The following is a 72,089-nucleotide window of genomic DNA, read 5'->3' on the forward strand; positions in this document are numbered from 1 at the left end:
TATTCATCTTAAGGGAGAGAGTTCAGGTGCAGTATTGTGGGGGGGGGGTTGTTGAAACCTGTGCCTGGTCAGAGCAATATTCCCTGTGTCTGAAGTCCATGAGCGAAGACCTACAGCATATACCCAGGCAACATGAAGAAAGTGTGTGTCTCTTACACCATTACTGGTTGCCAGCATTACTGATCATATCCCAAGGGGTGGTGTAGTCAGACAGGAACCCACTACACCAAATGCTGTGGCCTCTACAGCCAGCCCCAGGATGAAGCTCAGAGTTCACTCTAGCTGTGTGGCCTGCTCGTGCAAGGAGGCTCCGTGACCCGGGATACCTCCTGCTGCTAGGCTGTGTCAAGGGCCAATCAGCAGTGCCAATCACCACTGGGAACCCGGCCTCGATCCACGTGTGTTTCTGACTCGTACAGTCATCCCAGGGTCTGATAACACGCGAGTACACAAGCCCAAGCAGACGCGTCCTCTCGACTCCAAATAGTCGGGAGCAATCCTGCCCCTCTCTATGCGAGGGCTCGTGCGGGATTATAGCTGGCTCCCCCCGTGGCAGAATAGTCAAAAATGAGTTATCCTTTTAGAGACACTAGATCCACCACATAATCACATACAGATACACCCTACTAATGGTCACAGTCAACAACACCTCAAGAAGGGAACACACTAACTCAGGATGTCAAAACACTTATGTGTTTGTAGTGAGGACAGGGTTTTGCCTACACACATTGTTATGTTAGCATAAGCATTTTAGAAGTTAAACGCTATCTTGCCACTTTGACACTTTTGCACACGACACTAAACGCAACTGTTATTATAAGTAAAACTGCTTGCTTGCTTTTTCTTCACATGAGAACGGTCTGTTTTTCACATCCCTAGACTTACACCGCAACCTTAGTCTGAACACAGTGTGCAGAAGCCGTCAAGTTCAAAAAACAATGTATGCTGTTGAATTCAGGTTGATCGGCCCACGCTCTAGACACAACAAGCACACAGCTGCAAATATCTGAAACTCGGGTGCCTTTAATATTGCATTGCATGCATGATGCTGGCACTTTGGAGAAAACCTTTCCAGACATAGAGAGCAGTGCTGATCCTGTGATGTGATTCACCTAAGCTGATCTTGGAGGTATGGGGTTCCCCATTCAAACCTAGAGACCTTCTATTATTATAAAACTAGCTTATAGCCAGGGGAGGGTGGTACACAAGGTGTACAGGACCTGTTTCCACTATCATTATAATATGATTTCTCCCTTTGTGTTTTATGGAATTGTAACAATGCTGATGGTTTTATTTCTAATCATTTGTTTGCTTATGTTAGCCAAAATACTGAATCTTAGAGCACGTAGTTAAAAATAAACATTTCAAACTTTTCCGTGTCTCTGATTACTCACGTTGTGGACTGATATGAGAATAAAAATGAAAAGGTGTTTTTGATTTCCCACCATTCCTGAGAGTAACCGAAGTCGCTTGTTCTGGGTTGTCTAATCATTGGTAGCTAGGCTGTACTACAGAGAATAAATGAGACACTGATGCTAGTCGAATAGGGGTTCTGGGTACTAAGGTGAGTTTTTCGGTACACCACAATTCACTGAGGTCCTGGTTTTCTGCGCATAGTTCTGTGCATGAGCAGAATCCCCGCAACATGCTCATTTAATGAAAATTCTAACAATTTTACAAAAAAAATACAATAAAATACCCCATAGTACATTCAATATGTCATAGATAAAAACATGATATATTTCAATTTCATCAATAGTTTAAATAAAACCAACCCCCAGGAAAAGAATATGATCAGACACTCAAATTTGTTATTAACTTGTTAATTTGAGACAATAGACAGCACACCGCAGGAGAATAAATTCTGGGTTTAACTTTCTCATGTCTTCTCAACAAATCCTACAATGAGGATACATTTGTATCACCTATTTTTAGAAACGCGAGTCACCATTAATACGGCGGCCTCATTTGAATACGGCCCTTTTCGGAGTGCATTGCACCGGTAAGTTATTTATCAGATATTATGCATGGGCATGAATGCACATTAGGTGTCACATGGTGATGAAAGCAGTATGGAGGCATGTGTGGGGTAACTCATCTATGGATGTTGGAGCAATCGTTTACTGTTCTCTAAATATAACTTGTTTTTAATAAAAACTGTGAACGCATCAGAATAAGAATAAGACCAAGTTTGAGAGTTGTGATATTATGATTGGGTAGGGTTCCTCTTGTGTGATAAAATCTCCACTTTTCTCACATAATAGGGTTATTGTATAACACAAACCGAAAGGAGCAGATTTATTCATATGTTGGTCCTGATGAAGGTGGTTATATCAGTTAATCCACCGAAATGCGCCGATGCTGGAGTTTAAATTAAATTTGTAAAAGACAGAAACATATGTCGACCACAAGCATTCACTTGAACGTTGTCCATTATTGTATTATACAATGACATATCATACCCTGAGTCCAAACAGCATTCTTTAATGCACTTCTTAATTGTTTGTGCAGTTAAAACTACCAGTGTGCACACTTTGGTTGCTATCTTCTTACTGAGGGTTACCATGAGTTGGAGGTGGGTCACTGCCAAAGCTACAGAATCTATTAGCTACTGAGAACTGTCACAAGAAGAGTTTGCGAAGCCATGCCTAGGAAGGGCGCTCTACCCTCATAGGTCCAGTAGGTGGCACAGGAACAGATTGCAAGTGGAGCAGTTGACACGATCCGCATGGTCCCCAAAGACTGAAGCATTGGATGTGCGTTGAATAGTAACTTGTTTACAAACCAGTGAGATACAGAAGAGTTGCATTCCTTTCCAGTAAGGAAGACCTCTTTGTTGGCTTGTTCACAATGATAGAAAAATGGAAGTGACCATAATACATGAATGAAGCTGCCTCCTAACGGTTCGCATCAACCCGCGGGTAAGTGTTTTATGCAAGCTGTAAACTTAAATGTTGAAATTGGCAAAGATATTACAGCATGTATTAAACAGACAGCAGAAGGCGTCTCTGTTAGTGTGAATGGGAGCTGTTCTAACTTTTGGGATGTAATATTGTTTATGTGGCATCTTTTTTGGCCATGAGTCATTGTTTGCGTGTCAGGTTGAAAGGCATGAATAGCTGCATCAAATTAAGATAACGCCATGGCATGTGGCCATTCTTAAGGACTTGGAGTGCCCAATTAAACTGCATGATAGATCTAAGCTGACTTTACCCATGGTACAATGAAGACATGTCACTTTGTATGAAATCAATATGAGATGACACAATGCTATTCAGATTGTAAAATCAACAGCAAGGACTTTTCCAAATTCTCTTGATCAATTTGTCTTAAACATGCATCACCTTCCATTTGTGATAGTTTCCAAATATCATTATATGTGGCATAAATAAATCTTATTGAATGTGGAGACTTAGATTTTGTATCACTGCAGACGGTGTGCAATATTCCAACCCTTGTTGGCACAATTTCCCTACCGAATAGGTTGTGACTCTCCCTGAGTGTTGAGATTGGGAATAATGAGGGGCGGGTCTGTTGACCTTAAACCACATTGTAGAATTTAGAAAACTAGCATAATAACAATTTGTGTCCACTGGCCACAATAACCACCCATCAGGACCTGAAAGTGTGGAGTTAAATGTACCATTCTGCAACAGACTATCAAGTTGTTCTTCTGTGTGTTTTGTTAAATGTTGCCAATGGTCAAATCGGGCAATGGAAGGAATTTTTGGTGAATTCATGTCTGTAATTTTAGCCAGTCCTAGACACATAGTATGTTTAAATGTATCATTCAGAAAAACATTTGTGTTCGAACTAAGCAGGCTCCAAATAAGGGGTCTGCAAACTGAACCTGTCAGGATTTGGTACCCAAAATTGATTTCTTGTCAATGGTATCCTTCCAATAGTCACAGCCTTTCACAGCTAATTGTTTGACACACAAATCTGTATATAATAATTTGGTTTGTGTGAGGATACATTTCTTTGGTGGTGTAGGGACAAATTTAAAATAAAAAGATTTTAGGTCTAATCAATCATATCCTGAAAAATATGTGAATTTATCCCTATATGTTTTGAGCTCCCTTTCTGGGAGTTGGACAATATTCCCCTTGTGTGTAATTAAAAAGTGTGCATTGAACACTAGCTCGATGTAAAAAATGATGTCCATAATGATGGTAACAGAACCTTTCATCAAAATTACCAGAATTAAGTACAGATCCTCTGATTCAAAAACAGTGTAGTATTCCAGCTCTGAGAGCATGGAGTTTACAGTCTCAACATCCCAATCATCAGAATGTAACCCAGGTACAATTACATCAGCCATAGAAACCCTAACAACATAAGGAATGTTTAGTATTTCTGTTGGAACTAATATATCATAAGGTACTTAATACCAAACAATTCCATCAGTTATCGAAACAGCTGAAATTATCACAGGTCTCTTTTTAGCTTATTGGAAGATGAATGAGACATCAACACCTCTCCGACCAATTGTGTGGCAGAGTGTTCTGGAAGGTAATGGTCATTAATCAATAGGAAGAAAACAGTCACAAATCCAATCCATAGACAGAGAAAAACCAAGGAAATGTTATACCAGCATATATCCAAGGAGGGAACAGATAAGTGTGTTTCAGCCATGAAAAGAAAACACAATCACGTGTAGACGGAGTGTCTAAAATGGAGGAACTGTCAAAAGAATAAGATGAAATATCCTCTGTTCCCACACAATAACCAGAAGCAGTTCTCTGAAAAGCAGAAGCTACAAGCGCAGTAAGAGAACTGGTAGGTTACGCTAGAGGTGAATCAGTATAAATGAATCCAGCTACAGAAGATGCAGTAGTAAGTACAGTCCTCACTTCAGTTGTGACATTTGTAGTCATATTAAGAATTAACAGAAGTTCATTTTCCGCTCCTCCACATACGGAGAAACATCTTCGCTGGTGCTCGCAAGCTGCAGTGGAATTTTCTGTATGGTAGAGAGAGGAGTTAGGGAGCTACCATGGGCTCCTTGTGGTTAACTGTTTAGAATCAGCCACATGATGTAACTTGATGTGATCAATGGAGACAAAATTCTTGTACTTTGAATGCCAAGGACTGATACTTGTGCACAGTATGATGAGCCAAGCTCCTTTTTCACCCCAATCTTTTCATGAACAAGATCCACAATGTATGGACTCCAGCCAGACAGTTCTGGCTTCTCCTTAATTCCTGCAGAGGCTGAAGTCTTCAACTACTCGTTGGATTGGTTGCCACAGAAGTTTTGTAGATCCTCTAAGACAGCACTATGATCATTTACGTCAAAGGGTGTGACTGCTGCTACAAGGTCTGGATTGTCAAGGTCTGGAACGTACTTTTTGATGCCAAAAAAGGCCTCCAATGGGTCCGGCCACCCAGAGATCTTTCAGGGAGGTTGTTATAGGCTCTTTGTACCCCATATGGGTGGTGGATCCAACTATGCCCTTTACCTAATACTCTAGCTATTAAGAACTGCTTTAAGTTACGGTTCATCCTCTCTACAACAGAACTGCCCTAGGGTTGATATGGAGAAGAGAAATGCACCTCTACACCCAGGGAAGCTATAGTATCTCTAGATGTTTTTGAGGGAAAACCAGGGCCCTGGTCTGAGTGGAATGCAGTGGATGCATGTTTCCCAATAAGGACTTGCAAACCTCTAATAACAGTGTGAGCCTCAGTCGGACACTGCCGCTAGAACCAGAGAAACCTCGAGCATGAATCAACTGCAACTAATATAAATTTAAACAGTTCATCCGAATTAAGAGGACCACAATGGTTCAGGTAAATACATCCAAACGGTTTATTGGAAATCAACAGGTGTGTTTCGGTGTGGAGAAAGACTGGCTTCTTTGCTAAGACCTCTGTTTCAGATGTCAGGTGTGCATAGTAGGGTGTAGAGAGGGATGGGCCTCCCTGCTGAGATCTCTGTTTCGGACGACAGGTGTGCATATTAAGGTTGAGGGAGAGACTGACATCTCCATTGAGACACCTCTCCTGGATGACAGGTGTGTACATTGTGTACAGTAGTGTTTGGGGAGGAACTAGCCTCTCTGCTGAGACCTCTTTCTTGGATGATGGTTACTTATAGGAGACTGTAGAGAGATACGGTCTTCTCTGCTAAGGCCTTCCTCTAAGATCACAGGTGTGCACAGTAAGGTGTGGAGAAACACTAGCCTCTCTGTTGTGACCTCCCTCTCGAATGACGGGTGTGCATAGTAAAGTGTAGATAGGGACTGTCATCTCCACTGACAGCTATCCCCAGGAAATTGAGACTACGTAGAAGGGTGTTGCCCACACCTCTTCCCAAGGTGATGGCCGTGAATACTAAGCTTTGATAAATAACTACCATCTGCAATGTGCATACCAGAGTGTATTCAGAGATCACCTACTCTTTTCTAGGCCTGGGCGAAGCACTACGCTACGCTCGCGTAGTTTGCGAAGTTCGCGCTACTTCGCGCTACGCGAACTGCACGTAGCACAGTGCGAACACGCGTAGCGTAGTGTTGCGTAGTGCTGCGGTCATTTTTTGCTTGCTCGCGGTCCTCAACGTCAAGTTGGCGACCGCGAGCAAGCAAAATGACATCCTGGCGAGACTTTTTCCTTGTTCGCGATCGCGAGCATGGAAAATAAACCTCCCGGCGAGATTCCCAACGCGAGAAGGTCAGGTTTCTCATTGCGAGGGGTCGCGTATGCTCGCGACCGCTCGCGATGAGAAACTACCAGTTCGCGTTGAGAAAGCTGCAGCTCGAGGAAAAATCTACTCGAGCAGCAGAAAACTACAGCTCGCACTGTGCAAGATGCCATTTTCAATGATTGCACAGTGCCGGTTGCTTGTCCGCACTGTGCAATCATTGAAAACAACATCTTGCACAGTGCGAACATGTTACTTCGCAGTTCGCGAAGTGCTACGCGCAGCTCGCGTAGTGCGAACTTCACTTTGCGTAGCTTCGCGAAGTGCTACTTCGCGAACTACGCCCACCCTTACTCTTTTCTACTTTTCATGATCCCACGAGAGAAGATCGCAACATAAAAAAAAAAATGAATTTACACTTTATTCATCACAGTACTTATGCCGATAAACCTCCTCTCAATAACTAGATGAACAGGATATCGCTCTGGTAGAAGAGTGTATTGAGATTGCAATTTTTTTTATTAACAATATACGTTTACCTTCATCACAGTAGTTATGCCTTAGAGACCTCCTGTCCAAAGTTAAGGGGACAGGATGCCTTTCTCCTGTACCCTTAAATAGATTTTTTACCTCATTTCCACAACATCTGAAATTTTCTACAGTAAAATGGTGGCCATTTCATTTCTAAACCTCTAACAGACAGCCAATCAGAGAGCTACGCTGGGGGCATAAAGGCTGACCAAGAACAAGGCTCCATTTTTTAATTTGTGCTCTCACAGACATCTCTTGCGAGCCTCTCGTGGACCCAACTTTATATTTTTAACCTTAATTTCTTTAAAACTACTGAGCCACTTTACACCAAACCACAAAAAGCACAATTTGCAGACCAAGATCTAGCTTCCTGCTAACTTTCATTTAATTCCGCTCAGCAGCTTTTGCTATAGCCCTTAAAGAAGTCTTTGTAAAATGCATGTGGATTTTGCATTTTGAAGCCCCTAGTTTTTCTTGGTCCCGCTTGACGGATCTCCCTGAAACTTTCATGCACAAACTAGCTTAAAATTAGCAATTTTTGGGAAAGTTTTGTGGAGATTCATCAAATGGCGCCAAAGATATAAGCAACACAAAAAATGTTTTTCCAATGAAACCCCTGGCCTAACTATAACTACCCAGTGGCAAACGACACTGGACAATATACACACACACACACATGTACACAGATATATATGTGTGTGTATGCATATATGCATATAAATATAGGTGGATGTATATACATATATTTTTCTCACTAAAAAAACACAGGTTATATATACATATATTTGTTTCACTAAAAAAACACAGGTTATGGTGACATTGTAGTTTAGTGAAAATGTCATTGACAACGGAATGTTTTAAACAAAAAAAACACTGAAATTCACCCATTATAACTATCTGTAGAAACTATAACTCGTGCCCTAAAGTAATAACCTTTATATTTAGCATCTTGACTTGACATTGCTACGCAAATCCCCTAGATGGCAGCTTTGACCACCTCATGATTATAGTCAGTAAAACGTTCACTGCGTTCAGAACTGTCTGTGGCACTGATTCTTGCACATTTTAGTAAAAGGCACACATCTACTAATCCTAGACTAATCGAGTCATAATTATAACCAATCTTAAATTGCCATACGTAGTGGTAACTCTCTGTACTTTTTTTTATCCACTAGGAAAACTTTTGTCCTTGTGGAAAAGCCCTTTTTTCTAAACCCCCATACATTTTGGGATTATTCGCTTCCCCAACCTGAAAACATTTCTTCCAACTAACTTTTGGAACAGGTTTCCTTGTGGCTCATTCACAAAACAAGAGTAATTACAGTTGAGTAGACTTAAGTCTGTGTATCCTAGAAATTCTGTTTTTTGGTGGCTTTGGAGAATTTTGGAAAATTAGGGGCATATGTATCAAGCTCATTTCCCGTTCGCAAATGGGCTGATTATCAGAATTGGCCCGTTTGCGAACAGGAAAAAGCCTTTTGCGATGTATCATCCCAAAAGGCCCTCGCAACATAGGGAATCGCAAAATTTGCAATTCCCTATTTTGCAAATGCATTTAAGGAATCACAAATTGCGATTCCTCAAATGCAATGTAGGAAGTACCCAAGTTGTACATTTTTCAAAATGCCATGTGGCGCACATACATGCCCTTAGGGCATGTGTGTGTGCCACATGTGCTCACATACATACTTCAGGGGTGCAACGATTCGCAATTTGGGGTACTCGCAAATTGCGAATGTCTTCCCATTCATTCCTATGGGCCTCTGGGCCCATAAGAATGAATGGGAAGGTATTCCTTAATTGCGATTCGCAATTTGTGAGTCGCAATTAAGGAATATGTAGGAATCGCAATTATTATTGCGATTCCTACATACATTGCATTTTGTGAGTCCTTAATAGCAATTCGCAAAAAATCGCTATTAAGGACTCACAAAACGATTTTTTAATACATATGCCCCTTACTTTCTTAAATCTGGGACATTTGTATGGCACCCAGCCTCCGAAAAATCACCAGTTTCAGGAATGGATTTACAGGGGGCGTGGGTGGTCTGCAAAGACTTATCTGTGACCACTCTTGTAGTACTCCTCCTGGCTTACTCCTGATTCCATTACTAAGAGTGGAATGCTCCTGGTCGCTCTCGACTTACTCCTGGAATTCAAGAGTAAGGCGGGGGTACTGCAAGAGTAAGTCACAGCAAAATCTTTGTGAACTGTGCCCAGTGTCTTTTGCTCACATTTTTACCTGCCTGGTGCACTCTTACGCCTGCCTTTTACAGTTTTCACTACACCTCCATGGAAATATTTTGTGGATCTTCCCAGAGTTATGACATTCATGGAATTTCGCATACACTTCACCTTGGACTTTCCATTTTCTCCCTCTTTCCCCATCCTTAATACAGACGTACTCCTTCAGAATAGCCAACCAACATTTCTGCAACAGCATGTGGAATTTCTGTTCATAAACAAAAAATCATAAATCCTGATGGAGTGAAGCAGGATTTGGAATTTAACAATGTTTCTCACAGCTCTTTGATACCTGGGTACAAAAAGGGCCTGATTACGAGTCTAGGTGTTATTTATCTTACACAGGGCTTTAAGTGGAATTAAAAAACTGGGGGGTCCCTCAAAGGGGCCTGGTTGATGTAATTAAGGGTGTGGCTTTAAAACACGTAAGCTAAAAATCTGTGCTTAGTATAGTGTGCTGCCTTTAGGTATTTTGCTGCTTCTGCCATTGCACCCAGATTTATAATACAAGTAACATTACACCTACAACAAGCCAGAACTATTGGCTTTGTCAATGGTTGTTTGTTGCGGAAGATAAATGAGCAACAACTATAGATTTGTTGTATATAACATTGAAAATGCTTTCATTCTGAAATGATGAGACTGAAAGTACTATAACAAGCCTCTATGAATGTACATCAAAGGAAGTGAAGGGTGGTACTGCTGCAGAGTTAAGATTTTTTTTCACCTTTAAGGTGAGGCCAAAAATCGAGAGCCTGACAGTAACCCGTCTCAGCACCTGCTTCGGACCCGGCCCACTCAAAGCCGCGATCTTAAATGATATATAGTGATTCCACAAGGTACATTATTTATCGTGTGCGTTCAATAACACCTACAAGGAGTTTTGGGGGAATATCATGCAGATTTTGGTGTTTAACGCACCAAAGTCTGCATGGTACGGTAATCATCGTAAAGTTTCCCCTGTTAAATTACATCAGGTATGGACTGATGAGATTTATCGACCGCTGAGGTGTTTAGCGCATGCGATAATATTGGATGTGTTAAAAACAGCCAAACTTGTAATTCCGACCCGTGCGTAAACAGGAGTTTGCGCACAATTTGTAATTAACCGTCCCACTCATTGGGGCTTATTTACAAGCCCCTTTTGCCACTGGTATGTCACTTTTTCCCATATAAAAAGTGAAGTGCCTGCGGTGCATGGGGCTTGTAAATAAGCCCCATAATCAGGCCCCAAGTGTCTTGTAAATAAAACCAAGTATATTCAGAGGTCTGACTTTGTGGGTGTTCCATCATCCCCTGTATCTCCCCTGTCTTACGTTGATCATAAACTCATGACTTCAAAACATTCAATATGCTTCAGAATTTACCCAGTCAGAAGTTGTATTTGCTGGAAAAATTCCCTGCAGATCCAGTGACTCAGGAGCTGACAAATTACACATGTAGATTGGCTTTTTTTCAATAGCTTCTAACAAACATAACAACTGTTACAGTAGAGAACACGTCAGGCATGGGCATCAGTTTATTTGTATTAAGTTTGCACACATTGGGGCATATTTACAAGCCCCTAACGCCACCAGAGCGTCACTTTTTCTGACGCTCCAGTGGCGTTGCGCCATTTCACATATTTACAAGGTGGTGCTAAGCCACTTAACGTGGCTTAACACCTCCTTGCAAAGAAGCCCCTTGCCGCCGCACTCCGCAGCAGAAAAGGAGCAGCAATGGGTGTTGCTGTGGGCGTTCCACCACAATACCCGTTGCTTTTTGACGCTGCCCCAGATTTACAAGCTTGGGGCAGCACCAAAAATTAATGTCAGGTAATACCAGGGCTTAGGATGGTGATACAAGGAGAAATTATTAATTTCTCTTCGTATGTTGCTCTTTCTATGTGTGCTGCATTCTCAATCGCCATTATTGATTGTTTTTGTGCAGGCAGGTGTCCCTCCCTGCACATTAACAATCGCTCCTGCAGCACAGGCACCCTTGCAACTTTGTGCAAGAATGCCTGCGCTGGCGCTAGGCAGCTTTTTAGCACCAACGCTAGGGGAAACAGAGGGGTGCGCAGTATTTTTGTACTCAGCATCTCAGCATTTCAAAAATGTTGGAGCGTGGTGTTGCCAAATTTGGCATAAAACCTTGCTCTGGTATTTTTTTACAAATATGCCCCATCGACTCCAACTCATGCTGTCCCACACTTGAGCTACTCTGCTATTTCGTCCAAGCACATAGGGGCATATTATCAAGCACGACGTTAAAATTATCGCCGCTTTCGCGGCAGAAAACTGCCGCTAAAGCGGCGATAATGGGCTTGATAATATGCCGCAGAGAATTCCCATAGAAGCCCATGTTGACACCAGAACATGGGCTTCTATGGGAATTCTCAAGGGCATATTATCAAGCCCATTATCGCCGCTTTAGCTGCAGTTTTCTGACGCTAAAGCGGCGAAAATTTTAACGCCGTTTCTTGATAATATGCCCCAGAGTTTGCTCTCTCTCTCCCCCTCTCTTCCTCCTCCCTCCCTCTATCCCTTCCCCTGCCCCTCCTCCCCCAAGGGTCCACTGCGCCAGGTGACTTTGCTGCATTGTGATTGGTTATGTTGCAGGCTTCATTCTGTCAATCTCATTGTGAGTGTGTTTGAGCATGGATCTTTGCCATTGGTTAGATTGGCTTCTACTTCAAGTGACTGCACCTCAGGGTGCTCCCTCCTGTGATATGCACAAGGTAGCACAGGTAAGCTCACGATCCTCTGAATCATGTACTGGGCTGGGCTCAATGTTGAAGAGCTACTTTGTTGCAGATGGCGACTTACTGGTAGCTTATGGCTACTTATTGGAGACCCCTGTTCCGGAGGCACATTAAAGCACTGCCTACATCGTGCAGCAAAATCACAAACATCCATCCACCTCAAAGATGTCCCAAGGGACTTGCAAAAGCAAACATGCCTCTACCCTAAGCTCAAGTTTAAGTGCTACCAGACAAGAGGCTACTAGACCGAGTTACCAGACAAATGGCTGGGTATAAGCATGTTGAGATCAAAGCCACGTTTTGTGTGCCTCATGCAATGACACTGAAAAAAACAGGAGTTCCTATTGCTAATGAATCATTTTAACTTGTGTAACTGTTGTACTGTTTTTCAACTTTTTAGCTGTTGTGCTTTTATGACTTGCATAGTCGAATAAAGTTTCTTTAACTGTTTCTAATGTATACTTCAACACCAAATATATAACCGAGAAAGCATTGTAGGTTTAGGACTGCAAGATGATGTCTTGACCCAACAGTGACTTTGAACTGCTTCTGGTTAAATGGCAGGTGCAGGACATCTGAACAATGGTATCTGGGCTTGTGAAGCCCTGGTCAGCTACAGCCTGCAGCTTCGTCCCGCTAGAGATTTACGACTTGCAAAAAAGTGACAAAGTCAGAACATAGAAATCCTCACCATGACTTCATCCAGCGGCTCCCAGATGACGACACCTCCTCCTCCAGCACCACCGGATGCCTTGTCTCACTGAACTCTGTGGCCTTTGTGGAGAGGTGAGAAATATGGTAGATATGTTTACACAATAAATATTCCTAATGGCTGAGAATGATTCTTTCTGTGGAATGATCGCTTCCTCCCTCTTTGGAACAAGAGGATTTACCTTTTGCTTTGCTCCGTGTTGCTCCTGCCAATCTATCTGCATTCCGCAATTGCAGGAAGGGTGAACTTGTTGTACTTTACATCAAATTTCGACTTGGAGTACCATAGCTCTGTCCATTATAACTCTACCCACTAGGGTTACTGCACTGGCATGCAGCTCATGAGAGCTGGAGTGTAACAGTGTCAATCTGGGATCAAGACCAAACCTTTTTCCAATGAGGTCCTTGACACTACCTTTAAAGCAAGATTGTTTTCAGTTGAGTGCTTTCTTTTTTGTCAGACTCGTGCCAGCATATGTGTTAGAGTGGTCTCGTTCTACACTCTTTCTCTCTTATTCCGTACTTGTATTTCTCCCAGTTTCTTTGCCCCTGCTTATTTAGGATCTTGGTCTATGCAGTAGCAAATATAGTCGATGGTGACTCATCCTCTCCAAAGTATTCACAATAGTTATAAAAATGTTGCTACATCACTGTCTGCCTTGAATTTTATTTTATTTTTTCAAAAAAATAATTTTATTTTTATTTTGAATATACATCCACTTCTCAAAGAATCATGGTATAGGGAATTGAACAAATGTTAACATTGTTTTGCATCAGTAAGTCATATTGACAGTAAAAAGTTACCGAAAGCTGATGTTAATCTTGCAGTTGTAAGAAACAGATGGACGGAACGTAAGGGAGTAAGGCCTAGGAAGGGAGGGACCTGGCTCATTCTGATCTATATGGGACAGAATGATTGGGTAGCCAGGACCATTCAGTATTTGGAATGCACAGTTTAATGGGGAGCAAGGGTCAGAGAGTGGGTGAATACACCCTGTCGCGAGGCCCCTAATAGTGGGAGGGGGGCACCAATAAGAAAACCCAGAGTTGGAAAAGGGGGACTGCTATACTGGCGTGTCAGCATTGAATGATGTCTTCACGTCCTCCAGGATGACATCCCAATCTTTGGCTGTAGGGTGCTTGCGGAGACCTCTATCTTCCTCTCTGTGTAAGGCCTTGCTCCCAGCCTCCCACCATTTTAAAATGGAGTTACTCCAAGCTGATATGAAATGAGGGGGAATAGTTTTTGGTTACTGGTGATATCCTGTTTAGCTAGTAGGAGGACAAGGCTGGCAAGACGTGATGATACTTTATCTTTCTAGGAGCGCTTAAAGATTCCTAAGGCTACTGAAGCCCAGTCATGTGGGACTGATTTAGGAATGACGGAGGAAGACAAGTCAAGAGCCTTAGTCCAGGAATGCCCTAAGGAGAGGCAAGCCCTGAGCGTGTAATGTAGGCCTGCCTGCTCTGCAGAACAAAGGGTACAGACAGAGTTGACTTGAGGGGAAAAAACTATTGAACCCTGCTGGTGATATGCAGGCTTTGTTCAGAATTAAATGTTGGATACGTTTAAATTTGGCATGGCGTGATACTGTATAAGGGTAGGCAAGGACTAGTGACCATTCTGTTTCTTTGAAAAGTCTTCCTGAATCAGTTTTCCATTTAACCCTAAGTGAAGATAATGAAATAGTTGAAAGTGTAAGAAGAGCTTTGTAGATCCAGGTGATGTGTCTGTGCCCCAAACTCATAGCGTAGCTGGCCTGGACAAGGGGGTGAGTGTCTGGTTTGCTTCCACGATGGACCAGATATGCTGAAGACTGTGTAGGATATGACTTTATGTTAAGAAACACCCTCACTGGAGGGAAATTGGTCTATTAGTTTGTCAAACTTAAGAAGGTGGCCCTCCTCAAAGAGGTCCCCAATGATATGAGGGCCGAATTCAGCCAGCGTGAAACGTTTCCCAAGCAAGTGGGCCATGGGTGGGCCAGGGAGACCGCAAAGAGTTATTTCTGAAGCATAGGGTAGAGCTCTGTTAGTGAAGCGCATATATCGGGCCTAGGACCACAAAGCCCCTCTAAGCAGACGGTGGTAGGAGCTATGTTGCCAGGAGTCAGCGACTAAACGCATGTTCAGAGTGTTGGGGTGAAGCAGTCACCCCTCCGTGCATGTCTCCTCAAACGAGAGTCCTGCCAGCTATCTACTCAGCCATTGAAGTTGGGCGGAAAGGAAACTGAGCTTGTAGTCTGGAGCCCCCAATCCCCTCACTTCACTCGGAAGGCAAAGTTTGGTGACAGCCACCCTACGATGACCCGTATGACATATGAGTTCCCCCAAGAAAAACAAAATTCCAACGGAGTATAAAAGGCAAATTGGCAAATTGGTATAACAAGTGTGAATAAATCACAATCTTGGAAAGGGTTATATGCCCAAGAGGAGGCAGTGGTAGGAACTTCCAGAAGCCACTTAAGCAGTGAGGGCTGATACATCTCTTGTCAGGATGCCATCCAATAGATATCACTATCTGTCTTTATGATGTTAATTATCGATATAGAGCAATTGGCTTTACATTGCAGACATTAAGTCTGAAGTACTGGTTATGGGAGGCAGTCATTTTCTTTCCTGTACTTTGTGTGGACTCAATTCCTTGGCTCTGCCCCAACCCCATTCATTATGGTTTGCTGTTTGTGAATGAGTTTTATTTTCATTACTAGCTTATCCTTTGAGCTACAGTGTAGGAAGGGAGGATCTGACTGTATGGTTACCCCCACTTTTTGTCTGGTGTTTTGCTGGTTTTTGACTAGTCTGACTGGGATCCTGCTAATCAGGACCCCAGTCTATCTGCTTTCTCCCTAAAAATGTTAAGCCATGTACTTAGGTACCCTCCAAATTGGATACTGGGGTACCCTTGCCAGTCCCTAGTATATGGTATACATGTACCAAGGGCATAGATACCCCAGAGGCCTCCCATGGGCTGAAGCATGTATTATGCCACCCATGAGAGGCCATGCAAAAGGGAACTACAGGCCGGCCAGTGCAGCCTGTGTAAGCTGGTGCTTGCACTACTTACAAAATCCATAGGTTTCCTATATCTATAAGTCCCTACACTTAAAACCTATCAGTCACCCCTCTAGCAGGCCTTAACAATCCTGAAGGCAGGGTGCTGGGTTTTACGTGATAGGATGCCCCTGCATGAGCAGGACACCCCTACAGCCTTAGAAGACCATTCTACCGGGTTGTTGGTGACACAGCCAGACATATATATATATAGAGGTAAATTATATGCTCGTCTAAAATGCTATCTCGAAAACGGCTGCAACAAAATATGTCGTGTTTGATATCAAACACCTTGGAATCATACATCCACACACGTAACCGGTGTGGGAGGTATGATTCCACCCTTCTGAAGTGAGCTTCGTGGGGTCCCTGGTCTTCCCGATACCAGCCTTCTCGACCCGGGCAGCACAAAATGGTTGCTGCCAACCAGAGACACATTTCTGCCCTCCTGCTGCTGAGCCAAGCACGAGTAGGGGAAGGCAGAACAATATGCATCCTGTCACTTGTAGATGTGACCACCTCCCAGACAGTATTTAGTGTATCGGGGCTGGGTGGGTGCACTTCCAAAGTGCCTGAAAGTCTGCATCTGGGGCACACTTGGTGTCCCTGTGCATAGTGCAGTTCAAACCAGTCCTGGGAGCCGTTGGCTTTTGCTCTGGCGTGAAACTGGACAAAGGACATGGGAGTATCCTCCCCACCATCCTGACCATCCCCTGGGAGGGTCCCCTGTATCTGTCCAACCCTCTCCCATGGGTACTAAAGGGCTTACCTGGCTGCAGGACTCTAGATTCGACTTGAACAAGATTCTGAACAAGAAACTACTGATCTTTGACCGTCTGGACACTCTGGACTTCGACTGGACCTGACTTAGTCTCACTCACTGTGCAAAGCATTGTCTGTGCCCGTGCACCATACAGGCTCCATGCAGGACCTGTGGAGCATCAAGGACAACTGAAGTTATCTCCCTTGGGATAAAGGAGCCACTCCCCTGCATTCACAGGCAACGTTATGCAACTGACCAGTTTGCTGATCCTGAGCTCCTGCAGACTCAGAAGATTCCAGCAACAAACAAGATGGGTTCCTACGTTCCTTGAGGTTGAGCTGCCCACTCACCAAGTCTGAGGGCAGTATCTCACCTGGGAACTGCATAACTTGAACCCTATGCACCATGTACATTTGCAAGTGCATATGCTTGTTGGAGTTTCCTGAACAAGTGCATTGGGCTATGAATAGCCCAAACATCTGGGCACATTTCTGCCAAAGAACGTTGGTCTCCTTGCACTGAGTGCTCCGTGGGCTGTTGTTTTGTAAATCTGCTTGAGATCCCCTTGTGACTCCTGTGCCTCCGGCCGGTGGGTCCTCTTGAGGGTCAACATTGTTTTTCCTGAGCTCCCCTGGTTACCCAGGCCTCCCCTGATGTCTCTTGCTATGATGAGTCCCCTGGTCCTTGCCGGGCCAGACCGTAACCTTCCTTGACCTTCTTTGTGAGTTGCAGCTACCAAGGCTTGTTGTGGCTCCCGCCGGACACCGACCCCTTAGCACTTGACATCCTCTGTGGGACAGCTCATATCCAGCTCCTGGTTGTCCTCGACATCTCCTGGTCCCTGCAGCTGTAGAGTCAAGGTCTCCATCATCACACCTGAAGCACCCGACATCAGTGGGCATTCGTCTACCGAGCACCTGGTCACTCCTGAGTGACCCAGACTCTGTCCCCTCTGCTTTCAGGTACCCTTCACCAAGAATCCACCTTTGGATTTCAACGGACACTTTCCTTCTTTCCCGCAGTGGCATTTCCTTGAAGACCTCCATTGAGATCGGTGGCGGTTTCAGACACCACTTCAGCCCTATGCACCTGGCTTCCCTGGGATAGGTAACTCTGGTACTACGGTATCCACGGGTGGGGTGGCTCTTCAACCTCCTATGATCCAAAGGGCTTCCTCGTAATCTACTGGGAAGGGTCCTTAAACTATAAAATTGACTCTCCCATTGAATTGTACGTAGCACGCGATCATGTTCTCCCACTGCACCCGTCCTCCGTGGGGTCCCTCCTTACTCACCTTGGGTGGTTACTTGGGATCCCAGCGATTCTAAAACCTCTAGACACTGTCTTGACTTGAGTTGTGGTACTTATACCACTATTTTGGTATATGGTTTGGTCTCCCCCTGGAGCCCGCTGTGTATTAGTGCTACTTACAATAGTTTCTGTGCTACAGTATATTGTGCTTTGGATTTATCTGTGTGTAGCAGATACTGTAAGGTATTTAAAGTGTATTATAATAATAAATACATATAGTTATACCTATTGTGTGGTTCTCCTTTCATTTAACCAATACAATAAGGTTGCATTCTGGTTAAACAAGCTGCTTAACATTGCTTCAAGACTAAGCCTGAAGGCTGCTCTCCACAGCTACCACTTGGAATCACCATAAGGGTTGTTTCGACTGGTGCAAGGTGCTCACTTTCATTAGCGGCCATCATATACCAGGCCAACTTCTCACACACAGGAAAATACCCTGACAAAAGCAGTGCACCTTTGTTTTAGCTTTCAGTCCAGGCATTTACCACTGCTACAACCAAAGCTGAATGGATTCAGTACAAATAACCACTCATTCCTGGATGTAGTATTCCAGTGAGCTATGTTTGGCAGTACCAGTAACCTTGTGGGAAAAAACAAAGTCTAGGATTGTGCAAATAAACTGGTACAGTGTCTACGGAAGTATAATCAGTAACTCGTGCTGAGTTGATTGGTCAGTGAATAAAGTTAATATTTGAACAGCATCCTCTTTAAATTGTCCCTGACCATCAAATGACTACATTACAAAAAAAAAAATGACTACATTACAAACCAAAGCAGTAGGAATATTTTAAGCCCATGTTAATGTTCATCGACTTAAAATAAGCAGAGGATGTATGTTGTTTATCATGCTGTCCAAGACCAAACCCCACTGTTTGAGTCCAAAATGTTCAACCTCACTGGAGGTGTATGAACATCTAAATTTTTTCAGAAAATCACAAATAACATTGAAGTATCCTCTCATAACAAATTGAATTCAATTAGATCCAGATCATGTTGTTTCAATAAAATCAATCTTTATTAGGATCATTATTCAGCCTGCTAGATGTATGTTCAGATTGACTTTCTTAAGGTCGCAAAAACCCAAAGTTGTTTAAAAGGAAGATTTATTACCATATATATCATGGACAATACATTTATATATGAGACTCTAGTTAAACATTCACATTTCACTTTTGGATGAGGAAATTATGAAGCACATCCTTGATAAAACTCTAGTGACGTACAAAAAGGCTGCCTCATTAAGGAACTTTTTGAGCCAAAGTGGCACTATCAAAGACAAACCTAGGAATTTGACAGCTGACAGTGATAAGAGATGGCTTACTTCATGTGCCATAGAGAGTTATAACTGTTGGACTTGTAGCTGTTGTGGATTTGCCATTGATGGTGCTAAGAATTTTGACCCTTGGGACAGGAGCAAGAAATTTGAAATAAGATCTTTCACCAAATACTGCATTTACTTGATTGTATTGATGGAGCAAGGTTTCGCATAAAAGAAACTTGCTCGTATGCAATCCTCTCGAATAACCTGTAACACTATAATCAACCTGTCTGTGAGTATTAACAGAGCACCACATTTTACATTTGTATCCAGGGGAAACTTTCCTATGTGCTTCGCTAATGAATAACCCGAGTGTCCTAAAAATAGCCGCTAAAACGTGGGAACTCTTCTACTACATCTACGTAGTAAGACGTTTTTCTGTCGCTTGGGGGTAAACCTTCACAGCTGCGCAATAGCTTCCAATATGGCTGCTTTAAAGTAACGCACTAATGCACATGCCATGCTGAAACTAACCTATGCAAGTTTTACTAAGCTATTAATGCAAAAGATTTATTAAGTAAATGGGGTTAGAGTAGAAGTAAGTGATATACAGTGAATTCATTGAATTTTGTATTCTAACATGTTTTTCTCTGGCTTTATTAATAGTTCGTATTTGAGCCTTGGAGGGTGACCGTGTCTCTGTTTCCTTGTGGCTTCTACGCATGTGCAAACGTCTGCTTGTTCTGAACAAGTGAAGTAAATTGACTGACTGCCAAACCCTAAGCCCAGCAAGGACATGGGAAAACAACTCTTGACCCTACGAGAGGAAGAAGAAGCAACATTGTAAATTAGACTTATCGATCCACATATGAAATGCTTGTGGGAATAAAGCTTGTGGGTATCAAAATTAAGGGGTGGGGAGCTAGACAATAGACTAAAGAAAATTATTGCACTTACTATGGTGTGATGCCCTCACCCCACTGCTTGGCCCAATCAAAATTGCGGGTGAACATGGAATTGAAACATTTGGGGGTGGATCATACATTGAATTGGTATAACAGAGGTAACTTCTAGATAGTTAGACACACTTGATGCTGAGATGCCGATGCTATGCTGAGATGCTGCCCGATTTGGCTGCAATCTGACTGAAGAATTCAACACTAGGGAAAATTTGCGGAACAACCGAGGAGGCACATCTAGGAAGGGGTCCGGACGAGCCCGAGCCGGAGAGAATAGCACCAGAGAGGGGTGTAACGCTGGTGTTACACTAAAAGAGGTCACCTTTCCCTGTCCTGAACCTGTCCTGGATCCTTGACTCTATGATGTCGGGGTCCTCACACCATTCTAGGTAAATATAACTGTAGGGTTAATGCTCCATACTTGCTCTCTGTTCTTCCTCTTCTCGGGTGCTGTCATTGCACGTATGAATGTATATGGGCCCAAATGAGTGTTGTGTGTATGAATTTGTAGAGCTGGTAAACTCCACTGCATCAGTTTTTCTTGGTAGCAGAGGCATGGTTAGTATAGTTAGTTAGGTGAAGATTGTATTTAAAATTTCGAATTGTTGATTTCTGTTTTAACCAAAACCCATTATGTATTGTTTTACGTTGTCTGGAAATTCCCAGGAATATTGAATAGCGGGTGGTAAATGGAAACCACACTGCAGTCAGGTTATTGGTCTGGATCGAGAAAGGGCTGAAAGTTATGCAGGACTAGAAGCACTAAGTTAGGAAATAATTTTTTGCATGTTTGAGAGAATAATTGGTAGTGAGGAGTTCGCTGGTGAAATTTCGATATTATATCACCTAGAAAGGGTAATACTGAAGGAGTAGCAGGTTCTCTGATGCTTGTGTGAAGAGTGAGCGGAAACGTTTTACTCATAGTGTGTGAAGAGTAAGTGGAAGGGTTTTTACTCGCAGTGAAAGAAATCTTACTATTCTTTGAATTAGTGGGTCACACACAATAGTGATTGTTTATACGTTGTTAATTAATGAAATTTGTTTGAAGAATTGTGAGAAAATACGTTTTCGCAATACCTTGTGAAGGAGGGGTCAGTTGCAGGTGCTGCACTGACGCTACGGAGAGCCGCGCTGCGATTGGTTGAAACAGCGGGCGTGTGGTTGATGCGAAATTTGTAAAGGAGGGGTCAGTAGTAAGGAGTAAAACTGACCTCACAGAAAAGCCGTGCAAGCATTGGCTAAGTGAGCGAACAGCGTAGAAATTGATTGGTCTTCAGAATAGATACCGCACTGGTATTGGAGAATTTTAGAATTAAAACAAGCGTCTGATTGGTTGACAAAATAGAAATCCCAAGAATAATAATAGATAGTGGAGTTTGTATGTACGATCCAACTTTACCAGGGACTCGAACAGATAGAAGATTTATAAGGTTTGCTTACGAGCAGTACCTTAACAAGCACAAGCACGCAATGTACAGAGAAAAGAGAAAAATGACATTTATGCAAAAGGTTAAGAATTATTTCAAAAAGGACAAACCCATTAAGAGTAGAGAGGGGATTCTCATTCCTCCTCCAAAGACGCCTGCATCTTACATACTTGTGTATGGTTAGAAAATTGGGTAGAATTCACAAAAGATGACGGAATATTAGCCTTTCCAGAGTACGGAAACTTTAAGGGAAGAATATTGTACAATTTAAGAACACAAATGAATGAATTACAACCCGGACCTAGATTGACTCAATATGAGGCTTTAAAAGAATGGGAAATGGAAGCCTTTGAACGTGACAGACCCCGAAGCAACAGGACCTTAAGCAAATATTACCCAAAATTTCCTCGAGAGACTAGAGATAGTCAAATGAAACAATGAAGACAGGCCATAGTGGCGGAAGGGTTATATCCTGTGTTAACAGCAGAAGAGCAGACAGGAGGTAAATGTACAGAGAAAACCAAGCACTTAACCATGATAAGTAGCGGAGAAACAGAAGAGGGATACCTAGAAGACATATTGATGAAAAGTCCTCCACCTTACAATGATGGATTTAATAGAATGACCCCTAATGCCCCAATGATAGGAACACCTTTGGTTCCCCAGCTAGTACACGACACCACAGATAGGGTACTTCAAGAAATAGAAAGGGAAGCAATAAATTAAAATAGCGACGAATTGATTCAGAGAATAGCTCAGATAAACGCACATCCTGAAGCATTGACCATACCAGTGACAATAGGTCCGGTAGTTCCATTGTATGGTGAAAAATCTAATTGTTCTAAAGTTCCTGTGATGCCTACACCAAGTATAGAACCTAGAAAGGAAAAGGTAATAATAGATGCTCAAGCAAGTGAATGTGAATCAGTAATATCATTGATGGATTTGCCCACACGGGAGCCGATGATGGAAACCCCAAAAAGAAATTTGCCCAGTTGTTCGAAGAAAGTTAGACTGGAAACATCATCAGGAACTAGAAGTGCCACAATAGTAACCCCAGAAGATATAAAGAGATGGTCTCAAGAAATAGAGAAGCCAAAGTCACAGCCAAAATTATTAGACATTTTTAAATTGAGAGTAGAATTGGAAGAAATGGTTGCTGGAAATGTGGGTCTAGACAGGTTAAATACTGTGAAATTCCTAGGTCTACTTCAACAACAATACTAAAACATATTTATTTAATTAGACAGGTTAAACACATACAGTGAAGAAGAAATACTGTTTATTTGTAGAAGCATTACACGAAATACAAAGGCATTCCATGAAAAGTTGACAAATTTGGCATCGGAAATAGGAATTGATATAGGGAAATCAAAGGTGCTGCAGAAACCATATAGAGAAGAATTCTCTGATAAGGATTTGGAAAACATGAATGTGTTTGGAAGAAAGTTGCAGATCAGGGAATTGTTATTTCTGTTACAAAAGTGGGGAGATCTTGAAAGATGGAAAGATAGATGGGCAAAGAAAAAGGAAGAAGCACAGGTAACAGAAAAAGCTGAAAGGTTGTATCCGATGAGAGAAGTACCCGGAGGGGGGTACGTACATACGCCATGGAATAGACAGGATATTTTGTCTTTTACGAATGATTTCCCAACATTTTAGAGAGATACCAGTGGAGTGGTACAGACAAGTTGAGAGATTTGTGAAAGTTTCAATGGATTTATTGAAAGATCTGTATGGTCTGTTTGACAGAGTAGTACCTGCAGATTTGTGGACGGAATGTAAGATTACTGTGGATTGGCCTAGTGAGGAATATCCAACAGACTCAAAAACAGGAGCCCCGTCAGAGGATGTAATGAAAAAGTATCATCAGTTAATCACCTTTCTAACGAGTAAAATTCCCCCGAAAGAAACCGATCGGGTAAAGATAGATAGAACAACTCAAGAAAAGAATGAGTCTGTACATGCCTATTACGAACGTCTTTTACAGGTGTTCAAACAATATAGTGGGTTCGAAAGTTTTGAAAATAAAGACATGACTCATTTTGTATATCGATTTGTGTCTGGGCTGAGATTGAATATACCTCAAATGATTAAGCAGCACATGTTGTGCTGGCAATCAAAGCCCATTGACGAAATTTTAAATTATGCTAAATATTTTGGAGACGAAATTGATAACAAGTGAAAAGCTTTAGAAGGAAAAGTAATGTGGGCTCAAGTAAAATTAGCTTAACAGCAAGAGCTCCAATTAAATAAACAGTCAGAAAATCAAGGAAGAGCACAAGGTCAAGGTGATAATAATGGGGGAAAGCCACGGGGAAGATTAAATCGGGAAGAGGCAAAGAAAAAATGTCCAAGTGCAGTAAGTTGGGGCATTGGAATAACGAGTGTAAAGCTATACAAGTTAATAGTTAATAATGCCCCAAATAAAAATTTAAATTCACAGACGCAGAATGAGGTGTTAATGAGTCATCAGCAACAGGGTATAGATCTTCAGAGTCAATTGCCACCTACCCCTAAGTCAAATTTTGTGGGTCAAGCCAAGTACAGTGTGGACTCCGGTTTCCCAGAAGGAAGTGGTAAGAACATTTTTGTAACATCACAGTTTCTTTTGCAGGACCCACTGATTGATTATGATCAGGAATGACGGTGCCTGAGGGGGAGGAAGGAGAGTGTGTACTTGCCGCATCCCTACCGGTAGATCAGTCAGGTCCATACATAGAGGGTAAAGTAAAAATAATTAATATTACCTTCTTGTTGGATACTGGTGCTACCAGGTCTACTGTGAGAACAGCAGACATTCCTAACTTGCCCCTCTCAGGAGAGAATATACAAGTTGTAGGTGTTTCAAACAAACGGATTAGCACTCCAATTACAGAACCCATGGAGGTGTGAATTGGTAATTTTAAAGAAATGCATGAGTTTGTGGTCTGTGACTCAAGCCCTGTAAACGTGCTTGGAAGAGACCTGTTGTGCAAAATGAATTGCACTATATTTTCCACACTGGATGGTGTTGCAATACAAACCCCAGATGAAGATGGTGTTTGCAAGTTCATGTTAGCTAAACAGGGAACATAAGTAAATTATTTATATTCGATGATGACACAATTACCTGCAGAAGTCAAACTGACTGTAAATGCAGAAATATGGGATTTTACTGGAAAAGAAATAGGATTAATGGCAAATGTAGATCCCGTAAAAGTGACTGTGAAAGAAGGTGCTGTTTACCCGAACACCCGACAATACAAAATTAGTCCAGAAGTAAAGGCAGGTGTCGCAGCAGAGATAGAGCAATTGGTCGAACCAGGTATCCTGAAAGAAATAATGAGTAGCCCTTGTAATTCACCCATAATTGGCATTAAGAAACCTAACGGGAAATATAGGGTGGTTCAAGACCTCAGGAAAATTAACAAGATTGTTGTACCATGCTGCCCAGTAGTGCCTAATCCAGCGGTGATTCTTTATCAGATACCATGGAAAGCAGGATGGTTCACAGTGATCGATTTATGTCATGCATTCTTTTCTATTCCCTTGCATCCAGATAGCAAGTTTTTATTTTCGTTCAAATTTGAAGAGCATGTTTATGTCTGGAATCATGTGCATCAAGGGTACACTGAAAGTCCTTCAATCTTTAATCAGATTCTCAAAAGAAGCCTTGAATCTCTTGTATTGCCCAGAGAGTCAGTCCTGGTGCAGTATATTGACGACCTATTGGTGGCGTCAAACACCCAGGATGACTGTGTTACTGATTCAATTGCATTGTTGAAACAGAAGAAAAGGGAGAAATGGGGGTGCACGTATCTAGTAGTCCAAAGAACCAAAATATAATTTTCAAATGTCCTCTTTATTTAAAAAAAGATTCCCTTTTTTAGGAGTGATAAGCAATGGTCAGCCAACGCGTTTCATTCCCTCAGGGGGAACTTCATCAGGGCTTTGTAATTCACAACATTTGCAAGGTAACACGAAGAGTTCACGAGATGCAGCCTATTTGACATGCGCCTCAAATTCCGGCAGTGTCCAGAGCCAAGTCCTCAATAAAACGGCATGTTCGTGTTACCTTGCAAATGTTGTGAAGAGTGGAACCATTAGACAAAGCCCCGATGAAGTTCCCCCTGAGGGAATGAAACGCGTTGGCTGACCATTCCTTATCACTCCTAAAAAAAGGGAATCTTTTTTTAAATAAAGAGGACATTTGAAAATTATATTTTGGTTCTTTGGACTACTAGATACGTGCACCCCCATTTCTCCCTTTTCTTCTGCTTTGATCTGGAACACAGTGACGCTGCTCAACGGCTGGCGTACGGGGTTGATTGCACGACGATTATTTGTGTGTAGAACTGATGCGAGGTGCGGCAAGAATGTCCCGCCGTTGTTGCCTTTAGAATACTGCATTGTTGAATCATTTGGCAAAGGGTGGACATAAAGTGTCCCCTGAGAAACTTCAATTTTGTAAAAATTCAGTTAAATACCTGGAATATCAAATAGAAAGAGGAGTTAGAAGGGTGACCTCTGAAAGAATCAGAATAATAAGACAAATGCAGTTGCCACAAACCCAAAAAGAAATAAAAATGTTCCTTGGAGTTGTAGGGTATTGTAGACAGTGGATTGTAGGGTTTGCTTAACTAGCCAAACCTCTGGTACAAATGACCAGAAAGAGGGCGAAAGATCCTATAGAATGGGATGAGGAGAGTATGGGATCTTTTAGAAAATTGCGGGAGTATTTGTGTGAAGCACCCGCTTTGGGCATGCCAGACTATTCAAAAGAATTTGCATTATTCTGCTATGAGCGGGGTAATTTTGACACAAAGACACAGATTAATGAGAAGGCCAGTGGCATACTTTTCTGCTACCTTGGATCCTGTGGCCTGCGCATTACCAGGTTGCCTGAAAGCTGTTGCTGCAACTTGCGTAAGCATAGAACAGAGTGAGTCAATTGTGATGGGACACCCTGTCAAGGTGTACGTTCCTCATGCAGTGGTGATTTTACTGACCGGGACCCGAACACAGTACCTTACTCCCAGTAGACTGACAAAATATGAGAGAATAATATTGGGAGCTGAAAATGTGACAATAGTGAGGTGTACCGTTCTTAATCAAGCCACCTTACTACCTGATCTTTACGAAGAAGAAGTGAGAGATGAGGTTGAGCATGAATGTCTTGACGTGACTGAACTTAGCACCAACCCACATCCTGACATACAAGAGGAATCCTTGAAAAACGCAGAGCATGAGCATGCATGCGACACGAGGAAGGAGGATTGAGTCCTGCCTACGCTGTATGTACATTAACCGGAATAGTCTAAGCATCCTATTTACCAGAGGTCAGATCTGCACAAGTAGCTGAATTAATCGCTTTAATTAAAGCATGCTAAATTGGGAAAAATTGGAGAGCAACCATATTCACTGACAGTCAATATGGTTATGGGGTTGTGCATGATTTTGGCCAACTGTTGATGAAGAGGGATTTCCTGACTTCCTCAGGGACCCCCATTAAAAATGGATTTTTTGTGAAAGAATTACTTGAGGCAATTCAATTACCAAAAGAGGCGGCCGTTGTTAAGTGTGCTGCTCACCAATCAGGAAATGACTATGTGACAGCCGGTAACCGATATGCTGACCAGGTTGCCCAACATTGTGCAAGGCATAAGATTGCCTTAAACAAGCAAATCGAAACTTGTGGAATCAGCAGCCAACTTATGCTACTTGCAGGAGTGGGAACCTGGGAGGAGGAGAAAGATCTGCAGGATGCAGTAGACATGAGAGAAAAGGAAGAGTGGGTGAAAATAGGATATCAAAGAAGGGCAGAAGATGGCGTTTGGGTTTGTTATGATGGCAGACCAATCATGCCAGACAGTATGCTTTCACCAATGGCTAGAATGTACCATGGAGACACACATGTGGGCAGGGATGCAATGATTTGACTTTTCAGACAAGATTGGTTTAACGCAAGGTTCAGGAATGTAGCAGAGAGCCTTTGCCAGAGATGTTTAATATGTCAACAAATGAACCCTGTCAGGAAAACTGTGGTCTGCATGGGAAAGATTGGAAAGGCAGAGGGACCTTTTGTGAGACTTCAGTTAGATTTCATTCAACTGCCTGCTTATCAAGGGTTGAAATATGTACTTTTCATAGTTTGTTTATTCTCAAAGTGGGTGGAAGCATACCTGAACCGAAGAAATGACTGCTTGACAGTGGCCAAACTTTTATTGAGAGAACTCATCCCAAGATTTGGTTTTCCAGTAATGATTGAATCAGATAGAGGGTCTCATTTTAATAATGAAATAATTCAACTAATTTGTGAAGCATTCAAAGTCGATCAAAAATTGCGCTGCGCTTACCATCCAGAGGCTTCTGGAGTGGTAGAACAATTGAATGGCACAATCAAGTCAAGACTCGGAAAGGTGTGTGCATCCACCCCACTGGAATGGCATGATGCTTAGCCTCTTGTTCTGATGGGACTCAGAAGTATTCCAGACAAAAATACTGGATTGAGTCTCCATGAAATACTCATGGGAAGAGCAATGAGACAAGCATGTATACCAGGACACAAGCTGTTGAATATAACTGATGACTTGGTCTTGGAGCTTTGCAAAGAGTTGGCTGACAGAGTGCGTTCTATCTCTCATCAGGTTGGGAAAGACGCTTTCAACAGACAGCTGAGCCACTTGCATGATCTGAATCCCAGTGACTGGGTAGTTGTGAAGAATCACACTCGAGAATCGTGCCTGCCACCAAGGTGGGATAAACCACATCAGGTTATATTGACTACCTCAACGGCTGTAAAGTGTGCAGGGTTGCCTAATTGGAACCATGCAAGTCATACCAAAAGGGTACCAGCTCCTGAAGAAGAAGAGTTACAATTGAAACCAGAAATCGATGGTGCTGAAGATTGAGCAGCTGAAGAACTTCCTATAGAAGACCCTGAAGTAGCTGCCCAAGATCAACCAAGCAATTATCAGGATGACTGGATCCCAGTGGTGGACATACCGGAAGCACTTATAAGAACTAGAAGTCAAACACAGTTAGATAGACAGGAGAAGAGTGAGGACCAGACAGGTATAGAAGAACTCGCTCAGGAAAATAGGGAAACGACTGTTAGGGAGCCTGAGCAGGAACAGCTAAGGAGAGAACAATATACTCAGACAGAAGAAATTCAAAGCACTGTTCCGGAGTCTGAGGAGGGACAGTTAGGACTTAGAGAAAACATCAGGCAGAAGAAGGTAAGAAGGTAAAAAGACCTGAACAGGATCAGATAGGCATAGAAACGCAAGTTCAGGATACAGAAGAAAACATAGATATCACCAGTCCTGTACAGGGTCAGATTGAGGTAGAAGAACCCATCCAGGCAGAACAGGCCGAAATAATAAGCCCTGGACAAGGTCAGATAGAAGCTGATCAAGTTGTGCCAAAATCAAAAGAAAATAAGAGGAGTCTTGAACAACCATGGAAAGTGCAGTGAAGTTTAAGAAAAGTCAAAAAGGTGATAATTGGCCAAGAATTATCAAGAGACTGAGATATCGTCTTAAGACAATCAGTGAAGAACCCGATCAGGTGAATGAAATAACTAGTCAATCTGGACCTTCCAAAGTAAAACCAAAGCGGAGGAGTCAAAGATTGAAGACTTTGAATAACAAGTTCAAGGGTCCTGAAAGGACATATGTTATTCTTGAAGACGCTTAAGGTGTTATCTCATACCAGTTCTGAATTAAAGAAGAGACAAATCTTCTTGGCCAAAAATGTCTGATAATAATGTTGCTGGAAAACCAAAACAAAACTGTATAAAGAAGTTTTGTAGAATCTGTATATATAGTTTAATATTAGTCCTCATAATATGGGTGATATTAGCAATAGCTATTCCCTATCTGATGGTTACTGACAAACAAAATAGTACTAATGCACATACAGAAGTTGCAAACATTAAGGGCAACAGAGTAGACTTAGAAACACCCGATGTGTTAGATTTACACTTACACCACACTGTAGATAAGAATGAAACTGATTTAAATGTATTTGCAAATCTCTTAGTACATTATGTAGAAACTATGGAAGTTAGTGATTGTTACGTTTGCATGAAATTGCCAAGCTCAGTAGCTGAAGGGGTAACTTATCATCATTTACCCTTGACATATGGAATTTCATGTAGTGTACTGGCTAGTGTATTCTATAGAACTGGAAAACTGCAGTATTATTATTCAAATGTAGATGTAATATTTTCAGAAGTACCCAAGCGAAAGAGCATGAATCCTGTCCTTAGTACCAGAGACTCACAATTCATGGGTGAATATTTCCTAACAATGAAGACAATAGATATAGCGGATGCACATAAACGCAACTTAACCTGTAAATTGCACGAAGAAGAAAAGATATTTTTAAATTTAGTAGAAAACAAGAGACAGGATTTCCAAAGAAGAGCCTCTGAACCGAAGCCTCAGATACCTAAATGGACTGAAAGGGAAGACCTTTTAGTAACTGGCAAGACTCATGCTGCTATGTCTCTGGACTTTGAAAAGAAAGGGAAAATCTGTCTCCATAGACTTAAAACAGAATATAACAATGTCTTTATTGGTTCCAGTGAATGTGAACATAACTTCTTAGTAATTGGGGGTTGGGGACTAAAAGGAGGAACTGATCCAGTATTTCCTGGAATTTATCATATTTGTGTAAACAAAGCCTATTTTAGGTTACCTGGTATCGGGGTTGCTATTTCGGAATAGTATTCCCTAAAGTCTATCATGTTAAACGAATCACTGGAAGCAATAATGACAGTAGTGGACTAACCAGATATAAAAGAGCTAGTTTTTAGGAAATAGTAGGAAATATATTTGATGCATTAATACCTTCAGTGGGGGTTCTGCTGAATTCTCGAAAAATCTGTCAATTGTCAACAGTAGTTGATCGGTTATCTACTGACACTGCTGGAGGATTTCTACTGATCAATACAGAATTAGTTGCTGTTAGATCTATGATTTTGCAAAATCGACTTGCTCTTGATATCTTATTGGCAAAAGAGGGTGGAGTCTTTAAAATGCTGAAAGTGCAACATTGTTGCACGTATATACCTGACAAAAGTGTAGAGATTGGAAGAGATATTAAAAATATTACACATTTGGAAAAAGAACTAAAACCACTGGAGGTTGACAGTGTATGGAAGAAAATAGCAAAAGAATGAAAGGATCCCAATTTAAGAAAGATAAAGGAAGGAATAAAAGATTTGAAGACATTGAAATGGTAGAATGCTAAAGTTGGCATCTGATTTAGTAGAATTTAGTGATGGCATAAAATGCCATCAGAGAGGGGATTGATGGAGCAAGGTTTCGCTTAAAAAGAAACTTGCTCATATGCAATCCTCTCGGATAACCTGTAACACTATAATCAACCTGTCTGAGAATTAACAGTGCATCACATTTGTATCCAGGGGAAGCTTTCCTATGTGCTTCGCTAATGAATAACCCGAGTGTCCTAAAAATGGCCGCTAAAACGCAGGAACTCTTCTGCGCATACGTCTACTGCATCTACGTAGTATGACTTTTTTCTGTCGCTTGGGGGGAAATCTTTGCAGCTGCGCAATAGCTTCTAATATGTCTGCTTTAAAGTAACGCACTAATGCACATGCCATGCTGAAACTAACCTATGCAAGTTTTACTAAGCTATTAATGCAAAAGATGTATTAAGTAAATGGGGTTAGAGTAGAAGTAAGTGATATACAGTGAATTTATTGAATTTTGTATTCTAACATGTTTTTCTCTGGCTTTATTAATAGTTCGTATTTGGGCCTTGGAGGGTGACCGCGTCTCTGTTTCCTTGTGGCTTCTACGCATGTGCAAACGTCTGCTTGTTCTGAACAAGTGAAGTAAATTGACTGACTGCCAAACCCTAAGCACAGCAAGGACATGGTAAACCAACTCTTGACCCTACGAGAGGAAGAAGAAGCAACATTGTAAATTAGACTTATCGATCCACATATGAAATGCTTGTGGGAATAAAGCTTGTGGGTATCAAAATTAAGGGGTGGGGAGCTAGACAATAGACTAAAGAAAATTATTGCACTTACTATGGTGTGATGTCCTCACCCCACAGCTTGGCCCAATCAAAATTGCGGGTGAACATGCAATTGAAACATTTGGGGGTGGATCATACATTGAATTGGTATAACAGAGGTAAGTTCTAGATAGTTAGACACACTTGATGCTGAGATGTCGATGCTATGCTGAGATGCTGCCCGATTTGGCTGCAATCTGACTGAAGAATTCAACACTAGGGAAAATTTGCGGAACAACCGAGGAGGCACATCTAGAAAGGGGTCCGGACGAGCCCGAGCCGGAGAGAATAGCACCAGAGAGGGGTGTAATGCTGGCGTTAAACTGAAAGAGGTCACCTTTCCCTGTCCTGAACCTGTCCTGGATCCTTGACTCTATGATGTCGGGGTCCTCACACCATTCTAGGTAAATATAACTGTAGGGTTAGTGCTCCGTACTTGCTCTCTGTTCTTTCTCTCCTCAGGTGCTGGCATTGCAAGAATTTATTAATGCAAACTGATTATGAGCTAAATGTACTATTTCCTGATGGAGACTTCTGGTATATCCATGTGTATTCTGAATTGACTCACAAAATTATTAATTCAGATACATTTTTAAAACTCCTTCTGAGTCTGTGGTTCTTTAAATAAAAAGTGAAATGCATTGTTGTATTTCCTCCCTATTCTAATCTACTATTAGATCTATTGAATTGTTCATTCAATCAGGAGACAGGAATGGTAAGAATACTGGTGTAAAGGTTTCCTAGGGTAAAATAAAATTGATGACCAGTGGATATTTGCCAGCTCATTGCATGTATGAATGTATATGGGCCCAAATGAGTGTTGTGTGTATGAATGTGTAGAGCTGGTAAACTCCGCTCCATCAGTATGCCATGTGGATTGAGATATGTGGGAGCTACTAAAAGGAAATAAAAAGAATGATGCCATGAACACATAAGAGCAATTACGAACAGGAACACACAGGGACATATTTATGAACTTGTAATGCATTACAGCGAAAGGGCAGGAATGCAATGTATTTAGCACAATACGGCCCATTCCTGTCCTTTTCCCAGCATTGGTGCACAATGGGGTGCGTAGCACCAACGCAGGCACCCTTGCACTGAATGCAGGATTGCTTTTGTGCAGGAAGGGGCACCTTCCTGCACAAAAACAACCCCTTGAGGCATATTCCTCTATCTATGTGTGCTGTAAATTGCTTCAAAATCTGGGAATGCATCAAAATCTATGGGAGTAGCACAGGAACACACATACATGCCCATGGAATGCCTTCCCAGGGCAGAGTTACGCAACAAAGCAATTTGCGCTGTGTTGCATTACCCCTAATTTATCAAGCCACTCAAGGCCACGCAAAGTAGCCTTGCGTGGCTTGATAAAGTGTATTTTGCGGTTGCGCCGCACATGCGTGGTGCAAAAGCTATTGTTGTTCAATTGTACCCTGCCCTCCCCTCCTTATATGTCATGATTCAGGGACCCTCTTTTGTTTTGCATTGCAAAAGCGGCACAAACCCCTTCATAAACATGGCCTTCAATATCCACTTGTCACCCACTTTGTCGAAAACCATGATCCATCAGCTAAAATCTGGTTAAAATTTGTGGTATTGAAACTATTAAATTGAATTGAAGAGGAGAGGACATGGAGCATTTATTAAGAACCAAGTAAACATTCTGGATTGATAAACTCAAATATGTATCCAAAGGTTGAAATACTGATAGAGAACTTTCTACTCTTTAGATAAGTGAATAGTATGTAGCAAAAACAACAATGTATATTCATGTGGTAAATATTAACAACTATCCTAATATGTTTTGAGTAATCCAACAATGTATGACAGAATGATACATACATTATTTGAACAGTGAATTGTTATAAAAAACTCTAGAATTAGATAAACTGTCTATTCGCTACATTATATAATTACAGCTCACCTAGAACTGGGTTAACATTAGCGAGATAATGAGGTTTATCTGATCGTGGTGTCCGTGGTTTCAAGTCTGACTTTTACTTTGTAATGGAGACAGCAGTTGAGGGTTAATGTGGTGTACCTAACCCAGGTGTGTGGCAGTTCTAGTCTGATTTTTACTTGGAAACAGTGTTTGTTTGAGTCCCCTCCTTTTTCTTCCCTTTTTTATTTCCAATTCACAACACAATGCATGTTTGTAGTATGAGGAGTTTGTATATATTTATATACTTTCAAAAAATTGGTGATAGCTGTAATTTTTGTTATGGACTCTCATCTCTTTGGATAGACCTGCTCACCCTTTTTTGTTTTGTTATACAATACAATGCATATTTGTTAAATATGAGGAGTTTAGATATATTTAAATCTGTTGGAAATTACCCTTTCTTCAGGGTCACCCCAAACATTTTACCTTTCTTCTACTCCTTTTGCTGATTCTTTATGTTGTCCTTAGGACTCTGAGCACTTTACCAAGGCTGACATGTGCTTAAGTGCATGTGCTTATCCCCTAATCATGGTAATATTGGTTTATCCACAATTGGGATATCTAATTTATCTGTAAGTACCTAGTAGAGTGCACTACCCATGCCCAGGGCCTGTAAATTAAATACTACTGGTGGGCCAGCAGCACTGAGTGTGCTACCCACACAATCAGCCCTTTAAACATGTCTCAGGTCTTCCACTGCAGAGCCTGTATGTGCAGTTTTACTGCCATGTAACCTTGGCAATTAAAACCCCTTACCAAGACTTAAACTCCTCTTTTATTACACATGAGACACCCCTAAGGTAGTCCCTAGGATGTCTAGAGCTGGGTTCCCTAAGGTAGGACTTGTACTTTTATGTGTTAAATGTCCTGGTAGTGAAAAACACCTATATTCTTTTTTACTGTGAGGTCTACTCCTCTCATGGGTGAACATTGGGGATTCCCTATTACACCTTTAAGCTATAATTCCTGATTGAGAAAGACTAGCTGTATCATGTTTTATATCATTGGAATGGTAATGATACATATTTAGTTCAACAGTAAGTATGTCTTCTAATTCTCTTATGGAAGTGTATAAGTGATATATACATATATACTTTAATTGTGATGTGGCAATTTTGCAATATATACTTTTTGATTTAATTGGCATCTTTTTGTAGAATAGCAACGATAATGACTGTATGTCTAGATTTGGTAAACAAGAAAGTATTTTTTTCTATTTCTCGTATGCAAGTGTATTCACTTCTGGATCGGACACATGCTACTGGTTTGCGTGAATTTCTTCTGAGTATAAATAGAAAATAAGATGGCGCTACTCGCTTTTCTGAGTGGAAGCGAGGATGTTAACTGTGGATGCGGTAAGGGACTACAACTCTGTAATGTCTTTTGAATTCATGGGATAGAATTTTGGAAATTTTATGTATGAAGGCTCTCTTCCTTAAGTTTAGCAACTATCAATGTAAGTAGGTTTCTTTCTTGGGACGTTTCTTAGATGTTTTCTTGTTCTTGAATTTTTTATGTTTTCGTGTGGCAGGCTAAATTGGAAAGGTATGTAATTGATATATGTAAGTGACAGAAATATTTAAAGTATATTAATCACATTATCCTGAAGGGAAATATTTGGAATTCGTAATAATAATAATATCTAGACCAGGATTCTATGGAAGATAGGAGCTTTAATGGTATTATGTATTCGTTCTTTATAGATACCGGAATGGAACAGTCCTTTTATACTCTAAGAATGGGTTTTCTTACATAACGGATATATTCAACATGTAATTTTATTAGGTAGGACTAAATTATGGTGCCTACTATTTTAGCAGCTTAGTTTTCCATTAAAATCTATCTTTCAACAGCTGTTTTTGTGTGGAACCATGATCTAAACGAGCTAAAAAGCTTATGAAATTAAGTATTCATTGTAAGAACAGGTTTTGATATATCAATGAAATATTACAATTGGCATAACAGATTCACATTGGGATGTTTTGGCGAAAATGTTGTGATATGAGATGTAAGAAACACATCAATATGAAAGTGATTAGGTATCGCCATCTTTATGGTCTAAGATGTTTGCAAACTGAATTTTTATGATTGTATTTTGACAATTGATTTAGTGTTGTATGTTTCAATTTGATAGCAATGTTTAGTGTTTTGTACTACTTTCTGCTGCTGTAGGATTCTGAAAATAATTGATTGAATGGTTTCCAATTGAAAATCACAGGGAAACCTGAAAATATGTGCCATTATTTTAACTTAAGGTTTACGTATCACCTTTATGAATTTTAGGTTTATGGTTTTAATTTTATTATTGTTCAATTAATTTTACAGCCCTGAAGTAGCGGATAACACCTCACAACGTGCTGGCTGGCTGGATAATTATCTGAATAAAGATTGATTTTATTGAAACAACATGATCTGGATCTAATTGGATTCAATTTGTTATCAGAGTATATTTCATTGTTATTTTCAATTTTCAGAAAAAATTGAGATGTTCATACACCTCCAATAAGGTTGAATAAGTTGTTTATCATGTTTTGTTCTGATATTTAGGTTTTGCAATGGGTATACGAGATAAAGTAATTTCATGTAATTGTGGTTTGTGATATACACATTTAACTATTAATGTATACTGCTATGTACAGTAATATAATTGAAGACATCAAACAAACCAATTGCACTCTTGCATTTCACATCCCTCTCAACTCCTCCATATCCAGAAATACCCACCATACACAGACTGCAAAGAAATGCAAAATAAACACACCTAAAGCCAACACTCATATACAGTTCCAAACATAGACTCCCACAAACCTGCTGACACACTCTCTCTCTCTCTCTCTCAGAGACACACACACACACACACACATATGTGCACAGAGTTATACACCCTGTGTTGGGTGTTACACATTGCATTATGGCCATATTGTGATTCTTTATTTATATCAGAGTATAATTATGTTGGAAATCTGCGGCACAAGCTTGTTCTGGATCCTATTTCCTAAGGTGACTGTGGTGAGATTTTGGTCAGTGGTGAGAGGCACATATGATGCACAGTACTGGCAATGCAATGTTATGTTTTATTTCTCCTTCTCTGATCAAACAGAGTATGAGTTTTAGGTTGCATTTTTCTGTGTGAGCATTAGTTCATCATTGTTCTTCTTTTCTGTGTGAATTTACTTGTTGTTACTACTTACCTTCTCGCAGCATGCAACATCAACATATTCCCCCACCCTTAATGCACAAGGGTGAACCAGTAATGAAGCAGTACAAATGGCTCAGATTGTTCATCATGTTTGCTGTTGAAGGGATCTCCTTTGATCTTCCATGAGAAAGAGCCTTCATACTCAATTAAATGGATAGGGAATTTTAGGAAGTGTTCCAATGTTTACTTTCAACACTTTTGCCAATAGGCACTAAAGCAGATGACTATGACGTATTCAAGGAAGCCCTAGATGGGCAAAAGTTACATTTCACAGATGAACCACACATCTTTATGGAAGACACATTTTTTATATGCAGAACCAACTTGTGGATGAACCTATTGATGCATATGTGGTAGAGTTAAAAATGTAGCTGCTAGGTGTGACGGTAGCTATCACTGATTAATATCTTAGAGATCAACTTATTGTCAGATGCTCTAAACAGAAGATCCAAGAACAACTGCTATGATCCCTGAATCCTACATCAGCTCAGATTATTGTCATAGCCAAAGGTATAGAGGTATAGAATGCTCTATTAAATCTTTGAAGGCTCTCAATGATGACGTCAGTTGAAACCTACATGTGTCTGTTAGTAAAAAGGAGTATAAATGTTTGGTTTAAGAAAAACGTTAAGATAAAAGTAACTTTGTCTGTAATAGTAGATGTGGGAAAATGGGTTAAGAAATGATTATTCTATGTATAAAAGTGTTCTTGTTTAGTGTGAAGAACGTTCTTAGTGTTTGCAAATAAGTTCTCTCCATGAGTACAAATAATGTTCTACGTGTTTGCCAATGTGTGTACAAACAGTGTGATGGGTAATTTAGTTTAAGGGAGTAGTCTTGGTTAGAATGCTTCACTGAGTCTTTACATGAGTGTGAAAGTGATCAAGATTCTCAAAAAGCCCCACTATCTGGTGTTGATGAAGTGTCATCTGAGCTTCCCATGTGTGTTGTCATTGATGGAAAGGATGTGGAAGTTCTTTCAGAAATGGCTGTAGTGGTGGTACATGCTCTCATAAAGGCAGCAGGAGACTTAGATAAAAAGATACAGTTTAATATGAACACCTCATCCACCTTGAACATTTTCAAACTAACTCCTATTGAAATACTGTAATCATAGTAAGTCAACATTCCAAGGTACAGGAGAAACCATAGTAGGGGGTAGAAAGGACAGAGCAAAGGAAGATACCAAACTGTATGCCCCACTAGCATTAAATTTGTCTTTTAACTTAATGATGAAGTAAGTGTTATCGACATTTCTTTTTTTTTTTTAACTATAGTGTTCTAAAATATATGCATTTTATGTTACATTTAGGGCATCATTACGATGTCGGTTGGAAAGACTCCGAATGGCATTTGTATTTTCCTAACCCGTGTCGGAACCAATGTTTCCGACCAACTCTGAAACATTTCTGACTGACCGATTATGATAGAAGCTAACCGTTTGGTCTTTCCGACTCAGTTCCTACCGGCATTCAAAGACTCAGAGTCGGTCAGAGCCGAATCGTACAGGTCTATGGACCTAATTTCCAACCGATGTATTACAATGTCGGATTTGGACAGCCTTTCCGAATCGGTCTGTCTGACACAAAACGTCTGTCAGAAACTGACTTTGGGGGCCCGTAGCAGGCCCCCCTTCACCCAGAGGCCTCCAGTTGGAGCCCGTGGGGGTACCCATGGGACCCCTCTTTCCAACCATGCACAGTGTGGCAGGCACCATGGGGTGCCTGCAACAGGGTGCAAGGTTTTCTGCAACCACCCCTTTTTTCAATGGAAGCATATGTTGTCGGTCGGAACACAGGTTCCTATTGAAGTTAATGGGAGTCCGACTGAACAAGGTACGGAACCATCGTAATCGGACTCCCCGAAACCGAGTCGGTCGGAAATGATTCCGGCAAGGAGTTGGTCGGAATGCTCTCCGACTGACATTGTAATGAGGCCCGTAATGTGGCAAAGAACTGCCACATTCTGAGAGGTAATCATCAGAGAATTCTGGGTTGAGTGCAGGTGAGGGAGGTGCAGAGAGTATACTTAATAAGGTATGAATCCATGGCATAAGAAATTAACATTTTTTGCTTATCTGGGCTCAGTTCAAGCGCTAGCATTTGAGATGCTTATGTCTGCAATTTTGCATTCAACAAATCTTAGTGGGCCTTATTTATGAGAAGTGTTGCATCGCTGCGACAAAGCAGAGATGCAACACTTCTCAGCGTGGCCTCCTTGTGACACCATGGATGTGCCGTATTTACAGTCCCACGCATCATGTCGCAAGGAGTCACAGATACGTCAGTATTACTGGCATATCTGTAGGCGCAAAAGTGCTAATTACTGGGGTGTGTCTGAAAACAGACACAATTCCAGCAGTGTGTCCTTTCAAATGGGGCAAGACCTAAGTGAAAGGGCCTGCGTCACCCTTATGCCTGCCGTGAGGCAGGCGTAAGGTTTTGATGCAATGGCGTCCTAGAGGTGACGCACTGAAATCTTATGGATTTCAATGCGCCACTTTTACTAGGCTTTGATGCAGGGGAACGCCCACCCTGCATATATTATACCTGACACAGGCATAATGTAGCGCACAGGTATACAAAGTGATTCATCTGCCTAGATGCATCACTTCCTAAATATGGCGCAACGAGGTGCATTATTTACGCCACCGCAGTGTCACAAAAAGTGACGCAGCGTTGGCGTAAATGTGACGCAGGGCTTCATAAATAAGGCCCTGTGTGTTTAACCAGCATATAAAGAATTTTATCACTTTAGAATCAAATGCTGACGGTTTGGGAGCTGTTTTTTCAAGAGTAAAGTAAAGGAACGCTTTGTTGCCATAACCTTTAGAACTCGGACTGACACAGAGAAGAAATAGTATACCTTAGAACATGAAACTTTGGCCTTTGCTGGGGGAGGTGAGATTATTGAATTTCTTAAATGATATGTATGAAGAAAATCGTTTCATTTTATGACTGACTACTAGCAATTGTTTATTTGTTAAGAGCTAAAGAAGAGGAAAGTATTAGCTAGTTTAGACTTTTGAACAATTGTATGAAATAATTTAGATATTGTTTATCTTACTGGAAAAAACAATCAAGATACAAATGTGTGTCCAGCTTTACATGTTCTTTGTTGATAAGTGATAAAGAAAAGCTTTTGGAGGAGTGGTGGCGACTGTGGCAGATGATATCTGTGGAAGCAAAAGTGCTGTTTGTGTGGAGTCATGCAAAGATGCCATGATGGCGGATTCTGTCTGGTTGAAAGATACATCAAAGCAGAATAATCAAAAGAAAAGGGCACTTTTGCAGAGCCACAGGTTTCTGGAAGATAAAGGAGGAGCTGTTGTGTGAAAGTGAGGTACTCATATTCAGAAATAGAATTGTGCCTCTCACTGCTGTGATATTGCTGGGTATGTAAACGTGTATATTACATTTGAGACCTCTGCTAACGTGCTAGAGTGGTAGATGTCAAATGGAACATGTCAAGTTTCTAGATGGACCCTGGCAAGAGTTGCTATAGATGTTGTAGGTCCATTTGAAGCACTAGGTGCAATAAGGTGGTATAGTTCCGCTGCCATGGTCTATATTTCCGAAGTGCATCAGTATGGTAGATAGTCCAAGAGGAGTTACTGAATATGTGTGTTGGAAAGGATGTGGTCAATTTCGGGGAAAGGGTTACAGAATCTGGTTCTGGAATAGAAGTCTATGTGGAGAAAGATAATGATATAATCGTCGTTAAGATGCAGGAGAAATAGAAATGATTTTACTGCTTCTGGATCAACGGTCATGAGAGTTTATTGGGGTAGAACATTTTGAGTTGAATGGAAGTAGCATAACGGTGAAGTCTGCCAGGGTTAAAAGTCTATCCTAAAAAGATTTAATGTGCATAATGTTTCCGTGTATTATTGTTATTCTTTTCAGTTTTATTTTCAGGTTCAAGGTCCCCTTGCTTTGTTCTAGTTTTCTCTTTGAAGGAGGGAGATATGTAGTAGTTCTCTACTTACCTTGGAATGCTGCTTGCATTTGCCCTTTCTATTCTTTGTTACTGCTTGTGTTTTAAGTGCTGGTGTGGATATGACAGTTTAAAAAGGGTTGGTTCTGTTTGGAGAGAGGCGATATGGGCGCCCAATAATTACATGCTTAACTTCTCTGCTGCCTGACTTCATTATGAAAACGGGGACTTCACAGAAGGCTAAAAATGACAGTTAAACAGACGTTTACGGATCTGGTCTAGCAGGTGGCTAAAGTTAGCAGCGGGCGTGAAGTGTGCAATGCACAATGTAACACACCATTCAACAAAGAACGTTTTTCAGGCAAAAATGAGTCTACAAATTACAGGAGTGGGTAATTCATAAGTGAATGTTAACTGTTATATGGAGATTTAAAGAACTTAAGGTTTGTTGAACAACATACTGCTGCATTCTCAAACCCTCAGTTTTGCAAGCTAACATACTATGCAAACAGAAAAGTGCTATGTGCAATGCACTAAATCCTTTTTGTGAGTTGGAATACCATTTCCAGCTTTCAAGTTGTTTACCATCCGTTCTAACTGGCAATTAAGAGGGAGCGTGACAAATGGATTCCCTCTTAATTGTGAATCTAATGGTACGCTCAATGGTTTGTGACTACAGTTGTAGTCGCAAAGTTAGTTACCAACATCTCGAAGGAGGTAGTAATAGATTAAAAAGGGAGCAGTTTCCCTTGAGAAACCTTCCTCTTTGTGCACCCTGATGAGTGACCTCGGTGTGTAGCAGGCAGTGGTCTAGAAAACAACTTCCTGCTAGCACATAGTGGATTTTCCACAATGGAAAATATTTTGTTCAAAAAGCAGCACAGGTTCCTTCAAGGACAGTGGCATAGCTAGAACTACTGCCACCCGGGGCAGCCCTTAACTTTGCCACCTAGTACAGATAAGGAGCAGGGGTGGCGGCTGATGGATGACTTGTTCCGGGGGGGAGGGGTGGTGTGGCAGCCGACGGACAACTTGTTATCGGGGGCGGGGGGATGGTGGTAGTCGACAGACACAACTTGCTCACCTCCGCCTCCCCAAAAACAGTGCCGCCTGGGGCGAACCGCCCCCCCCAGCTACGCCACTGATGTGGGGTGCTTTATAAAATGTTTCACATTTGGGAATGCTGTTCCTTACAGGGCACCTCCTCCATGCTTGTGCAACAATCACAGAGGGTCACAGATAGTGACCTGCCCAATTATTATTTATTAGACAAATCATTCTACATCTAGAAAGTCTGTGATACGACCTATAGGTACATAAGCTACATCATGAAATCGGAGACAGATTACAAAATGTCTGTGCGCAATTTGAGAACACTCTTTTCAACCTGTCACTTAGAACAATGGTGCCTTAATTGCTTCTAGGAAGTTGATTTAGCTGAGGTCTGAAATCTTTGCTTGGAAATTAAATACTGTCACGATTCACTCCCTGTGCTCTCGTTCCGACCACTAGGGGGCTGAATTGTGGGGCTTTCCAGTATTCTAATATGCTTCCAGACACTCCCCTGTATTCATATCCTGACTTCCAGGCATTTGGACATCATTTAGGAATTGACATCCATTCCCAATCCATTCTCGGGTTTTGTGGAAGCCAGTCTCCTCATGCTGGAAACTCCATTACCTATAATCCCCTGCTCACTGCTTATTCTCCACCCCTGCAAGCCAAGGATGGGTGGAGGAGTTCAGCTCACCTGTGGCTGGCTGCTGGTAGCCTGCTCACACCTGATGCGCATGAACACTGAAAGCTCTTTTAAGCTCCAGCTCCCTTCAGCCCAGGGTTGGTCATTGTAGCTGAGACTGATCCTTGTTTCCTGAGCTTTGATATTCCTTGATTCCTAAGCTATAGTTAATCCTTGTTCCTGAGCTATAGCTATTCCTTGTGCCTGAATTATCACTGCCTGCAGTGCTACCTTGTTTCCCGAGTTCCTGAGCTATAGTTATTCTTTGTTCCTAGGCTTCAGCTATTTCTTGTTCCTGATTTGCACTGCTTGCAGTGCTCTCTTGACTCCTTTATTCCTGGGCTGTAGCTATTTTCTGTTTCCTTGAACCAGTACTGCCTGCAGTGCTACATTGACTGCTGAAGCTGCAGTAATTTCCCTGTTCCTGAACTAGCACTGCCTGCAGTGCTACCTTGACTCCTGAAGCTTTAGTAATTCCCTGTTCCTGAACCAGCACTGCCTGAAGTTCTACCTTGAGTCCTGAGCCTTAGCTCAATTCTCGTTCCTGCCCGAGCACTGCCTTCTATGCTACTTTGCTTTCTTGATTCCTGATCCTGCACTATTCTAGTACACCCTTGTAGCCTCCCCTTCTGTATATCCCTTTCCAGTCCCTGCCTTTCTTCCCATTTCCTTGGTTCCAGTTCCTAGTTTGCTGTCTTTCTAGTCTGCTGTCTTGCTTCTGTTACCTTGTATGTTTTTTACCTGCTTTATGCAAAGTGTGCCTTGTGATTTCCTTCCTTTCCTGTTAAGCACTCCTCCTTGCTAGCTCCTTGTCTATTATGCTTGTGTTTAGTTCTCCCCCCCTTGCTGTTACTGACTTGCGTGTTCCTGTTTGATCACCAGGATCCGTGGGCACAGCTGACTACCTAGGTGATGTTTCTTGTTCAAACAATTGATGGACAGAATGCAGAGCAAATCAAAACATTCACCCCCAGTCAAGAGATCTGAGTTAAATCCATCATTCTTTTGCTCACCATGCCACCCCAGTTTAGACCTGGCATATGCAAATCAGTCTTGACCCTGTGCCTCATGGGAACAGTCCAGCCCAAACTGCCAAGCCAGGTCCTCCCTGGACCGGAAACAAGCATCCTAGGACCAATTTCAGGGTTTCACCCCTCTTTAGCCAGGATTGCTTGATTCCAGTGGCACAGTGAGTCCAGGACCCACGTCTGGGCATACCTGGCACACTTAGGGTGAGAAAGCAAAAGACACACAATTGAACAAAAAAATGATGGATTTAGGCCTAGATCTCTGTACTGGAATGAATGTATGACATTGTTCTGCATTCTGTCCATCAATTGTTGTTTTTGCATTTGTCACCCCGAGTGGGACGGGTATTCCCAGACGTGGGTCCCGTGCTCTCCATGCCACTGGAGTCAAGCTATCCTGGCTGATGAGGGCTGAAAGCCCGAAACCAGTCCTAGGATGATTGTTTCCAGTCAAGGGAGGACCTGGCCTGGCAGTTCGGACTGGACTGTTCCCAGGAGGCACAGGGTCAAGACTGATTTGCATATGGCTGGGTTCAAACTGGAATGGCATGGTGAGCAAAAAAAAGATGGCTTTAGGCCCAGATCTCTGTACTGGGGTGAATGTATGACATTGTTCTGCATTCTGTCCATCAATTGTTGTTTTTGCATTTGTCACCCCGAGTGGGACGGGTATGCCCAGACGTGGGTCCCGTGCTCTCCATGCCACTGGAATCAAGCCATCCTGGCTGATGAGGGCAGAAAGCCCGAAACCGGTCCTAGGATGATTGTTTCCAGTCCAGGGAGGACCTGGCCTGGCAGTTCGGACTGGACTGTCCCCATGAGGCACAGGGTCAAGACTGATTTGCATATGGCTGGGTTCACACTGGAATGGCATGGTGAGCAAAAAAACGATGGATTTAGGCACAGATCTCTGTACTGGGGTGAATGTATGACATTGTTCTGCATTCTGTCCATCAATTGTTGTTTTTGCATTTGCTAATTAGAAAGTATCTCATTATGTCCACTTTATTGGCCTGTTGAACAAAAACAAGTCATAGAGGCACACACAAAGTTGTAAGAAATATATGGTATTTTATGTAAAAAAACACATACACATAGCAGAGTTTCTACAGCAGTTAATATATTCCTCACTCTCTATCTCTTCTTGGGTCCCACTAACATTGATTCAATGTTAAATGTGTTTTTATGAAAATACGAAAATTGAAGATCAGTTGGAGCTGGACAGAGACCAGGTGATCTGAGGAAGCTCTTGCTAAAACCTACATCTAATAAGCTCTCCTTGTATATGTTTAATGCCTCTCTGATTCTTCTTTTGTCATACGTCAGTTTAGTGACTCAGCAGCTACACTCTCTTCTCATTCTTCAAAAATACATTTCCCACAACATACCAAGACATCTTGTTTCCTCAAAATGAAAGTAGATATCTGTTAACGTACTTTATACAACATTCATATTTACATTGAAAAAAACCTTACATACATCTTTGAAAGGCAGAACATAAGGCTTCCATCTCATAATCTATTGATCGCATAAACAGCGACATACTGTTTAACTGCATCATTCTTCACTTGCCAGTTGTTTTTAGTGAGATAGTTGGAATCTACACGGTATAAACTACAGCAACCCTTTTTCATTCTAATAATTTATGAGGCAGAGTTATATTTGCATACCAGTTAATGTCCATCCATACATACCCCTTTTGATGACCCTCTGCATCCTGTCATGGCTGCTTTAAATCACAGGACGAGTTGACTTTGCCCCTGAGTTTGTCCCATGTGGAGTGTAGATTGTTTCCTCGCTTTCACACTTGACTTCTATTTCCTTTCAATTCCTCTATTCTGTGGTCACTTACACAGATCCTGGCCCCATTCTTTATACTTCCAGTGCATTGTCCTACCAATCGTAATCTGATTATTTCAGTCACCCCATACCTCATCTTTTTCACTGGCAGTAATCCTGGCAGGCACAATCTGTGCCCATGTATTCCAGCAGGAAAATACGGCCAATATTTCACTGTGTCTGCCCAGAATTTCATAATCCACGACACATGGAAGAAATATTCTGCCTTCCCCTCATTTCACTCATTATGAAGCCTTGACCTCACAAATCTAATGGTAGCAGCGATAGTGTCATTTATGCATATTAATATGAAATTAACTTTGATCGCCTGTTCAGAGAAATCTTACTTGTATGAGCAAACACCCATGCCTAGTCTGCATCTGTGAGTGGTTTACCCAGGTCCACCTTCCATTTTATTTCTGATTCTAGCCAGAGCTGCTCCCACAGTTTGGCACCTACATTCTTACAGTGCAGGCACTCTCCCACCTCTGTTCTTCAGGTGTTTCAGTGGTTGGTTATTTAAAATGTTCGACTGGTTGCGAAGAGAAATACTTCCAGGTTCTATGTGCTGTACAGCTAATATGATGACGTTGTTTTGGATGTGAAAGGTTGCTTCCACAGAACCTGATCATACTGCTGAATCATTGATTGTTCTATAAATGATTTAGCAGTTGAACTTACCTGCCATGTACCTCAACCTATATGCACACCTTCCAATTTTGTCACAAATGTGCATTAAGCTATATGCTCTGCGTAATTTGTACTGGGCCCTGTGTGGTATCTTGGTTACCTATGTCTAGGTAACAGGATACCACAGGTTGTGGAATGTGGTATTTTGGAAGGGAGTGGTTTTTAGAACGGTTACCGGTAGTGGTAGGTCGCCATCAGCTTGCTCTCGATTAAAAGGTTAACTTACCTTCTTGTACGAGTTATTTATACACCCTGCAGTTGCAGGGCCCTTTCCCTCTTAACCACTTAACCAATAAAGCAAAAATGAAGAAAACCATGTAAGGAATTCCAACGTTATTGGGTAATCAAAAACATTCATTGAAAACAAAAAATAATCAGAATGACCATCAGCAAAAATAAATGCTTAAAAGTGTTTGATGACTATCCAACGAAAAATCAGAAATACTGTAAAATGTTAGCAATCAAATTTAATGCTGAAAATACATCATTAAAAACAACGGCAAATCAACTATAGTTACAAATATGTCTGATGGAATGGAAAGATAGGGTTACTTTACAAATCAATGAGAAATAATAAAAAGTATGAAGGGCTAACTGGTAATTTCTTCCAATATTTGATTTTCTTAGCTCAAGACACTTGTGTTTACCTCTTCACAAGCTCTTCGAGAGAGCACAACAGGTACTGAGTGCCAAACTTATTTGCAGCATAACACTTCAAGACTTCTGCCTTCTTAAGTGTTCATCAAACAGCATGTTACTGCAAAAGTCATCTCCCTCCGGTAGCTATTGGTCCTGAGAACAATGTTATGCAAAACAACCTCGAAGGGGCGGCAATCAAAAGAAGGCTCTCACTCACCAATAGCCTTTGGCTGTGTTTTCAAATGAAACACAAATCGGTAACCCTCCCAGTGCATTCTAATTAATATGACCCATCACTGCAAAGTCTCAGGGGCAGATTATCAACGGCCAGCGATAATTATCGCTGGCCGTGCTTAGCGATAAATTTCTTATCGCAGGCTATCTCTGGAATTTATCGCCCTCGTAGCGCGTTATTAACAACGCGTTTCTCCAGGGCGATAAAAATTCCAGAGATAGTGAGGTTATCGCCGTTTTGCAGGGAACATCGCTGGTTTTCCAGCGATGTTCCCTGCAAAACGGTGATAACCTTGCTGATACGACCCTGTGGTCGTATCCGCATAATCCACCCCCTATGTCAAACATAGGTAAATCAGAATTTTAGCAGACGTTAGATTTTGGCGAAAACGCCCGTTTTCGCCAAAATCTAACGTCTGCTAAAATCCTGTGGGCTGCCTTGTAAATATCGCGATGTGAACATCAGCAATATTTGCAAGGTTGTCCATCTGGGGTACGCCCAGTGACGCCCACTTTGCATCTCATTAGAGATGCAAAGGGAGGCGCTGGGAAAAAGGGTGCTAATTATGCATGTTTGCACCCTCTTGTAAATAGGGCGATAGTTTTATCTCTGCTTTTTTGGCTTTTTAAGCCAAAAAAGCGGAGATAACGCCCTTGCAAATATGCCCCTCAGTTCTTCTAGTGACTTACGTTCCAACTGTACAGATCTCATTAAGACTTCTGGGTAAGATTGTGTATTGCAAAGGGCTTCCTTCTTTAAAACTGTGTCTGTCTCCAACACAAGCTTTTCACAGAAAGTACATGGGGGCATATCAGCAACGAGGCGCTAGAAAATTATCGCCGCTTTTGTGGCCGTTTTCGGCCGAAAAGCGTCGATAATTTTATCACCTAATTAGTAAGGCCAAGGTAACGCGTGAAACCTTGCTTTAGCGCACGAAATCTTAACGTCCAGCTTTGCATCTCTAATGAGATGCAAAGTGGGCGTTCCTGACCTAACATGACAGGAGAAATGTCGCTAAGCGACATTTCTCCTGTCATCAAGCCCCACGCTATGAAGCATAGCGGCAAGAAAAGTAGCGATAACCCCTGTTATCGCTACTTTCCTTACGCCTGCTTCAGGACTGACTTAGCCATGATATCCTAGGGAGAGTGGATATCATGGCTAAGTTTGTGGGGCCCTATCAACAAGCTAATGCCACATTTCGTGAGATTATCGCTGGGTTTTCAGCGATAATCTCACGTTAGGCAGTTAGCGCTAGGATTTTTATCGCTTTTGAGATAAGCGTTGCTAATAGCACGCTATCTCAGCGATAAAAATCCACGCTAGCCGGCGATAATTATCCTAGCGTTAAGTGCGCTTAGCGATAATTATCGCCGGTTGTTGTTGATATGCCCCATGGTTCCCAGTGAGTTGGCTCATGGTAATCAGTGCCAGCGGAGCACCCTTGCAGACGAGGGAAGGAGTGCAGGCCCCAAACACCTGTATTGAGACCCGTCTGCAGAAACTCGAATGAAGAACTCAATTTTCTTTGTGGATGATTTTGTTCAAACACAACTATTATTATTACTACTGCACCTTTTCTTGTGTCCAAATGTTATATTAAGAAACCAAATGAATGTATCAGGACGGTTTGTTAAATGTATTTTCAGTGCTTTAGTACAAGATCAGTGGGGGGTAGGGTGGAAAAGAGTTGGGGTAGAAAATGGAACAGGGAGGAGAATGCTATGATGGAAAATTCTATCTTTTGTTGATTCTCTGTCTTATTTGATAACCATATCTGAAAGAATAAAATAGGTAAATGGTTTCCTTTCAAAAGAGCATTGGCTATCCATCTTTGCTTGTGACAGAAACTGCCCACTCTTCCTGCAGCCAGAAAGTTTAAAGAAACCTTAAACAGTCAATAGTAGCTCCAAAAGAAATGGATAAATCCCGTTAGTCCCCTTAACAATTCCACAGCATGTCTGTAACCGAAACGGCTGATTTAAAAGGAAAAGCTGTGTGATTTTCCACTGAGCATACATGTTGTGACACCATTTTACTAAGACCGGATCCCAAAGCAGGTCATCACCTAAGGGTAGAAAAAGCGAATTTTTTTTTACTATGAATATGTAGTTTCTCGCAAACAGTCTGCAGTTTTGAAAGGGTCTTGCATTCCTAAAATGGCCGCCATGTATAGATATTATGTTTATAAACACTTCCAGCAACAAAGACGTCTGTTGATACTGCATCTTATCCCCTGGGCAATAAAGCAAGCCTAATCCTCATGAACAATTACCAGTATGACCTCCGAATGATGTGCTGCTAATATCTTACACAGTATCACCCCCCCCCCCCCCCCATTTCTTGCTGAGAGGCACACTGCCTGTCCAGTAATTGAGGAAAGTCATCCTTGTTAAGAAAATCATGTATTAACTCTTTCAGAACTCTTACCTGCCTGTAGGGAACTCCAAGGTGACAGACGCCTCATTAGTGCCCTCCTGATCATACCGGGGTTTACCATTTCACACCACCACACCAGTTAACGTCTGCGGCTGCCTTTCCCTGTGAACCAAAAAACCAACATAATGCCTGCCCTCTTTGTCTCTGAGACTGTGCTGCCTCTCCCACTGTGGTGGAGTGACACTTACTGAGTCTCACACATGCTCCACAGTCAGTTAATGTGTGCCCTGTCCCTTTTTCTAGCAACAACTGGATCTCCTATCAACCTCTACTCCAGTCCATGTGTTGCTCTTCTAACACATCATTGACTTTAAACAGTGTTTTCTTTATTCACACATTTGAGATTCACAACTTCCTATTTGTAAATTTACTTACCGCCAATACTATTGCTGCACTACCCACCAATTATTCATTGATTTGCATAAGTGCTTGATCCCCCCCAAGCAAACCACCAGAGAGTGTTCTGTGAATTCGTTTCCCTGTTAAAACGGATGCACTAAGCCATCTCAGTCACTTTGCTGTAGATGTTACTGCATTCAATGTGGTAAAAATGTCTGTCTTGTTTTTGCACTTACACTAACAGTGATGGCTTGGCATACACAGTAAATACAACAATTTGCACAAATGTTTACAGCATGAAATTGGGACACTGATTTATCCAATCCGGCTAAAACATGGATAGCAGTTTCCTATCATTCTAAATAAGTTCTAAGCAGATCTGTATACTGTTTATAGGAATTGGTCAATTTAATGCAGATATCTTGCCTGCGGGCCATACATATTAAATAGATGATCTGTTCTATTTTATAGGTTCTCACTAGAATCTGCACGTAAGCCTTGGTTACCCAATACTTGTGCTAAGTGTATCTTTGCCTCAAGCAAGGGAACGTTAAAGGGACACACCCAGCGGAACGGCAGGTTGACATAAATCATCAGACCAATATGCACTTATCCGAGCAGCCTTTCCAGATTCTTGCATACCTTGAACGCCCACACTCCCCTTCCTGGATCTCCTTTTTGAAATTTGATGTCAGATAAAAAAGACACTACCTCCAATCAGCCATTGTGGGCTTGGCTGCTGGGAGGCTGGGGTATTTCCTGACATGCTGGAAGCTGGTGACACCACTTCTGCCAGTCAGGCCAGCCTCTTGCTTGACAGAGACGTTTGGCAAGCAAACACCAACATATTTGTGAATTGTTAGTCTTTTCTCGCTTGGTGAGGTTTTAGCTTTATCTGCGGTATGGCGTATGAAGAGATCTCAACGACTGTAACTGTTTTTCCATTGATACCTGATGCAGTACTTCATGGTTTAAAAGTATTTGTTATACACTCCAGATGAAGTCAGAAAACCTCCATAAATCCTCTGTTGTCTGTTTAAGCTTAGTTCTAAATGTATACTCTGGATGACTCCTTTTTCTTTTCAGTATTGTATCTTATGAATTTATGATTACAGTATATTTATTACAGTTCATGTATATGCAATAGAGTCTCAGATTCTGATAATACCTTTTATTTATATTGGATCTTCTTCCTCCTTATCTTCCTCCTTATCCTCCCTCTCCCTCTCTTGCTTTTTCCTGTTTATTGCTAATAGGTTTGGTTGTTTAGATTTATTATATGGTGTTTCTCTTATATGATGTTACTTCTGTTTTGTATGCTATAATTTTTCTTTTCAATAAACCTTTAAAAAAAAAGTATTTGTTATGACAGGTTTTAAAATCTGGCTTGTATAATTAATTTTGTTGCAATATTCATATTGTATTGAACTAATATAATAAATGCATGTCACTTTTATAAGTGATATGATTTTCCTATCAGCTGTTTTCTGTTTTATATGAAGATATTATAGGACTGGAAAGCACAGACGCCACTCAGCTCAACTCTTTTCCATAAAAGAAGTTTGATTGAGGAGCCCTCAGAAGCGTGAATGCTAATTGGCTTTAAATACTGATTAGCATCCAAGTTGGCCGCTCTTAGGGTGCCACAATGCTTCATGGAGAATGTAGTTCTTCTCCTACCTTCAGTCCAACTAACACTCTATTACACATCTTACAACATTATCGGTTTGCCTGACATTACGATTACAACTGACTTCCTGGCCAGCCGGGCCTTTAAAGGGGATAGTTAGTAATGAGTAAGAGCAGGAAAAGATTAATCCCATTTGTAAGGGATACCGGAGTGCAGAGAATTCTAGGAGTTTCACAGAGATTTGTATGAGTTAGAGAGAATCAGGAATCTTATTCAAGAGTATCTACATGTTAATACATCTACATGTTAATATATAAAAAAATGAAGGAAGAGGCATGATCTGGCTTACAAATTTCAATAATCACCATGAAAGTATCCTTGTCCGAAAATATGAAACATTCTTAAAATGGAGAAAGTTGCTTGAGCTGCTTTAGAAATTCCAATAATCTATGTGTAAGATTTAAAACAAATAAAAATAAAGTATATTTTGCAAGAAAGTATCGTGGAAAGATGATTTGATGAGAGAATTTTGTAAAACTTTTCTGGAAAGTTTCTTGTTTGCCTGTAGCTTCATTTAGAGTGTGAATATTAATGATGCAGTTGTCAACAAATCCAACAATCTTCATTTTATTTATTGTAAAACTTCAAACAGTTCTACTAAAATGAGAACATAAATGACCCAATGCACTTTTTAGTCTGCATGATTGTATTTCAGTATACTGCTGACACAAATGGCATCGGACATAAATATTTAGGCCTAAATATAATTTGTAAAAATATCCCTGCATTGGATGTAGATTTTTTGTAAATAAACCTCCAATGGCCTTTACTCCATCTGGCTGTTGATCCAGCGGGTTACCAACTAGAGATACTCACAATCCACATACTCACCTGGGCCCATAAACACACATTCACGTAAGCTGGTAAAGTGCCACTGGGGTCAAATCAAATCAAAATCAAAATCAGCTTTATTCGGTGCAACAAATCTCACCATAAAAGCACACTATAAAAAGACATTCACAAATTTACATTATTATTCCAAATATTTTTGAGAACAGTCACAATAAGAAAAATAAAAACCATTTGGAACACATGTTTGACCCTATAACCCTCATTTGATCTTAGAAGTTTATAAAAGTACTGGAGTACTAGGAATTTACGAGCTGGTCGGAAGTTAATACATACAGATAATTGAAGATAAAGTGCTAGTGCAAAGATTACATAACATTATAGTATTGTATCGTTAATCAAGACAAGACAATATTTGGAAACAATCATCCAACAGTTTCATATAGCAATGCATCAAGATATGAGTAGTCTTTACGTTTCTTGATCGCAAGCTGTATGAAGCGAATTACAGTACTTATCGTCTTTGTATTTTCTAGACTACATACAAAGTTAAATGCATAGTTATAGTTAAAAAGCATATTAGATAGAAATAATGGTTTTAAAACGGATTTCCGGATTTCCTTATAAAAACTACAAAAAAGGATAAAATGCATCGTTGATTGCTTAGATTTTCCGTCGCAAGGACATTTCGGTAATATCTGGCACCATTTTTCCAGTCTGGGGAAGGCAACTAAATAGTGTAACGTGCTCAACCTTAACCTAGTAAGATAAAATCTCTGTTGTACATTTTTCACCAATACTAGGTACGGCTGTAGGCCCCTCACAAATGGCCGATCACAATATGTTGTGACAGTATGTTTTTGACCGACGGACCGGTCTCTTTCATTTTCTTTTAGTCTTAAATATTTATACTTAAGGTCCTGTTTGCTAAGCTCAAATATAAGGAGTATATCACTTCTATCCATGTCTGGATTACAGTATTTTAAAATGTTGTGGATATACTCCAGCCAAGGGATCTTCCTACTATAGTCAAGAGCTAAGCAATCCCTGATAAGGTCTTTAGTAAGTTTTGTTTCATCCTTTGACCAGATATTATGCCAGAGAGTAAGACCTGCAACATTTATTGTGTCACTAATATAGGGAGTTGATAGTTCTATATGGACTATATAATTTGCAGTCCCATAAGGGACTGTCAATAATCTTTTTAAAAATGTATTTACTTGGTTCTGAAGGGAAACAACATTAGACCTACCCCAGATAGCAGCTCCATAACAGGCCCCTGAAATGCATTTGCTACGGTAAAGTGATAAGATTTCGCGGATACGTTTATTCCCTATCTTCGCCGAAAATCTAAAAATACTCTCTATTGATCTGAAAAATTTCATATTACATAGATCAATATGGGAGTTCCATGAACCGTTCTTGTTAAAAAGCAACCCCAGATAAGAGAAAGATGACACTCTGTTAATTAAAACACCTCCTACATCATGTTGTTTCTTTTTTGAATTTCTACCCCCACATGTCATCACAAAAGTTTTCTTTAGATTTATTTTCAAATCTTTGCTTGTCATGTATAAAGCAAAGTTTTCTATGAGCTTTTGCAGACCATTCGCTGTCCTTGATATAAGGACAGCGTCATCTGCGTATAACAGTGCAGGGGTTATACGAGACCCAACTTTCGGAGCATCTGCATTCAGGGTCTGTAAAAAAGGATCCACATTGTTGACATATAGAGAGAAAAGAAGGGGCGCTAAAACACAACCCTGTCTAATGCCATTTTTTACACTAAAATCCTGAGTACATTCCCCCCTCTTTCCATGTCGAACCCTGGATGTTAAGTGGGTATAAATTTGTGATAGATATATAATTATATCCGGGGGTGCCCCTAACCCGTTTAGTGTTTGCCATAGTTTACTGTGGTTGACTAAATCAAAGGCACTAGTAAGGTCCACAAAACAAAGATGTAGCACCCCCTCCTTTGCCAAGGTGTATTTCCCTATAATAAGTTCTAGGTTTAGACACTGCTCTACTGTCCCAATTCATTTTCGAAAACCATACTGAACATCAGACAATATTTTCTCCTTATTGGCCCACGTTTCAAGTCTTTCCAGCAATATACGACCCATCAGTTTTGACGTAGAATCAAGAAGGGAAATTGGCCGATAGCAATTTGGCTTCCCTCTATCCCCTTTTTTAAAGATTGGGACAATTATACTTTCGGCCCAAGTAATTGGTAAAAAAACCCCTAAAGTTGAATTAAAACATTTTTTAAAATGGGTATCCAAAAATCTGTGTCACACTTAAAAACATCTATTGGTGCACCATCCGGGCCTGCAGCTTTACCATTGGCACTTTTATGTAAAGCTGATTCAATTTCATCTGACGATATAGGCGAGGAACTAACAGAATTTACCATTATAAAATTTCCTTTTCTGGTTTCAATTGTTTTTACACCCTCTGGGTTAAAGATTCCCTCAAAATGGGCCACCTATTCGTCTGGGGGTACCACGGTATCAGTGCTTACCATTGTATTATCTTTAAAAAACGGATGATTAACTGTTTTCCAGAAAAGGGCTTGGTCTTTTAGCTCCGCGGCCTGGGTTAATTTCTCCCATGCCTCTTCGCGAATCTCCCTTTTCCTTTTGTGCAATGTATTTTTATATAGTTTCCGCAATGTGCAAACTTTGCTACTATCTCTAGGTATTTGTTTTAGTGCCAGCTTCAACTCCCCATTCAGCTTAGAACATTCATGATTAAACCATCTTGGGTTGGGATCTTGGACCTTATAATGTTTTTTATTGCTTAAATCGTCAGCAATTTCACTTAAAATTTTATTAGAAGCAGTTATAATCTTCTGACTCTGTGAATTGCTGTCCAGACAGATTACTACATCATCTTTTATTTTTTCAGTCAATTTTGTCATGAATAAGGACGGGATTACTCCTGACCATTTTATTGATACTCCATTATTCCCCTAAGTTTCGATATCATTTTCCAATCTCTTGCCCTGTTCTTTTGGGCTGAGTTTTAATCTAACTAAGACTATTAATGGATGGTGGTCACTAAAAAGGCTGGGTTTAATCAATACATTTTCCACCAATTCACTACAGTTGGCTGAAACGATAATGTGATCTATGGTTGACGATGACCTTGCTCCTACAAATGTTGGTAAGGTAGTTCCCCCCCCCCAACCACGGATTCTAAGATCCGTAAATCGTATTTATGCACCAAGTTGTTAATGGATTCCCCGTACTGGTCATGGGGGAAATGGGGTATCCTATCACCAAGATGGTCACAATATCCACAAGGCTCGCCTACCTCATAGGTACATATACCAGAATTAAAATCCCCTGCCCATATTAATACATATTCACCACCTATCCCCTCAAGAAAATAGTCTAAGTCTTTTTCAAGACTCCCAATTACTTTACTTTTTGATTTGTCAAAAACATTATTATATAGGTTAATTATGATAACAGCCTGTTTTCCTGCCGATTGTAAGCACAAGAGCTGGTACTATTCTGAAGATATGTAAGTTTTCATAAGCTTCAAATGTGATTTGGTAGCAATTAGTGTAGCTAGGCCTCCTTTAGCTCGTCCTGCTCTCGATGGGCTTGCATCTGTACAGACAATCTGGTAACCATTTATGAAAAAAGGTTCCATAGCCCATGTTTCTTGAAGTACAATTAGTTGGCACCCATTTAGCGTTCTCAACCAGGCCTCATCATTAATATTATTTTTAACCCCTGCAACATTCCATGTCATTAAATTTAAGAGTCCACTTTGAAAATTCACCGAGATCACTCTGCTTGTATTAAGGGTAGGGGCATGAGAGGTATTACATCTCGTTAACTTAACCTGTTTGCATTTATGCATTAGTGCAGTTGACTTATCATAGTCTGTGATCTGTGCTAAATTAGATATATCGATATCAATACCATTTAGCGGGATCGACTCACTTTGTGTGGTTTGGTTAATATCAACTGCTTCCTCTCTCGAATTGGGGGTTTGAGCCCTTTTTATTTCAGAAGACCAAGATGTACCCCCTGTAAGTCAGTCTACATCGCTGCATCTTCTTAAAACTGAAAATCTGTTATGCAGCGGTATGGGTTATGTAAGGGGTGGCCATTGGCTGGTAGTTGAATTTACTTTGCTATGACTGGGCCTATAAAAGTAACCCAATGCGACAGCTGTTATATGGCTAACTTTTTCAGGCAAATATCCAATTTCATTAGTTTGCAAAACGTTCAACAAATCACCCACCATATTCAGATCCCGAAAGTTTACAACAATACAATCCCCCCCTCCTTAGCATGATTATGGCCTTTTGCAATAAATTCACCCCAAGACCTACATTAACGAAAAACCAATGGACAACTTTATTTTTCAAAGAATCATATGTTTCCTTCTGCGTTACCGCTAATTTTGGTACGTTGTTTAAAATATTGACATAAGGGGTCGCCTGTGGTGGTAGATTTAATGACCCATGAATATCACTATTCTCATCTTTGTTTCTATACAACCTAGTCCGTTGAGTTTTCTGCTGAATCCCTAAGGTCAATGGGGTATCATCCTTTTGCGGCCTCAAGCAGGGTGAGGTTTTTGATGTCAATGCATCCTCTACCACAAGCATTTCCTGACTTTCATTTAAGGGATGAGTAGCAGTTTTATCCCTATTTATTCTGGCCTTGACCATCAAGGTAGAAGTAGAGTTAATAGGTTTGGGAATGGTAGGAATTCTATTCGAAGACTTGAGGGGTAAAGTTTCAGTCACCATTTCCATTACAAGGGCCATATCTTTCTGTATCAGTTTAATCTCCGACATTAAACGTCTTTCTATGTTGTCTAATTTGCCATGCAGTTTCTTGAATAATGACTCGAGGTCTTGCGGTTTTGGATTAGTGAGGTCATTATCCCCCCTTAAAGTCCCGAATTTTTTATCGTCCTTTTTAGGTCTCGCTGGCGTTGCAGCGCAAAGCGCTGCCGCCAACAAGACTTATTGTTGCCGTGTTTGCTCCCAAGGGAGACAGACCAGGGCACGCGCAGCCATCGGGGTCTGTGGACGCGCTTGCGCAGACGCACACGCACACACACGCGCACGCACACATCCTGCCACTGCCGACCCCCCTCACCGCATCCGCAGCTGCCTAACGCGCGCGCACACAACTCCCCACCGCCGCCGCCCCCCCTGTTAGAGACCAGTGTTTCTGTTGTAGCTCCCTGCAGCTTCCTTCCCGCCCTCATCCCGTCCAGGGCTCTGATGCTCCCACCGCCGCCTTTTTCATCGTGCGGGCTGCCTCCCCTCCCCCCGCCCCGCTCACCTCCTCAATCTGTGTTGTTTGGTGCTTTGCGGGTCCGCCGGACCGCCCCCCCGCGCTGTTTCTCCTCCTGCGTGGGGGCCCCTCCGTTGGCGGCATGGTGACTGCGTGGCAGGACCCTGCCATGCTGGCCGCCATCTGAGTGTGGTCCTGGTTTAACTTTTCTGCAATTTTCCATGTCGATCGCAGTTGGGCGTTTGTTTGGTAGGATATGGCTTTGTTTGGGCTAGTTTTTAAATGGGATTTGCTGATCGGCAGTTGGGCTTTTGTTCTGTAGGATATGGCTTTTTTTATTTATTTATTGACCATGTGAGCTGTTTCCCTCATAGAAACGTAGCCCACGAATAGCTCAGTGTATATTTTGGACATCTGCGTGTTAGTTGTAGGTTTCGGATTTTTCATCTCTATTAAGTCACCAACATTAGTGACCATGCTGTTGCCGAAATTGAAGCAGAAGGTGCAAGATACATGTTTAATTTGTGCTAAAATAGATGTGTTAAAGCATTTGCTACGGCGGTATCCTTCAGGTTTGCAGGTCTATCAAGTAGTAGAAGCGTGAATACAATTTGTTTTGTAAAGTTGCAGTTGGTTACTGATTTGTAAAGCAGCCCTACTCCTCAAAAGGCATGATTGGACGTACAAAAGTACTGCTTCAATAATTTATATTAAATGGTTTTAGAACTTTCATCGTTTGAAGTTTGGGCATGGTAAAAATAAGGTATTCTTATGCGAACTGCTTGTCAAAAAACTGTCTATTGGTTCCTAAAATAAAAGTGGTTCTCCAACGCTCCCCGCTCTCCACAAATTGTCCTTTTGCCGTGACCCTTAGCTTAAGAATCATTTAGCTGAACTTGTATTCCAAGGCCTACTTAGGGTGTCCACGGCTGCTTTAGACAAATCATATTTAAATCAATAAAGTTTGTGCAATTAAAGCAGCAACATTGAAAAATGTGTAAACTTTATTTTTATATTTGATTGTGAATTAAACAAAACACTTCAACGTCTAGCGTTTTTTTGTGTATTGTCTTGAGGTTCATATCCTAGAAATTGTTTAGATCGGGAGTTCTGACAATTGACTCACGGGGTGGGGGATGGTGTACCCGAATTCGTGTGATGATTTAGTGGGGGACCACAGGTCAAAAGGTTCTTAACCTTTGTTTTAGTTCATTCTGCAAATATACAGACATTCGGCGTGGGGGCGGGGGGGGGGGGGCACAGAGTTCAAAAGGTGAAGAACCTTTGCTTTAGTTTATTCTGAAAATATACAGTCATTCCTGGAAAAATTATTTTGCCACCTCACCTTTGGTGCTGAACACGTGGTGAACGCTTTAGACTTCTATACCTTCCTCCTGGACTAAGAACATTATTCAAAGTATTTCTTGCTATTTTGATGCTGTTGCCCTCTTAATGTTGGCCACATTCCTTATTTTTGTTCTTTGCCCAACAGGTATCACACTACATCATTAAGAGTGTGCCAGGCAGACTGAAAATTGGAGATCAGGAGTTTGATGGCCTGCCTTCCCTTTTGGAGTTCTACAAAATGCACTATTTGGACACTACTACCCTGATTGAGCCTGTCTCCAGGAGCTTGCCCCCACGCGGGGGTCCCGGGGTGCCTCTGAGACCGCCCTCTGATGGAGATGATGGAGGAGAGTGGGTCAGGACTCTGTATGACTTTTCAGGCAATGATGAAGAAGACCTGCCCTTTAAAAAGGGTGAGGTGCTGAAGGTGCTAGCCAAGCCGGAGGAGCAGTGGTGGACGGCGCAGAGGTCAGACGGCCGCATGGGCATGATACCTGTGCCCTACGTTCAGGTCTGTAAGCCACAAGCTATGCCCAAGGGCACCCTCCTGGGTCCCTACGCACAGCCCAACGTTAACCCGCTGCCAAGTTTGCAAAATGGTCCAGTTGTGGCACGGGCAACCCAGCGAAGAGTGCCAAATGCTTACGATAACACAGCCCTGGCCTTCGAGGTATGTGCGTAGAGTGTAGCAGCGTAAAGTGTCTCTCTTCCAGTAAAAATGAATACTGCTGTGGGTGTTTTATTACTATATTTAAAATGTGGATGTTTATCACATGTAGACCATTGTGTTTACTTCTGTTCTTTAAATACAAGGTCATAGCGCACAGAGGTTATTAGTGTGGTAGAAATGCACTTAGCAAGCATATCAACTTGCAGGAAAATCTCCAACACCTTGATGTGCCCCTCTTTGTGGAAGTAATTACTGTTATAAGAATATCTATCCCCTGCCAAGGACATCACCTGTGTCATGTCGCCTATTGAACCCACTCTCCTCTTCGTTACAGATTATTTCCAGAAAACCGTTCCATCCGATTTATTGAGCCTTGGTGATTTAGCACATGAAATTACCTAGTATGGGAACACTGGGTCTGATATATATATATTTGATGCACTTAGGTGAGCTGCGCACACAGATACACACCAGCCCCCACCGATCCCTTTCTCCAACAAGTGGAATGCTCCCCCTAGCAGTCCTGGTGTCTGTCCTGGCTGTCCATATACCACGTGCTCTGAGCTAATAATGGAGATGACCATGTGGAAAAAGGCTGCATGATCATTTCACATTCTGTGGACTGAAGCTTGTAAGTGCAGGGGTGCTTTACCATTTTTCCCTAGCCATCATCACACCCTCGATGATTCTGAGGCAAACGGGTCTCAAAGCAATGGCATTTGAGGGACCCCATGTAGCCTAATTGTCACTCGCCTCCCAGTAAAAAAAAACAAGCATTTGCAATGCAATAGGTCTCGCATTTTGCAGGAGTTTGAGTTATTGGCATTGTAAATGACAAAACCTTGAAGCGTTGTGTAAACGCACTTTAAACTAATAGTCCTTGCTTATGAGAAGCAAGGCTGGCAGTAAAAGAGGTGCAGTTACTGGCAGCATTGCTTCTCCTAAGCAACGACTATATGTACAAAGTGTGTGTTTACGTATCTCTTGCAGGTTTGCAAAGCACATAAATAAAAGGCATTGTCATTTACAATGCCAATAGTTCAAATTTTTTCAAATGCGAGACCTATTGCATTGCAAATGCTTGTTTTGTCTAGGGTTTGGTACAATTTTGGGATGAGTTAATAGATGTTCCACGCATTGTTTATTGGTCGCGGCCCTTCCTTCTTCTTTTTAGCAGGGGGAGATGTTGAGGGCGTGTCATCTGTTGATACTGAGATCTCCAAGGATGTATTTAACACACAAGGATTAGTTGTTTTAGATTTTTTGTGTGGAGAATCTTTTGCGGAAGGGTTATCTACTCTCGGCTCCGCTTCTTCCTCTAAGTTCCCCAAATTAGGCACGTTTATGGCTGTAGACCTCCAATCTTCATGGACATATTCTTTTAAGGCAGCATCAAGTGCTGTTTGTGTAGCTGCCAATTGTTCCTCAACATGGACAATTGCACTATTGATAATCCCCACAGCATTTCTCAAATATTTAGTGATTGGCGCGCTCTTTGGGGGCTGCTTTCCCTTTTAATAATGATTTCCTTTTTCCAATCTTTTAAATCCAGTACAGAAAATATGTTATATGTGGGCCCAGGAAAAACAAAAGGTGGTACTCTCTTACCAGTTTTTCGAAGTGTAGCACTATGCAAAGAGGAGGGTTGCCCTGCCCTGCCTTGTCTGGCCGCGGACTGGCGCAGACGGGCCCGCCCTTGGCCCGGGCTCTGCCCGGACGTGGCCCGGGCACACCCACGCGCGTCCCGTGCTGCAGGAGCCCGGGAATCCCTTTAAGCGCCTCCTGGCGCTGATTGCTTGTGTCGTCGGTGTGCGCGCCGCGGGTGGTGCCGGGATATGGAGTCTGTTATCCCCGCTCTGCTCCATTATCTCCTGCGGTGGTGTCCCCCTCTGAAGTGGCGGCAAAAGAAGGTGAGGCAAATCCTTAGTGAGCTCCCACGCTGCGGGAGCCCGGGAATCCCTTTAAGCGCCTCCTGGCGCTGATTGCTTGCGTCGGCGGTGTGCGTGCCGCGGGTGGTGCCGGGATATGGAGTCTGTTATCCCCGCTCTGCTCGATTATCTCCTGCGGCGGTGTCCCCCTCTGAAGTGGCGGCAAAAGAAGGTGAGGCAAATCCTTAGTGAGCTCCCTGGGGTCAATTTGTGTGATATGCTTTTTCTTTAATATCTTTCTAAATCAAAAGTACTTTCCTCTGGTCAATGGACTTTTTAGTTAAGCTAGTATAAGGTGAAATGACGTAAATTTACTATTTTAACCCCTTCGCTGCTAGGCCTTTTCCCCCCTTTTTTTGGCTATTTGGCTATTTGGGGGAGTTTGCGCTTAGGCCCCTGTAAATTTTTGACCACATAACGTATCCACCCCAAATTTGCGTCCTTTTCTTCCAACATCCTGGGGATTCTAAAGGTACCCAGGGTTTGTGGATTCCCTTGCAGGGGACCCAGAAATAAGCCAAAATACAACAAAATTTTGTGTTTTTGGGTACAATGGGAAAAACGTGCTGCAAATGAAAGCGTCTGGGTTTTTCCCTACAAATGGTATCAAAAAAGGGTTTGTGGGGCTGAAATCACCATTTTCCCAGCTTTTAGGGAATGATAGACTTTTATCAGAAAACCAAAATGTTTTACACAGTTTTGGCATTTTTCTGGGACGTAGCCTATTTTTGCTATTTTTTGTGCTTTCAACCTCCTTCCAGTTAATGGTAGACATGGGTATGAAAACAATAATGGATCATGGAAAGCTATACATTTTTGAAAAGTAGACCACATTTAGAATTCAGCGAGGGGTCATTTGTGTAGATCCTTTAAGTTTTCTTTATAGAAACTAACAGTTAAATATAGGAAAAATTAAAAATTAGTTGAAAAAAACAGCCTTTTGTGTCAACGTTTTCACCCGTAACTTCTAATTATGACAGCTCTTTGATTGAAAGCAATATACCGTTACATACGCTAGACCTTACTGGTTGTAAGGATATATAGGACTTGTAGGTTCACTAAGAACACGACGAATCCAGAGCCAAAAACTGAGCAGCGACTTGCAATGTTTTTTTATTATGTACCGGATATATAGCAATTATTCTGGGAAAATGTATACATGGAAAAATCGGTATGAAAGGCACCTATGAATTTCTGAAATGGGAACAAAATATAGAGTTTAGAAACAGTAGATATTTGCATATTTCCGAAATTGGGAATACTCATACTAGCATGAGAATTATCGATCATTTTTCAAAATTACTTCTTCTTTACACATTGTCTTTCATATGGAAGGCGGAAGTGCATCGAAAGTCAATAGGTAATAACAGTTGCTTTACAAATCTGAATTACCCTAAGTCTCCCGATAAAAATGGTACCTCACTTGTGTGGGTAGGCAGAGTGCCCACAACAGGAAATGGCTCATAACGCAACGTGACCACACCACATTATCACAATGAAAAATTACCCTTTTTTTGCAAAGTGCCTAGCTGTAGTTTTTGAACCCTAGCTCTGCCGGCACCTAGGGAAACCTAGCAAACCTATACATTTTTTAAAACTAAGCACGCAGGGAAATCTAGGATAGGGTGATTTGTCTGGTTCTCACCAGGTTCTGTTACCCAGAATCCCTTGCAAACCTAAAAATTTGTCCAAAAACACATTTTCCTCACATTTCTGTGGTGGAAAGTTCTGGAATCTGCGTGGATCCATAAATTTCCACCCACCCCGCATTCCCCAAAGACTTCTGAGAAAAATGGTACCTCACTTGTGTGGGTAGATCTAGTGCCCGCAACAGGAAACGGTGCAAAACGCAATGTGGACACGCCATCATTTCACAGTGAAAATTTATCTTTTTTTGGCCAGGTGCCTAGCTGTAGTTTTTTAACCCCAGCTCTGCCGGTACCTAGGGAAACCAAGCAAACCTATACATTTTTGAAAACTAGACACCCAGGCAAATCCAGGATCGGGTGACTGGACTGGCTGTCACCAGGTTCTGGTACCCAGAATCACTTGCAAACCTAAAAATATGTCCTAAAAAACTAATTTTCCTCACATTTCTGTGGTGGAAAGTTCTGGAATCTGCATGGATCCACAAATTTCCACCCACCCCGCGTTCCCCAAAGACTTCTGAAAAAAATGGTACCTCACTTGTGTGGGTAGATCTAGTGCCCGCAACAGGAAACGGCACAAAACACAACGTGGACACACCACAATTTCACAGTGAACAATGACCCTTTTTTGGCAAAGTGCCTAGCTGTAGTTTTGAAACCCTAGCTCTGACGGCACCTAGGGAAATGTTAGAAATGGGATTTCTGGCTAGCTGAGACTTGCGCCAAAGCGAGGCAGAAACCACCACTCTAGTCAGGATAAGGGTGTTACACGTCTAAAATAACCCCAGCTCACCCCCTTGGTAGCTTGGCACGAGCAGCCAGGCTTATCTTAGAGGCAGTGTGTAAAGCATTTGCACATAACCAACAGTAATACAGCGTACGCACTACAAAAGGGCACCACACCAGTTTATAAAAATATCCATTACTTTTATATAATTAAAATGAGGCCAAAAATGATTAAAAAAAACTCCACAATACTATACTTAAAAGTTCACAGTTCAAAAACTACGTTGATTAAAAAGAGTTCCTTGGTTGGATAGCCCCGTCCGGGCTTCCACGATGTCGTGAGCATACAAACCCGAAAACAGTTCTGGCTGACCGCGGAGTCGCTGCCAACTACGATGTCGGGAAGACCCGCAAACAGTACCATTCAGAGATGCAGGGCGATGGGGCCCTTGAAGTCACTCGCGTTGCAGGTCGACCTCCTCTCTGATGGGATCAGGAGCGCTTACGCCAGCAGGCGTCGGGTGCTGCGGTGGGAAGTGCAGCGGTGTGGCGTGCAGTGCCCCCAGGTCGCGGTGCGAGCAGTGGCTCGGTGGCGGCGTCAGATGGCGTCATTGGTGAGATCAGGGTCGCGGTGCGAGATGGAGGCGGTGCTCGTCACGGTGCTACCAGGTCACGGTGCAAGCAGCGGCGTTGTTTTTGCTGGAGCGCTGTCGCCGGCTGACGAACTGGAGTCGATGACACCGGCGTTGATGGGCCAAGGTTGCAGTGTGGGATGAGGGAGGTGCGTCGTGTAACTTACGAGCGGTGCCCCCGAACCACGGTGCAAGCAGCGGCACCGATTTCAGTGGTAGGTGGCGGCGTCAGGAAGGCCACAGCATTTTCGTGTAGTGAGGCGGTGCAGAGTGCGGGCCCACAGGTCGTGGTGTGAGCAGCGGCTCAGTGATGGCATCAGCAGATGTCCTCGGTGAAACCAGGATCGTGGGGCGGTGTTGCGGCGGTTCCCTCTGCGGTTCCTTCAGGGCACAGGTTCGGCTGGGTCGTCGTAGACGTCGTCGAATGGTGTTCTTCGGGTTGCAGCACAAAACACACAGTCACCAGTGCTGCGGGTCGAGGAACCTGAAGTCTTTGCTGTTCCTGAGACTTCGTGAACAGGGGGCAAGCTCTACCTCAAGCCCTTGGAGAGTCTCACCAATTCCGTTGCAGAAAGTCCAGTCCAGGCCTTTCACTGCCCACGACAGAAGCAGCCACTGCAGGTCAGCCCAGCAAAGCACGCAGCAAAGCGGTTGTTCCTCTTAGCAGTTTCTCCGGCGCTTCTCCTGTACAGTCTTCTTGATCCAGGTGAGTTCTAAAATTCAGGGGTCTGGGACCCAGCATTTGTACACAAAAATCCTATGATCTGCCAGGCAGAGGGTGTCGGTGTCCGGCCAGAACCAGTTGGGCCTTCTCTGGCGTGAATTCCTGGCAGGTGGTGGAGACGGCTTTGTCATAAGCAGACCAGGCCCTTTGGGATGCAAGGAAAGTCATCCCCCTTCCCCCATCGCAGCCCAGGTCTAATCAACCCTTTCCTGACCTATCCAGACCATCTGGAGCCCCTCCGGCCCCCCCCAGCCTTCTGTCCTCCAAAACCCAGACAGGCAATCCACATTCCAGCAGAGGCTTACGGGATGACCAGGCAAAATGATACCCACTTTCTAAAAGTGGCCTCTATGAACTCAGAATAAAAAGGGCACCCTCGCTAAAGGCTGCGTCTTTAGACGCTGAGTTCAGGCGTACCAAACTTCATTCACTTACACCTTTTTCAGGCTACGTACGTGGGTTGCACAATCCATGCTGCAGGCCCACGAGTAGCGGTTGACTCACAAGCCCCGCAGTGCCCTTTACTGGGGACTGACAAGTAAGTCACACATCCATTCAGAACACAATTTACCACAGGAGCACCGGCACTTTACCACCGATCAGCAGTGCGAAAAGTGCGCAGATACGTTATACCAGCAAAAACAGAGTCAAAACCGGGAGGGCAGAGAGCAAAAACTCGGGGGAAACACGTCAAAAGATGCCAAGTCTAACAGGAAACCTAGCAAACCTATACATTTTTGAAAACTAGACACCCAGGCAAATCCAGGATGGGGTGACTCGACTGCCTCTCACCAGGTTCTGTCACCCAGAATCCCTTGCAAACCTAAAGAATTGTTTTCCTCACATTTCTGTGATGGAAAGTTCTGGAATCTGCGTGGATCCACAAATTTCCTTCCACCACGCATTCCCCAAAGTCTTCCGAGAAAAATGGTACCTCACTTGTGTGGGTAGGCCTAGTGACCGCAACAGGAAACGGTGCAAAACGCAATGTGGACACGCCATCATTTCACAGTGAAAAATTATCTTTTTTTGGCCAGGTGCCTAGCTGTAGTTTTTTAACCCCAGCTCTGCCGGTACCTAGGGAAACCAAGCAAACCTATACATTTTTGAAAACTAGACACCCAGGCAAATCCAGGATCGGGTGACTGGACTGGCTGTCACCAGGTTCTGTTACCCAGAATCACTTGCAAACCTAAAAATATGTCCAAAAAAACTAATTTTCCTCACATTTCTGTGGTGGAAAGTTCTGGAATCTGCGTGGATCCACAAATTTCCACCCACCCCGCGTTCCCCAAAGACTTCTGAAAAAAATGGTACCTCACTTGTGTGGGTAGATCTAGTGCCCGCAACAGGAAACGGCACAAAACACAACGTGGACACACCACAATTTCACAGTGAACAATGACCCTTTTTTGGCAAAGTGCCTAGCTGTAGTTTTGAAACCCTAGCTCTGACGGCACCTAGGGAAATGTTAGAAATGGGATTTCTGGCTAGCTGAGACTTGCGCCAAAGCGAGGCAGAAACCACCACTCTAGTCAGGATAAGGGTGTTACACGTCTAAAATAACCCCAGCTCACCCCCTTGGTAGCTTGGCACGAGCAGCCAGGCTTATCTTAGAGGCAGTGTGTAAAGCATTTGCACATAACCAACAGTAATACAGCGTACGCACCACAAAAGGGCACCACACCAGTTTATAAAAATATCCATTACTTTTATATAATTAAAATGAGGCCAAAAATGATTAAAAAAAACTCCACAATACTATACTTAAAAGTTCACAGTTCAAAAACTACGTTGATTAAAAAGAGTTCCTTGGTTGGATAGCCCCGTCCGGGCTTCCACGATGTCGTGAGCATACAAACCCGAAAACAGTTCTGGCTGACCGCGGAGTCGCTGCCAACTACGATGTCGGGAAGACCCGCAAACAGTACCATTCAGAGATGCAGGGCGATGGGGCCCTTGAAGTCACTCGCGTTGCAGGTCGACCTCCTCTCTGATGGGATCAGGAGCGCTTACGCCAGCAGGCGTCGGGTGCTGCGGTGGGAAGTGCAGAGGTGTGGCGTGCAGTGCCCCCAGGTCGCGGTGCGAGCAGTGGCTCGGTGGCGGCGTCAGATGGCGTCATTGGTGAGATCAGGGTCGCGGTGCGAGATGGAGGCGGTGCTCGTCACGGTGCTACCAGGTCACGGTGCAAGCAGCGGCGTTGTTTTTGCTGTCGCCGGCTGACGAACTGGAGTCGATGACACCGGCGTTGATGGGCCAAGGTTGCAGTGTGGGATGAGGGAGGTGCGTCGTGTAACTTACGAGCGGTGCCCCCGAACCACGGTGCAAGCAGCGGCACCGATTTCAGTGGTAGGTGGCGGCGTCAGGAAGGCCACGGCATTTTCGTGTAGTGAGGCGGTGCAGAGTGCGGGCCCACAGGTCGTGGTGCGAGCAGCGGCTCAGTGATGGCATCAGCAGATGTCCTCGGTGAAACCAGGATCGTGGGGCGGTGTTGCGGCGGTTCCCTCTGCGGTTCCTTCAGGGCACAGGTTCGGCTGGGTCGTCGTAGACGTCGTCGAATGGTGTTCTTCGGGTTGCAGCACAAAACACACAGTCACCAGTGCTGCGGGTCGAGGAACCTGAAGTCTTTGCTGTTCCTGAGACTTCGTGAACAGGGGGCAAGCTCTACCTCAAGCCCTTGGAGAGTCTCACCAATTCCGTTGCAGAAAGTCCAGTCCAGGCCTTTCACTGCCCACGACAGAAGCAGCCACTGCAGGTCAGCCCAGCAAAGCACGCAGCAAAGCGGTTGTTCCTCTTAGCAGTTTCTCCGGCGCTTCTCCTGTACAGTCTTCTTGATCCAGGTGAGTTCTAAAATTCAGGGGTCTGGGACCCAGCATTTGTACACAAAAATCCTATGATCTGCCAGGCAGAGGGTGTCGGTGTCCGGCCAGAACCAGTTGGGCCTTCTCTGGCGTGAATTCCTGGCAGGTGGTGGAGACGGCTTTGTCAGAAGCAGACCAGGCCCTTTGGGATGCAAGAAAAGTCATCCCCCTTCCCCCATCGCAGCCCAGGTCTAATCAACCCTTTCCTGACCTATCCAGACCATCTGGAGCCCCTCCGGCCCCCCCAGCCTTCTGTCCTCCAAAACCCAGACAGGCAATCCACATTCCAGCAGAGGCATACGGGATGACCAGGCAAAATGATACCCACTTTCTAAAAGTGGCCTCTATGAACTCAGAATAAAAAGGGCACCCTCGCTAAAGGCTGCGTCTTTAGACGCTGAGTTCAGGCGTACCAAACTTCATTCACTTACACCTTTTTCAGGCTACGTACGTGGGTTGCACAATCCATGCTGCAGGCCCACGAGTAGCGGTTGACTCACAAGCCCCGCAGTGCCCTTTACTGGGGACTGACAAGTAAGTCACACATCCATTCAGAACACAATTTACCACAGGAGCACCGGCACTTTACCACCGATCAGCAGTGCGAAAAGTGCGCAGATACGTTATACCAGCAAAAACAGTCAAAACCGGGAGGGCAGAGAGCAAAAACTCGGGGGAAACACGCCAAAAGATGCCAAGTCTAACAGGAAACCTAGCAAACCTATACATTTTTGAAAACTAGACACCCAGGCAAATCCAGGATGGGGTGACTCGACTGCCTCTCACCAGGTTCTGTCACCCAGAATCCCTTGCAAACCTAAAGAATTATTTTCCTCACATTTCTGTGATGGAAAGTTCTGGAATCTGCGTGGATCCACAAATTTCCTCCCACCACGCATTCCCCAAAGTCTTCCGAGAAAAATGGTACCTCACTTGTGTGGGTAGGCCTAGTGACCGCAACAGGAAACGGTGCAAAACGCAATGTGGACACGCCATCATTTCACAGTGAAAAATTATCTTTTTTTGGCCAGGTGCCTAGCTGTAGTTTTTTAACCCCAGCTCTGCCGGTACCTAGGGAAACCAAGCAAACCCATACATTTTTGAAAACTAGACACCCAGGCAAATCCAGGATCGGGTGACTGGACTGGCTGTCACCAGGTTCTGTTACCCAGAATCACTTGCAAACCTAAAAATATGTCCCAAAAAACTAATTTTCCTCACATTTCTGTGGTGGAAAGTTCTGGAATCTGCGTGGATCCACAAATTTCCACCCACCCCGCGTTCCCCAAAGACTTCTGAAAAAAATGGTACCTCACTTGTGTGGGTAGATCTAGTGCCCGCAACAGGAAACGGCACAAAACACAACGTGGACACACCACAATTTCACAGTGAACAATGACCCTTTTTTGGCAAAGTGCCTAGCTGTAGTTTTGAAACCCTAGCTCTGCTGGCACCTAGGGAAATGTTAGAAATGGGATTTCTGGCTAGCTGAGACTTGCGCCAAAGCGAGGCAGAAACCACCACTCTAGTCAGGATAAGGGTGTTACACGTCTAAAATAACCCCAGCTCACCCCCTTGGTAGCTTGGCACGAGCAGCCAGGCTTATCTTAGAGGCAGTGTGTAAAGCATTTGCACATAACCAACAGTAATACAGCGTACGCACTACAAAAGGGCACCACACCAGTTTATAAAAATATCCATTACTTTTATATAATTAAAATGAGGCCAAAAATGATTTAAAAAAACTCCACAATACTATACTTAAAAGTTCACAGTTCAAAAACTACGTTGATTAAAAAGAGTTCCTTGGTTGGATAGCCCCGTCCGGGCTTCCACGATGTCGTGAGCATACAAACCCGAAAACAGTTCTGGCTGACCGCGGAGTCGCTGCCAACTACGATGTCGGGAAGACCCGCAAACAGTACCATTCAGAGATGCAGGGCGATGGGGCCCTTGAAGTCACTCGCGTTGCAGGTCGACCTCCTCTCTGATGGGATCAGGAGCGCTTACGGCAGCAGGCGTCGGGTGCTGCGGTGGGAAGTGCAGCGGTGTGGCGTGCAGTGCCCCCAGGTCGCGGTGCGAGCAGTGGCTCGGTGGCGGCGTCAGATGGCGTCATTGGTGAGATCAGGGTCGCGGTGCGAGATGGAGGCGGTGCTCGTCACGGTGCTACCAGGTCACGGTGCAAGCAGCGGCGTTGTTTTTGCTGGATCGCTGTCGCCGGCTGACGAACTGGAGTCGATGACACCGGCGTTGATGGGCCAAGGTTGCAGTGTGGGATGAGGGAGGTGCGTCGTGTAACTTACGAGCGGTGCCCCCGAACCACGGTGCAAGCACCGGCACCGATTTCAGTGGTAGGTGGCGGCGTCAGGAAGGCCACGGCATTTTCGTGTAGTGAGGCGGTGCAGAGTGCGGGCCCACAGGTCGTGGTGCGAGCAGCGGCTCAGTGATGGCATCAGCAGATGTCCTCGGTGAAACCAGGATCGTGGGGCGGTGTTGCGGCGGTTCCCTCTGCGGTTCCTTCAGGGCACAGGTTCGGCTGGGTCGTCGTAGACGTCGTCGAATGGTGTTCTTCGGGTTGCAGCACAAAACACACAGTCACTAGTGCTGCGGGTCGAGGAACCTGAAGTCTTTGCTGTTCCTGAGACTTCGTGAACAGGGGGCAAGCTCTACCTCAAGCCCTTGGAGAGTCTCACCAATTCCGTTGCAGAAAGTCCAGTCCAGGCCTTTCACTGCCCACGACAGAAGCAGCCACTGCAGGTCAGCCCAGCAAAGCACGCAGCAAAGCGGTTGTTCCTCTTAGCAGTTTCTCCGGCGCTTCTCCTGTACAGTCTTCTTGATCCAGGTGAGTTCTAAAATTCAGGGGTCTGGGACCCAGCATTTGTACACAAAAATCCTATGATCTGCCAGGCAGAGGGTGTCGGTGTCCGGCCAGAACCAGTTGGGCCTTCTCTGGCGTGAATTCCTGGCAGGTGGTGGGGACGGCTTTGTCAGAAGCAGACCAGGCCCTTTGGGATGCAAGGAAAGTCATCCCCCTTCCCCCAATGCAGCCCAGGTCTAATCAACCCTTTCCTGACCTATCCAGACCATCTGGAGCCCCTCCGGCCCCCCCAGCCTTCTGTCCTCCAAAACCCAGACAGGCAATCCACATTCCAGCAGAGGCATACGGGATGACCAGGCAAAATGATACCCACTTTCTAAAAGTGGCCTCTATGAACTCAGAATAAAAAGGGCACCCTCGCTAAAGGCTGCGTCTTTAGACGCTGAGTTCAGGCGTACCAAACTTCATTCACTTACACCTTTTTCAGGCTACGTACGTGGGTTGCACAATCCATGCTGCAGGCCCACGAGTAGCGGTTGACTCACAAGCCCCGCAGTGCCCTTTACTGGGGACTGACAAGTAAGTCACACATCCATTCAAAACACAATTTACCACAGGAGCACCGGCACTTTACCACCGATCAGCAGTGCGAAAAGTGCGCAGATACGTTATACCAGCAAAAACAGAGTCAAAACCGGGAGGGCAGAGAGCAAAAACTCGGGGGAAACACGCCAAAAGATGCCAAGTCTAACAGGAAACCTAGCAAACCTATACATTTTTGAAAACTAGACACCCAGGCAAATCCAGGATGGGGTGACTCGACTGCCTCTCACCAGGTTCTGTCACCCAGAATCCCTTGCAAACCTAAAGAATTATTTTCCTCACATTTCTGTGATGGAAAGTTCTGGAATCTGCGTGGATCCACAAATTTCCTCCCACCACGCATTCCCCAAAGTCTTCCGAGAAAAATGGTACCTCACTTGTGTGGGTAGGCCTAGTGACCGCAACAGGAAACGGTGCAAAACGCAATGTGGACACGCCATCATTTCACAGTGAAAAATTACCTCTTTTTGGCCAGGTGCCTAGCTGTAGTTTTTTAACCCCAGCTCTGCCGGTACCTAGGGAAACCAAGCAAACCTATACATTTTTTAAAACTAGACACCCAGGCAAATCCAGGATCGGGTGACTGGACTGGCTGTCACCAGGTTCTGTTACCCAGAATCACTTGCAAACCTAAAAATATGTCCAAAAAAACTAATTTTCCTCACAT

General features: G+C 42.8%; 1 pseudogene; it reads left to right on the plus strand.

Moving 5' to 3' along the window:
• Positions 1-12,056: 12,056 nt before the first annotated feature.
• LOC146817980 (adapter molecule crk pseudogene) lies at positions 12,057-59,493 on the plus strand (annotated as a pseudogene).
• Positions 59,494-72,089: the final 12,596 nt, after the last annotated feature.

The sequence above is a fragment of the Triturus cristatus genome, chromosome 6 (assembly GCF_964204655.1).
Source record: "Triturus cristatus chromosome 6, aTriCri1.1, whole genome shotgun sequence".
Classification (NCBI taxonomy): Eukaryota; Metazoa; Chordata; class Amphibia; order Caudata; family Salamandridae; genus Triturus; species Triturus cristatus.